At 35.2% G+C, this 72,089-nt stretch overlaps 5 protein-coding genes and 1 long non-coding RNA gene across 9 annotated transcripts; 2 read left to right on the forward strand and 4 right to left on the reverse strand.

Moving 5' to 3' along the window:
- Window positions 1-831: 831 nt before the first annotated feature.
- On the forward strand, window positions 832-2,397 carry LOC144557394 (uncharacterized). 3 transcript variants are annotated; one of them, XR_013512650.1, is made up of 4 exons: window positions 832-1,292; window positions 1,392-1,517; window positions 1,596-1,660; window positions 1,888-2,397. It is a non-coding gene; the product is annotated as an uncharacterized LOC144557394 (long non-coding RNA). The 3 variants fall into 3 exon arrangements; XR_013512649.1 differs by having other exon boundaries at window positions 832-1,010; window positions 1,201-1,292; window positions 1,392-1,660; XR_013512648.1 differs by having other exon boundaries at window positions 1,392-1,660.
- Window positions 2,398-24,847: 22,450 nt separating this feature from the next.
- Window positions 24,848-30,409, reverse strand: LOC144557376 (glutathione gamma-glutamylcysteinyltransferase 1-like). 2 transcript variants are annotated; one of them, XM_078305940.1, is made up of 8 exons: window positions 30,192-30,409; window positions 29,684-29,840; window positions 29,213-29,451; window positions 28,517-28,680; window positions 27,843-27,894; window positions 27,008-27,235; window positions 25,458-25,964; window positions 24,848-25,142 (listed from the first exon to the last, which is right to left on the reverse strand). In XM_078305940.1, the coding sequence occupies exons 1-8, from the start codon at window positions 30,375-30,377 to the stop codon at window positions 25,104-25,106; spliced, it is 1,572 nt and encodes a 523-aa protein (XP_078162066.1). In that variant the 5' UTR covers window positions 30,378-30,409; the 3' UTR covers window positions 24,848-25,103. The 2 variants fall into 2 exon arrangements, with proteins under 2 accessions (XP_078162066.1, XP_078162067.1); XM_078305941.1 differs by having other exon boundaries at window positions 29,684-29,827; window positions 30,192-30,323.
- Window positions 30,410-36,188: 5,779 nt separating this feature from the next.
- Window positions 36,189-37,569, forward strand: LOC144557637 (rRNA-processing protein). Its single transcript, XM_078306237.1, has 3 exons — window positions 36,189-36,521; window positions 36,814-36,920; window positions 37,052-37,569. Exons 1-3 carry the CDS (start codon window positions 36,356-36,358, stop codon window positions 37,331-37,333), a joined length of 555 nt encoding a protein of 184 aa, XP_078162363.1. The 5' UTR covers window positions 36,189-36,355; the 3' UTR covers window positions 37,334-37,569.
- An 879-nt stretch (window positions 37,570-38,448) lies between these two features.
- LOC144557197 (uncharacterized) lies at window positions 38,449-40,991 on the reverse strand. The gene is made up of 5 exons (XM_078305727.1): window positions 40,701-40,991; window positions 39,943-40,067; window positions 39,708-39,811; window positions 39,362-39,428; window positions 38,449-38,888 (listed from the first exon to the last, which is right to left on the reverse strand). The coding sequence occupies exons 2-5, from the start codon at window positions 39,998-40,000 to the stop codon at window positions 38,449-38,451; spliced, it is 669 nt and encodes a 222-aa protein (XP_078161853.1). The 5' UTR covers window positions 40,001-40,067; window positions 40,701-40,991.
- A 3,560-nt stretch (window positions 40,992-44,551) lies between these two features.
- LOC144557257 (rab GTPase-activating protein 22-like) lies at window positions 44,552-50,493 on the reverse strand. The gene is made up of 11 exons (XM_078305804.1): window positions 50,281-50,493; window positions 49,836-49,931; window positions 49,499-49,602; window positions 48,900-49,198; window positions 48,212-48,334; window positions 47,477-47,565; window positions 46,978-47,083; window positions 46,528-46,625; window positions 45,938-46,207; window positions 45,089-45,172; window positions 44,552-44,794 (listed from the first exon to the last, which is right to left on the reverse strand). Exons 1-11 carry the CDS (start codon window positions 50,386-50,388, stop codon window positions 44,780-44,782), a joined length of 1,392 nt encoding a protein of 463 aa, XP_078161930.1. The 5' UTR covers window positions 50,389-50,493; the 3' UTR covers window positions 44,552-44,779.
- Window positions 50,494-52,019: 1,526 nt separating this feature from the next.
- On the reverse strand, window positions 52,020-54,253 carry LOC144557377 (large ribosomal subunit protein eL14z-like). Its single transcript, XM_078305942.1, has 5 exons — window positions 54,126-54,253; window positions 53,915-54,016; window positions 53,171-53,300; window positions 52,587-52,699; window positions 52,020-52,245 (listed from the first exon to the last, which is right to left on the reverse strand). The coding sequence occupies exons 1-5, from the start codon at window positions 54,126-54,128 to the stop codon at window positions 52,192-52,194; spliced, it is 402 nt and encodes a 133-aa protein (XP_078162068.1). The 5' UTR covers window positions 54,129-54,253; the 3' UTR covers window positions 52,020-52,191.
- Window positions 54,254-72,089: the final 17,836 nt, after the last annotated feature.

The raw sequence follows: 72,089 nt of genomic DNA on the forward strand, positions 1-72,089 counted from the left end.
AAAAATGCCAAGCATGCATGCTCAATATGACCAAATTGCCCTTTTCCATATACTAAATCAATGAAATGAATTAAAAATAAAGTAGATAAGATGATGAAATTGTATGCTCAAGCCCTCATATGCACATCATACATGTTGATAACTTTTTTTATACATACATTTTGTTGCAATTAGTTATTAATTAAACCCTATTTGGAACAGTGAAACACGCAACTTTGATGAGACGAGCCCATCTGGAAAGCATTACTTGGCGGAGGTAATGATCTCATTTCTGGCTATCGTTTTATCGAGTCAACTGTAGATTTAAGATTTGAAGTTATGGCTATCATTTTAAGTGGTGAAGTCATAATTTTTCAGGTTTGTAGCGGGTGGGAATAGTGATAATAGATTGGTTTTACCCATATCTTCCTACTGTGCTTGAGGAACCGAGCCCTTCCTTTTCTTCATTTTATTATTGTTTGCTTTCGTGCTATCTGTTTTAGGGTCATGTACTATACCAAGAACTGCTCTCATGCTGTTTGTTACTCTTTTTTATTTTTTTCTTTTGTGTTCTTTCTGGATTTTGATCTATGATCTATTATTGTTCTTTCTTGGATTTTGTAAATATACCCTTAACTTAAACCCTGTAAATATGAATTTGTGTGTAAATAAGCCAAAGACATTATATACAACCCATGTACCAACCTTCCAATACTGTACCAGTCACATTCCCTGTAAATATGAAGTTGTGATGGTTGTCACGATTCTCAACTTCATTAGTAGTCAATGCATTGAACCCTAAGCTAAAGCCAAATACATAACTATCATCTTTTCTTTTTTTATCATTTTCAGTTGATTTTCCTTTGAGGAGAAGAGATAGAAGGGCATACGTGTCAAAGAAAATTGTGTGTTCGGTTCAGGCCCCACCACTAGCCTGGCCAGGTCAGGCCGTACCAGAGCCGAGTCGCAGCTCATGGGATGGTCCCAAATCCATTTCAATTGTGGGGTCCACTGGCTCAATCGGCACTCAGGTACTCCTACCATTACAATTTAATTTAACTCAAAACTTTTTGTATACTAATATTATATAAAGGACCCCTTGCCCTTTTGAGAAATTCTACTTGCAAAAATCGAGATACTATATTCATTTAAAAAATTGATTTTTTTAGACTGAAAGCCTTGATTGTAAATTTTTTTCAATCCCAAATTTCAAAATTTCAGACACTTGACATAGTAGCTGAAAATCCAGATAAATTCATAGTTGCACACTTGCACTTGCAGCTGGATCAAATGTCACACTTCTAGCTGATCAGGTTCATTTTTTTTTGGTCAAAATTTATAACAGTAGAGTTGTTCCTATGAAAATATTTTGAAAAAACAGGTTTGATTTATTCCTTTTTTTGTGTGATCAGGTGAAAAGGTTAAAGCCTAAATTAGTAGCTGTGAGAAATGAGTTGTTAGTAAATGAATTGAAAGAAGCCATAGCTGATTGTGAAGAGAAACCTGAGATTATACCTGGTGAGCAAGATGTCTTGGAGGTTAGTTTTCTTTCTAAAATTTAATATTTATTTTTCTATTGTTTTTACTTTAATCTATTATAGTTGTATTTTTTTTAGGTTGCCAGACATCCAGATGTTGTGACAGTTGTCACAGGGAACATATTGTAAATGCTGGATTGAAGGTATATGATTCTATATTTCCTTTTATGTGTACATTATCTTTTAGTTACTTTTTATATGAACATAGCTCTGGAAAACGAACAGCATCTCATAAAGTTGCTACTTTATGAGATTGTCAGCTATGAAACAAACTGATCAGATTGTCATGTCTTCACAAATATTGGCACATGCATATTTTTCCATAAATAAATCAGCCATCAACGTTCTGTTTGTTTGCTAATTCATTCAGGTCTGCATCAGATGCATATTTCGTCTCTTTGGGATTCACGACCTTGTTTGCTACATTTCACCACGATCGCTTACTCTGTTTGGGTGTGTTGTGCTATGTCTGCTGCTTACAAGAAAAACTGGAGCAGCTTCCAAGGAGATAAGTTCTGTTAATGATTTTTTTTTGTTCATATCTGACATGATAAAGAGGGAGGAGTACCAAATTGATGGATTCTCTTTAGAAGTCTCAGTAACCCCTGTTATTACTGCCAACAAACGTGCTAAGGTTTTCAAATTTGTATTTTTATTTTCTTTTATCAAAGTTTTCAGCACAAGTATGTAACTTCTATAAAATGGATCCTTCATTATTCTTTTTTTTTTAAAGTAGGATCCTTCATTATTCTTAGTTCTGGTTATTTTCACATTACATTGTACTTAGTGTCTTTAGTAAAAAAAAAATGGCCTAACAGTGTTAGAAAGGGTTTGTAATGTGATACTTCATGCCTCATGGATTTTCAATTGTATCTCTCAGTTTTGCAACGAGTACCTTGTGCTAAAAAAAATTTCAAGGATATCACTCCACATGACATTGTTTGCTCGGGATCACTTAAAAAAGAAAGTGGGAAGTGCAATGCATACACCAGCTTAGATTATTTCTCATTGTCTACTTCAGCTTGGATTAGCATATTTAATTAAATGAGTTGAATAATTTATTAAATAAACTTTCTTTTTTGTGAAAAGAATGGTAGTTTTTTATTTGTAATATTTTTTATGTATGTTTGTTAATACATTGAACAGAGGTGCAACTATTCTTTTCTGTTAATTTTACAATGCAGTATTCATGTTTTATTAGTTGTTTTTTTATTTATTATACTTTCAAATAATTCAATGTTTAGGGTTTAGGGTTTAGGATTTATGAAAAAAAAAAACTTATATAAATTAGGTTTTCTACTACATAATTTGCTCCCGTTGCTGTGCAAGGGCACGATTACTAGTATGATTATATATAATTTACATGACAAAAGCTTATCCTTTGTAGATACTTAATTTTAGTTTTATCTCAAACGCATGCATGCATGATGCATGCATGTTTATTGTTTAATATTCTAACTGCATATGTGTACGTATCATCATCATTGAAGATTTTTTATTTTTTTTGCAAATTAAATTGATATGAACCCCAGCCGCAAGACAAGCTAAAGCTAGGTTATGGATAAATTTGACCGTTTAATTACCGTTGCCTTTGTCAAAAACTGGATAATGTTAAACTGATAATTAATTATAAATGATTTAAAAAATGTAATGCAACTTATGATGCATATGCCTATGATCTATCATGCTAATTAAGTACATGACAAAAAGTGCACTATTTGTGATTTGATTAGTCTTAGATTTTTAATTTTTTAATAATTAATTGTCAACTTGACACGGGCAAATGATAGGATATATATATATATATATATATATATATAGGACTTGGCTACGGTGCTATGGGTAGCTAAGAGACCTCCCGTGCTACGGCTCAATATTCGACTTTTCAAAATCCTAACGGTCGATCCGAACCGTTCATCTTGTTCTCCATATTAATATGTGCTTGGAGACCAAATTTTACATTTTTTGGAAATTTTTTACTATTTTTTTAGATTTATTAAAAATCGCTGTTTTTCAGACAAATCTGGACCATAAAAAACAGCGATATTCAATAAATCTAAAAAAATAGTAAAAAATTTCCAAAAAATGTAAAATTTGGTCTCCAAACACATACTAATATGGAGAACAAGATGAACGGTTCGGATCGACCGTTAGGATTTTGAAAAGTCGAATATTGAGCCGTAGCATGGGAGGCCTCTTAGCTACCCATAGCATATTAGCCAAATCCTATATATATATATATATATATATATATAGAGAGATGGGCTATGGTGCATTGCAATGCATAGGCCATGGTGTGCATTGGACCATAAATCACCGATTCAAAGTCCAAATGACCGATCCAAACCGTTCATCTTGTTCTCCATATTAATATGTGCTTGGAGACCAAATTTTACATTTTTCGGAATTTTTTTACTATTTATTAAGCCACTTTGAAAATCGCTGATCCAACGGTGGCTTCTGATTTTACTGTTCCAAACAGTCACCGTTGGATCAGCGATTTGCAAAGTGGCTTAATAAATAGTAAAAAAATTCCAAAAAATGTAAAATTTTGTCTCCAAGCACATATTAATATGGAGAACAAGATGAACGGTTTGGATCGGTCATTTGGACTTTGAATCGGTGATTTATGGTCCAATGCACACCATGGCCTATGCATTGCAATGCACCATAGCCCATCTCTATATATATATATATTATTAATAATTAGGACATGCATGATTCTGACCTCAAGTTCTTGTTTTGGAAGCTTAACTCTAATTTAATATTAATTATAATTGTGGTACTTACGTGGCCAAGTCACGGATACGCATCGTACGTATAAAAATAATTAAGGTGTCTTATCATGATTATGTACATGACGAAGCATTCACTGTATGTACATTAACATTACTTAATTCTTCTCTCTTCTTGAAAATAATTAAACCACTTAATTAAGTTACAAAGTCATTATGCTCCTAATTAAATTAATTCACCATTTTGGTTTCATATTTCCAAAAAAGAAAAAGAAAAAAAGTTATATATAAATATTAATTGGTGTTGTCTATCAGTAAATACATATTTATATATTTTTTTTCTTTTGCTGTGCCATGCATATATATAATATGCAAATGAGTGTACTATTTGAGGGCATTAATTCAGCTCAAAATTATATACCTATTTAATTAATTAGTTCTACAGGCCTAGGAAAAGATGTTTCTCAATTCCTCCTTCCCCAAAACAATGTGCGGTAACTATGTATGTATAATTGTATATGCAAAATAGAGGAAAAAACAAAGGTTAGCTATCCCAAAATATATCTGATTGCATGGTTATTTTTGGACTGTAGTTCCAATTTTGTTTTTATCTCAATCACAATCTAAGCCCAAGATTTGCAAATGTAGGACACAGTTACAACTTGCAACTATATATATATATTAATTGATTGTTAAATTAAGCAAAGCAGGGAATAAAGCACTTCCAAATTGCACAAAACATTGCAAATTTAACAAATTAATAACTGAATACCATAAATTAATTTGCAAAATATATTTTATGCATGTAAAGTGCACAAGCCAATGTCAAATTTTTATATCATAATAACAATATATAAAATGGGAACAATGTGTTATAAGTTATTATAACTACCAAATGACACAACACCAATGTTCTAAATAGCTAGCTATAGCTTTTCCAGACCATTAACGCTAAGATATGAGATAAAAGTGCACTAACTCAACTACGACCGCTATAACTGTAATAGCTTACCGCTTTTACCGCTATGCGCGGCGCGCTATTGCTACCGCTATGCTACATGAGCTTTTTTTTTGCAATTTATATGAGCTTCTATGCTTTTATTTCTATTTCTAATGCTACATGGTCTTCTACGATAAGTATGCTAAACCAAACTATGTGTTTTTGTTTTTATTTGTGATTTATTCTCACATTCTACACTACAGCAGATCATACTTTCTGCGACAGGTTTTCCGGTTGCAGAAAGTATTGTCGCCGGTCGCAGAAAGTTCATCCGGTCACAGAAAGTGAAAAATGGTTGTTGATACTCCGGTCGCTGAAGGCATTGTTGCAGATACTCTCCCGATGACGTCACCGGTCGCTGAATGACATCCTCCGGTCGCTGATACCTTTATCTGCAACCAAATTTTTTTGTTGACGTCGTGAAAAGGTATCAGTGACCATGAAACCAGTCGCTGTTGGATTTTTTTTTTTGAAAAATGTAGGTATTAACTATTAATACATTGCAGAGTACATCACTAATTCAAATATCACATTTAGGTAATAGAAATTTTACATATTAATTCCACATTAATTTATATCACATTTACATAATTCAAATTTTACTAAATAACACAATAATAATACCACATTATCTAAATATCACATTTTCACAATACTAATTATATAAGCTAATTCCAGACATGTATAAACATGATACAACCAGTATGTACATCAAGTAATATTTGAAAATTAAAGCTATATTTACACAGTAAGCATGCAATTATCTCCCAACAAAACATCAAAAATTCAAAAGAACAAAAACTATACAGAAGTATCTGTCTTGTCAGTTTAGTGCCAAAACCAGCAACAAAAATCAGAAAAAAAAAAAAACAGTAACTGCAAAAAGCAATAGAAACAATCCCATTGACCCAAGGCTAACAAGGAAGCTTTCTAGCTCGATGCAAATCCTTGAAATCTTTCTTATGCTTAACAAGGAAGCTTTCTAGCTCTTTGATACTTTCAAGATGAAATAAATGGGCAGACTCAAACTTATAGCATTGGGACAGGTTTCAAAGTAGTAATATTTATTCTTGAAAGATGTTCAATCTCAATAGACTAGAAAGATCTAAAAAAAATGTGATAAAATGATCTCTATAAGACTTACAACATGTGTACCAGTCAATGTCAGGTGTTGTACCAATCAAAACAAATGAACCAAGTGAGGCACTCAACTGGTAGAAGAGATGCACAAAATGACCAGCATCAGAAAACTGAATAGAACAATCAGCTACATTGACCAAATGACAAAACCAAGGATACAGTCAAATAAAGGACTTCAAAACACACAATTAGACCAAAAAATTTATATTTTTAGTATGTTTCATAAAAGGCAACAGGCCTTCTTATATCCTCTGTTGTGTGTACACAAAAATACAAAATGATATTATTCTATATTAAAAATTTATGCCTCATAAGAAATGTAAAAGAAAGGATGAGCAAATGAAAAGGCTATAAATTGAAGGGGTTGCTTATAGTGCATCAGCAACTTCTGTTACTGCTCTGGTACCAATGTTGATAGCTGACGACCCCGTTCTCTCCCCTTGAGCTTATCAAATTAAGCAAATTATTATCAATTTATCATATATCTAGTTTATAAATATGGACAATTTCTATCAGTGTCTTTTTATTACCTACACAAGATTAGAAAAGGTCAATTGGCTTAAAATCATTTTGAAAGGGCTTTATCAGAAAAGTTCCACGGAGAAAGCTCGTATGCAATGTGACTTAGTGCCCTGCAGATTATAACTAATAATTCGATTATAACTAATGTTCCAACACATGCTTACCATGTAGGTCCTTATTGCAAAAAAAAAATTCACAATGCCTGACAAGATTAAATTAAATTTTCATATTCTAAAATTTACAAAGACTAGTACCAGAGCCAAAGCTAGTACAGAACTGTTCATCACTAAACTGAAATCCTGAAATAACTAGAAGCTTTAAAAAAATTCTGAAATTCATTGAGCTTGAAGTTTACAATTGTTGGGTTTCGTGGTAACCAAAACCCGTTTAGCCTTAAGCTGCGGAAAGAACGTAAAACAAAAATTTTACTTCTAACTTAAGCCAAGGATTAAACGGGGTATGTCAGGAAACTTTTCAAGGCGGTCCACCTTCAGTATTCCTTTGGCATCAAAACCCAATTTAATCCTTTTACAGATCTACTCCATGATTGATTTCTAAAACTTTAATCTACTTACCAATTAAATAGATTAATATAACATATTTATACCTTGTTTTCAAATCACAGTTGGAATGCAGACCGAGCGAGTAGAGTTACATCACGGGAATGATTCTCCTCGGAGCACCAAACGTATGGTGCCTCTATAGGTTATCCACCAGGACTAACCAGAGAGCGGTTTATTTCTTTTGCCAGAAATACTATAAACCGCGGAATTTTGCAAAAACACTATTCACAGGGAAAAGACGAAAACCCGTAAACACGAATTTTCAGCTACTCAGTTTCACAAATAAGCAAAACTGACATACCGCGAAATTCGGGAAAACACTATTCACTGATCCCGTAAATATACTTCACAACAACCCGCAAGATTATACGTCAACTACGTATAACTTTCTTTTCTCAACCGAAACACTATTTGGGAGAGAAACCGAGAAAGAGAGAAAATACCGATTCGATTCTGCACGAAACGATACGTGTGAATTAGTGGTTTTTCTCTCTACCCCTCCACCCCTATTTATAGGGTTTAGGGTCAGTTGCCAAAAGACCAAAATGCCCTCCAAGTTCGGCCTATCTACAAGATATGCCATTGAATGGATAAGGATGATGACATGTCATGTGGATAAGATCGATGACGTGTCATCTGGATAGGATCAATGACATGTCATGCGGATAAGGACGAATCTGAAAAGACCCGAATGCCCTCGGCCCGAATACAAATAATATTCGTATAATTATTCTGAATAATTATATATATATATATATATATTTTTTTTTTTTTTGCGGTTGTTGTTTCGGTAATTTATACAACGTGTCCTGCACATTTATAAATTAACCGGTTAACTTTTATACAACGTGTCACACACGTTTATAAATTAACCAATGTTTTTGCTTGTTATTTTTACATAACATTTATAATTTAATTATAACACGTATAATTAATTATAATCATCTTACTATTGATCATAACCAATTTATAATCAATCACAATAAGATTCTCCGATTAACTCCTATATGGTGTGACCCGATAGGATCTGTGTTATGTTGGTAAATAGAATTAAAACTGTTTTAACTTCTATAATCATGAGAGGCATCTGGCAAAACGCATCATGACCATCCAATTACACAGATGATGCTGTACAGTACAATATCACGATCCAGTAAACAATTTACTTGTGTCAGTTATTTTGTCACATAACTATCAGATTAGTTTCAAGGTAGGTGTGTGTCATCCTTGTAAACTTAATATTTTCTTAATCTTGAGCAGATTATCAAATATGATTACTCTTGTAATCATACCGCGCGCTGATAATCTTACTCTATCAAGGGGCCCAGTGATGCTATAGCTCGTATAGAGATACGAGGGACAATAGTACTTTTGGTAAACCATCACTACCTCAGCTAAGCCATGTATACCGAAGAGCTACCGTTATAACTGCATTTTACCGACAGCGTTTGATAACAATCACACATATACATTTCTTAGTAGGAAAGATGAATACCTCATACTTTAGAACTTAACACTGAATGAAAGCATTAATGACACGAAAAAAATTCCGTATAATGTTTCATTCGGGGTCTGTCAGATATCATGTTCCTAGAACATATATCTATGTGATTAAAATGACAACTCCTTGTCTATGGTCTGTAAAACTTGACCATCATTTAATCCACATACTAACCTTACAGCGGTAATTAGTGTTCCTGCTAATTACCTTGGTCAGTGACCTTTTAAGGGTATATATCATCTATATTATGGAGTTTCACAATTTCAGTCATGAACTCGAAATGATCCATAAATGCAATAATACTCAAAGCAACAAAATGATATTAATCATCCAATTCATGAACAAAGCTTTATATAATCAAAATTATCGTATTATTGACTTCTAGATTATTACAAGCTAACAACAATCTCCTGAAAGTTTATATACCAAGAATACCAAATCTGATCATGTCAGCTGTCCTATACAATTTTTACAAAAGATTGTTCAATAAACCCCCAATTCCAGCATGTATGTAGAATAGTGAAATTAATTAGTAAATAGGTTATAAAATTTACAGAAGCGTACCATTTAGCAGTATAAGGCCCGAGATGCGAGGCCGGTAGAGTCGAGTACGAGGTGGAGAAAGAGCGGCTGCGAGTCTGAGGTGTACAGAGAGGAGGTGCGAAGGAGGAGATGGATGGGCTTGGGTGGAGAGCGAGGATGGAGGTGTCTGAGAAATCGCTGGTGCTGGTCACGAGAGAAGAGGTGCGGAGGAGAGATAGTTCGAAGCTTAGGGTTAGGGTTTAGACGACACAGACAGAGCGGGACAAGAACAGCACGTGCAAGGGAGAAGAAACGCAGGGCTGGGCTAGGGTTCTGCCGCATTTTTTCATTTTTTTACCGAGACTTTCAGCGACCGACGATGACGCCAGTCGTAGAACATTCTAGTCGCATCTGATTTTTGTTACATGTTTTTTTGGATAAAATAGACTTTCTGCGACCGACGTCAGCACCGGTCGCTGATACTGGTCGCAGAAAATCAGTTCTGCTATAGTGCTATATCGAGAAATATTCAAATATTAATTCTTCGTTTTGATTGCTCTTCATATAGTATTCATTTGTAAAATTATTATCGTTTGTTTCAGTTGAAAACTAATTTTGATTATTATTATAAGAGTAGAACTAGGGTGCTCTTAAGCTCACCAAAGTTTTGGTAAGCTTAACTCTAAAACTTATCAAATCGATTTCAAATGACGAATCCGAACCGTTGAAACCCGCCTACCTTACGTGTGATGCATCTACATGTGAAATTTTTAAACATTCGAATTAATTTAGTATTAAGTCAAGCGGTCAAAATTAGAAGATTAATAAATTAATTTTAGTGCATTCATTTTTGAACGTTTTTTGACCGCTTGACTTTATACTAAATTAATTCGAATGTTTAAAAATTTCACATGTAGATGCATCACACGTAAGGTAGGCGGGTTTCGACGGTTCGGATTCGTCATTTGAAATCGATTTAATTAGTTTTAGAGTTAAGCTCACCAAAACTTTGGTGAGCTTAAGAGCACCCTAGTTCTACTCTTATTATAATATATACAATATTTAAATATGTATACTGACTTCATTTACCTTATAAAATTAATTGCTCTTCGTCTATTATAATATGTAATACTATGAACTATTAAATAATGTTACTTTTTAGATCTTTTTTTTCTTCTTATTTTCGTAATTGAAAAGTATAGATTTAGATTAGTTGTCATTTAGTTGTTACCTCAATTTTTCAATATTAATTATGTTGATAATTAGTAGAAATATAGAATATAAAATTTGAAAAGAAAAAACGCTATGTATGATAGCTTCCGTTATAGCTATGCTATTCACAATAGCTTCTTTTTTTTTATATATCCCCACTATGTCGCTATAATCGCTATTTAGAACCTTGCACAACTAGACGTTTGCTAACCCCTAACGGGTTCAGCCCGTTTTGCCCGGTCCGTACCCGTTACCCGAGCTACCCGTACCCGTTGCCCGGGTACAAACGGGTAGACGGGTACGGGTAATAAACGGACCGGACAACCTAATTTGAAAAAAAACCCGTTATACCCGTACCCGTCTACCCGCCTACCCGTACCCGCCTACCCGTACCCATCTACCCGCATACCCGTACCCGCCTACCCGTACCCATCTACCCGCATACCCGTACCCGCATACCCGTACCCGACCCGTTTCACTTCAAAAAAATTTGAATTTTTTGAAAAAAAAAGAAAAAAAAAAAAGGGAAAAAACAGAAAAAAAAAAAAAAAACCGGGCGGACCGGACCCGTACCCGGATACCCGGATCTGTACCCGCGGTACCCGTACCCGTCAACCCGCAACGGGTACGGGTAATAAACGGACCGGATAGAGGTTTTCGAAAAATTACCCGTCTACCCGTTACGGGTTTTACCCGTACCCGACCTACTCCTTTACCCGTCCTACCCGTTACCCCTAACGGGTAACCCGGAACGGGTCACGGGTAACCCGTTAGCAAATGTCTATGCACAACACAAAAGGGATCAAGATGTAAAGAGCCACAAAAGGCAATGATGTCTGAAACAAAAAGCCCAGCAAGGAGGAAGCAGAAACTTTTTATTTATTAGAAATTCTGCAAGGGGCTATGTATTCATTTTCTATATTATTTGTAATGAATTTCTAAAAGAAGTAGGATTTAAACTTTTATGTTCTTTCACATCAGTTCTTGGATCTTTGCTACCAACAAATCCAGGATAATGATATGATGCTCCAAAATCTCATAAAAAAGAAAAGAAAAAGATATGATGCTCCAAAAGCAGCATCATGGTCGTGGCCTAAGTCGTCGTCATCGTATCTTTTGTTGTACCAATCTAGATTTGAATTTTTGTTGCCTATCATTGCATGAATATTTATTTCTGATTCCTAATTTCTGAAAGAGTAGCAAGTAACAATAGCATGGCTAATTTGCTGCCGGCAGCACTTCAACTGAAGTGCTTACGGGACCATAAATTAGTATTTGATATGCAAACAACAAATTCAAACCGTTAGATGTTCAATCTATATTAAAATCTTAGTAAAAAAAATTCCAAAAAATATAAAATTTGATCTCCAAGCAGATTTTAATATAGATTGAAAATCTAACGTTTGGATTTGTCGTTTGAACATCAAATACTAAGATATGGCCCCGTAAGCACTTCGTCGAAGTGCTGCCGGCAGCAAATTAGATAGATAGATAGATAGAGAGAGAGAGAGAGAGAGAGAGAGAAGCTACCATACATTGCAATGCATGGATGGCTCTATGCATTGCATTGTGAGCGGTTGGATCTTTTTTTAAATTCGTGCAGATCTAATAGATGAGATTGAAAAAATGTCACTGGATTTCAAAATTTTTGGAAATGGACCCTCCATTTCCAACCAAATCACTCCCACCCCGTCCCCTTCTTTCTCTCTTATGCTGAGAGAAGCCAGCCCTAGGCGATCTCTCTTGCTCCTCTTCTCTCCTTTCCTGTCTGCACCACCTCCAGCGAACCGTTCATCTTGTTATCCATATTAATGTGTTTGGAGACCAAATTTTATATTTTTTTGGAAATTTTTTACTATTTTTTCATATTTATTGAAAATCGTTGTTTTTCAAACAAATCTGGACCATAAAAAACAGCGATTTTCAATAAATATGAAAAAATAGTAAAAAAAATTTCAAAAAATGTAAAATTTGGTCTCCAAACACATATTAATATGGAGAACAAGATGAACGATTTGGATTGGTTATTTGGACTTTGAATTCGGTGATTTATAGTCCAATGTACAAAAATGCCTATGTATTGCAATGTATAGTAGTCTTACTCATATATATAGAGTACGGCTAACGCGCTTCCTCTAGCATATGGGCCGAAATACTTCCGGTGGAAATTTGAAATTTCAAAATCTAAAAAGTCGACCTGAACCGTTCATCTCCTTCTCCATATTAATATCTGCTTGGAGACCAAATTTTACATTTTTCTGAATTTTTTACTATTTATTAAGCCACTTTGAAAATCGCTGATCCAACGGTGGCTTAACAAAACAGTAAAACCATTGGATCAGCGATTTTCAAAGTGGCTTAATAAATAGTAAAAAATTTCAGAAAAATGTAAAATTTGGTCTCCAAGCAGATATTAATATGGAGAAGAAGATGAACGGTTCAGATCGACTTTTTGGATTTTGAAATTTCAAATTTCTACCGGAAGCATTTCGGCCCATATGCTAGAGGAAGCGCGTTAGCCGTACTCCATATATATATTCATATATATATATTCATATATATATATATATATATATAGAGAGAGAGAGAGATAGGCTAATATGCTTTCGGTAGCACTTCGGCCGAAGTGCTACCGGTCCAATTTTTGATTTTTAAAATTCAAACGGTCGATCCAAACCGTTCATCTTATTCTCCATATTAATATCTGCTTGGAGACCAAATTTTACATTTTTATGAATTTTTTTACTATTTATTAAGTATTTTACAAAATTGTTGATCCAACGGTGGCTGCACAAGACAGTAAAACCGTTGGATTAGCGATTTTCAAAGTGGCTTAATAAATAGTAAAAAAAATCAGAAAAATGTAAAATTTGGTCTCCAAACAGATATTAATATGGAGAATAAGATGAACGGTTTGGATCGACCGTTTGAATTTTAAAAATCGAAAATTGGACCGGTAGCACTTCGGCCGAAGTGCTACCGAAAGCATATTAGCCTATCTCTCTCTCTATATATATATATATATATATATATATATATAGAGAGAGAGAGAGAGAGAGAGAGAGAGAGAGAGAGATGGACTACGGTGAGTTGCGAAGTAAAACACGTTTATAATCACGCAATATCTTCATTTTCAAAGTTCAAATAGCCGATTCGAATCTTCCAACATGTTCTTCATAATAAAATATGCTTGGAAACTAAATTTTACATTTATTAGAATTTTTTTACTATTTATTAAGCCACTTTGAAAATCTGAAAATCCGGATGAACAGTAAAACAGTAAAAATTTCTGGACCACCGGATCAGCGATTTCAAAGTGGCTTAATAAGTAGTAAAAAAATTCCAAAACATGTAAAATTTGGTCCCCAAGCACATTTCAGTATGGAGATTATGTTGAGCGGTTCGGATCGACATTTTGAACTTTAAAATCGCAAAATATGAGTGTGAAGTAAAATAGTCGCTTTACTTTGCAACTCACCATAGCCTATCTCTCTCTCTCTCTTTATATATATATATAGAGAGAGAGAGAGAGGTTGGCTACTCTACTTCCATAAACATATGAGGGCATATGCTTATAAGTCATTTTTACGTTTTTAATGTCCAAATGGTCAATCTGAAGCACTCAACATGTTCTCCATACTATAATGTGCTTGGAGACCGAATTTTATATTTTTTGAAATTTTTTTACTATTTTTTCAAAAAATTTCAAAACAGTCATAAAAAATATTAAAAATAATAATAATAAAATATGAAAACTCCTGTTTTGAAAAATTCTGAAAAAATAGTAAAAAAAATTCCAAAAAATGTAAAATTCGGTCTTCAAGCACATTATAGTATGGATAACATATTGAGCATTTCAGATCGACTATTTAGACATTGAAAATGCAAAATTGACTTATAAGCATATGCCCTCATATGCTTATGGAAGTAGAGTGGCTAACCTCTATATATATATACTAGTATCATACCCGTGCGTTGCAACGGGGACATATTATAAGAAACAAATATATCAATGAAAATAATAATTATTTAAAAATTAAAACACGTGTTAATAGAAAATTTATATGATTATATATTTTTAATTAACTTTAATCGTGATCTCTGATAACAATTTGATGATGTGATGATTTTTTATTTTTAAGTACCAATGATATCAAATAATAGCTCGATTCGAATCTAATATCAAATATCATACAACAATTCAATATCAACATATAATATGATATCAAAAAACATAAATAAAAAGTGTTATCGTGTGTATGTACATGATACACACACACACACACATATTATAAGAAAAATATATATTTACCAAGGTTCTAAATAGCGATTATAGCAGCATAGCGGGGAGACCAAAAAAAAAAGCTATTGCGAATAGCGTAGCTATAGCGGAAGCTATCACACATAGCGATTTTTCCTTTTCAAACTTTATATTCTATATTTCTACTCATTATCAACATAATCAATATTAGAGAATTGATGTAACAACTAAATGACAACTAATCTAAGTCTATACTTTTTATCAATTACGCAAATAAGAATGAAAAAAATCTAAAAAATAACATTATTTAATAGTTTATACTTCATAGTATTGCATATTATAATAGACAAAGAGCAATTAATTTTATAAGGTAAATGAAGTCAATATACATATTTAAACATTTTATAATTATAATAATAATCAAAATCAGCTTTCAATTGAAACGAACGATAATAATTTTACAAATGAATACTATAAAAAGAGTAATCAAAATGAATAATTAGTATTTGAATATTTCTCGATATAGAATGATAGAATAAATCACAAATAAAAATAGAAGCATATAGTTTGGTTTAGTATACTTATCGTAGAAGACCATGTAGCATTAGAAATAAGAATAGAAGTACAGAAGTCCATATAAATTGCAAAAAAAAAATCATGTAGCATAGCGGTAGCTATAGCGGGTCTCATATAGCGGTAATAGCGGTCAGCTATTATAGCTATAGCGGTCGTAGCTGAGTTAGCGCAATTTTATCTCATAGCTTAGCGTTTATGGTCCAGAAAAGCTATAGCGCCGCTATAGCTAGCTATTTAGAAGCCTGATATTTACACACACGTTCCAATTTATATTCTTCTTTGTTTTCAATTTAGAACACACACACACACACATTGATATATTATATATCGGAAATATATTCTAAATTGTCCACACCAATATGTATAGAAACAAAGAAAGAGAAATAAGGAAATAAAAAAAATGATTTTCATTGTGATCCGTATAAAAACGAACAAGGAAACAATAAATTAGAAAATGGAAGGTGGAGTCTTCTCAATTGAAGAGGAGAAATATGGAAACAAAAAAAATAAGGAAACGGATAAATATATCGCTAAATTTCAGAATTTATTCAATTTTAATTGTAATATATCGTGTGGCAGCATATGTGATGGGTATGTTTTTAACTAAATTTAGACTTCTATATATAAAACAGATGCATTTAATCAAAAGAAGACAAAATATGTAATTGGAGAGCTAAGATCAAATCCGAAGTTTCATCTCTCAATCGTAGCCGTTGACAGATCGGACACCCAACGTGCTTAATAATATAATAGAGATATAGAGAGAGAGAGAGAGAGATGGGCTATGGTGCATTGCAATGCATGGAGGGATTTGTGCATTGGACCATAAATCTAAAATTCAAAATCCAAATGACCGATCCAAACCGTTCATCTTGTTCTCCATATTAATATGTGCTTGGAGACCAAATTTTACATTTTTCTGAATTTTTTTACTATTTATTAAGTATTTTACAAAATTGTTGATCCAACGGTGGCTTAACAAAACAGTTAAATCAGCAACCACCGTTGGATCAACAATTTTGTAAAATACATAATAAATAGTAAAAAAATTCAGAAAAATGTAAAATTTGGTCTCCAAGCACATATTAATATGGAGAACAAGATGAACGGTTTGGATCGGTCATTTGGATTTTGAATTTTAGATTTATGGTCCAATGCACAAACCCCTCCATGCATTGCAATGCACCATAGCCCATCTCTCTCTCTCTCTCTCTCTATATATATATATAGAGAGAGAGAGAGAGAGAGACTAATGTGCATTCGAATGTATATGGGCCGAAATATATACGGTCCAAATTTGACTTTTTAAAATCCAAATGGTCGATCCGAACCGTTCATCTCGTTCTCCATGTTAATATTTGCTTGGAGACCAAATTTTATATTTTTTCTGAATTTTTTTACTATTTATTAAGTATTTTACAAAATTGTTGATCCAACAGTGGCTTAACAAAACAGTAAAATCATCAGCCACTGTTGGATCAACAATTTTGTAAAATACTTAATAAATAGTAAAAAAATTCAGAAAAATGTAAAATTTGGTCTCCAAGCACATATTAATATGGAGAACAAGATGAACAGTTCAGATCGACCATTTAGATTTTGACTTTATACTAAACTAATTCGAATGTTTAGAAATTTCACATGTAGATGCATCACACGTAAGATAGGCGAGTTCCAACGGTTCAGATTCATCATTTGAAATCGATTTGATGGATTTTGGAGTTAAACTCACTAAACACTTTGGTGAGCTTAAGAACACCCTAGTTCTACTCTATATATATATATAAGACTTGGCTACGGTGCTATGGGTAACTAAGAGGCCTCCCGTGCTACGGCTCAATATTCGACTTTTCAAAATCCTAACGGTCGATCCGAACCGTTCATCTTGTTCTCCATATTAATATGTGCTTGGAGACCAAATTTTACATTTTTTGGAAATTTTTTACTCTTTTTTAGATTTATTGAAAATCGTTGTTTTTCAGACAAATCTGGACCATAAAAAACAGCGATATTCAATAAATCTAAAAAAATAGTAAAAAAATTCCAAAAAATGTAAAATTTGGTCTCCAAACACATATTAATATGGAGAACAAGATGAACGGTTCGGATCGACCATTAGGATTTTGAAAAGTCGAATATTGAGTCGTAGCACGGGAGGCCTCTTAGCTACCCATAGCATATTAGCCAAATCCTATATATATATATATATATATATATATATATATATATATATATATATATATATATATATATATATATATATATATATATATATATATAATTTAGTTATACCAGTCTGATTGCTATTTTTTTCATCAAAAAAAAAAAAAGTTTCGATCAGACATGATACCTTTAGAAATTAAACTGATCCAAAAAGATCCAACCTGGATCTCATCTCCAATGCATCATGCATGCCCTTCTCTCTCTCTTGTTCGGCTCTACTTCTTTAAATGGATAGGAGAATAAGAGAGAGAGGAGGGAACCGAGCAGAGTTGATCGAAGTCGAGAGTGCGGTATCGTCGGAGCTCGAAGTGTAGACGGGGGCAGATCGAGCCTAGTCCAGAGAAGGTTAACTGCCCCTTCCTGGATTTTGAATTTTATACAAATTTATAGGTTCAGTTCGACTTTGCTCCCCTCTAGAATTTTATTTGCCCCCTCTAGACTTTTAGTTTGTAATTAATATTAAATTTAGGGTTAAAATTATAACAATTTTTTTAAATTCTAATTGGTAATTAGAATTAGAAGTCAGAGTATTAAAAATTAGAAGTCCAAGCATTGGAAATTAAAAATTAGAGGATTGTTTTTTTATCTAATATCTGATTAACTATTAAAATCCAATTAGTTATTTTCTTGTCCATCTCTAATAAAAATCATGGATTCACCCCTGCATAGAGTTCTCATCTCGATCGGAGTGCAACGATGAATAGATCTGGTCGTGGAGTGAAATGAGAATTAAAGTATTATGGTGATTATGAGTGTATATAAGTAGAATTAGATGAGTAAATCTAGTTTAAAAGTAAATCTAAAAATTTAGAGAGTGATTAAAGATGATTAGAGTAATTTTGAGTAATTTAAAGGATTTTGTGAGAATAAAGAAGTAAATTTAGGAATTAGAGTCGATTGACTCGTTGTAAATATGTTTTTTATCAATTAAATTGTTAGCCGACATTAAAGCCACTAACTTTAAAAAGAACAAAAAGATCCAACTTGACTCGATATGAACCGAATTCATGACGATTCAATACTAGCAAATCTCGATCCGAATTCGACTATAATCTGAAGGCTAATAAGTGATCCGAACTGATTCATTATGACCCATATGACCCAAATTTTATGATCTGTATAATAATCACATAAATGAACTCCCCTTAAAATTAAGATGGTTATATGAAAGAGAATAAGAAATCCAGAGATAAAACTTGGGAGCCGTTGTTAAAGTTTTAAAAAAAAAAAAAAAAAAACAGAGATAGAATTAGCAGCATCAATCAATTATCAGAAGCCAGTACTAGATGTCAACTTTGGCGGATCTAAAGTTAGTTGGAGGTATTCAGCTATCTTATGAATTCAAATTGTAGTTCGGTGGTTAGGGTTTTATTTTGTTAGTGTAAAGATTTGAGTTCAAATCTCATCTAATATATATGAGGAGGAATTCACTTGTACTTTTGGTGACACCGAATTAAATTCTACATTTTTATACTTTTTAAAGTTCAAACAGTCGATAAAAACCGTTCAACATGATGGATATATTAAAATGTGCTTGCAGATCAAATTTTACAATTGTTTTTAATTTTTTTTTACTAATTATTAAGTATTTTACAAAATCGTTGTTTTCATACCATTGAATTTTTGTACCCATCTTAATTAATAGTATAAAAATTCAAAAAAATTGTAAAATTTGATCTGCAGGCACATTTTAATATATCAATGAATGGTTTAGATTGAATGTTTGGACTTTGAAAATATAAAGTGTAATTTAGTGTCACAAAAAAAGAATGTAAGTGGATCCCTCATCATCATATATTATATATTTGAGCTCTATATATTTTAAATTTCAACTCCCACTATCAAATTTTTCTAATTTTGTCTCTCGGTTTCAACTAATGAGCGATGTTTTTTGACAAAAAAAATGATTATCATTTTATTTAGAAAAATGTTCTGGTACCCCAAGCCATCAAACTCGAGCTTGTCCCCGAACTGGTTTAACTGGATTTAACCGTCCGCTAATAATGGAAATTTGTTAATTTACCATTAATTAACGAATTGCTGTTTTAACGCATCGCTGTTTTAACGCATCGCTGTTTTACGTTGATTGTTTTAAATGTTAGCTTTGCACGGTTTTGTCCTACGTTTTAATTTTGTGGACAGTCTGTTAGGAGGAGTTGTAATCACTAATCCCCGAGCTAGTCCCCCAGCTTGTTAACAGTCATGTAATCATTAATTAACTAATTAAGTACTTTAACTAGTTAAACTAGTTATAAGTACTTGAACGTACTTTAAAGTATAATTTAAACCCAGTTAGCTCGGGAATGCGGCGGGGGATTTGTTCTAATTTTAATTATGCAAATTAACAACTTTTGATATTTAATAACTAAAAAAATAGTCTTCATTTTGAACAATTAATCTATTAAATGAAGATTTTTCAATATTTGTAAACACAGGTTTATATGCTTTAAAATGTGTTTGAAGAATAAGCTTTAAAATGTGTTTGTAAACACAGGTTTATATGCTTTAAAATGTGTTTGTAAACACAGGTTTATATATTTATAAACACAGGTTTATATATTTATAAACACAGATTTTTCAATGTTTGTAAACACATGTTTATATGCACAAATTTTCAATGCTTTGTTTATGTTGTTTGCTTGCCAGTACATATTGGTTTACATGCTTTACTTGTTCACAGATATTGTTCCTGACACATTCACTACCAGACAATAGCCTTCCTACCTTTGTTACTGAGTGCAAATGTTACCGTTGCGATCCTGGATTTATAAAGCTGCTGTTTGAAGGGCACATGAAAGCTTGTCATCATGTCCGTTCTTCACAATAGCTTCATGAATGTATAAAGCTGGTACATATTTAAACTCTATTTATGTTCTTTTGCAGTGTCCAGATTCAAATTTCATGTGTTTGTTCGACTTATATCCTCTTTGCTTAGTATAATTCTTAAAATTTTAATGCTCTTAAAATCAGAAATATATTTGTTGATCGATAATAACTTATGATGATGAAGCTGCAGGAGCCTGATGTCTTGTTCAATTAAATTGTAGGAAGCGCACAGGGATATACAAGTCTGCATTTCTTTTTGGCTTACAGAACTGACTCCATTCTCTTCGTGCCTTCGACATTTCTTATATTGAATCCATTATTTGGAGGTACATTATTTCATTTTTCCTTTGTATTCCAATTTTCTTTCTTTTTTGTTCATATTTCCATAAATATATATATATATATAGAGTTAGGCTGGGGTGCTATGGATAGCATAGTGGCCTCTATGCTACGGCTCAATATTCGAGTTTTCAAAATCCAAACGGTCGATCCGAACCGTTCATCTTATTCTCCATATTAATATCTGCTTGGAGACCAAATTTTACATTTTTCTGAATTTTTTTACTATTTATTAAGTATTTTACAAAATTGTTGATCCAATGGTGGCTGCACAAAACAGTAAAACCGTTGGATTAGCGATTTTCAAAGTGGCTTAATAAATAGTAAAAAAATTCAGAAAATTATAAAATTTGGTCTCCAAGCAGATATTAATATGGAGAATAAGATGAACGGTTAGGATCGACAGTTTGGATTTTGAAAACTCGAATATTGAGCCGTAGCATAGAGGCCACTATGCTATCCATAGCACCCCAGCCTAACTCTATATATATATATAGAGAGAGAGAGAGAGAGAGAGAGAGAGTAAGGCTTGGGTGCTATGGATAGCATAGAGGGCTACGGTGCTACGGCTCAATATTCGAGTTTTCAAAATCTTAACGGTCGATCTGAACTGTTCATCTTGTTCTCCGTATTAATATGTGTTTGGAGACCAAATTTTACATTTTTTGGAAATTTTTTACTATTTTTTTAGCTAAGTAGAAAATCACTTGATCTAAAAAATTCTGCACCATTCAAATCTTTGATTTTCTGCCTATCTAAAAAAATTAGTAAAAAATTTCCAAAAAATGTAAAATTTGGTCTCCAAACATATATTAATATGGAGAACAAGATGAACGGTTCGGATTTTGAAAACTCGAATATTGAGCCGTAGCACCGTAGCCCTCTATGCTATCCATAGCACCCAAGCCTTACTCTCTCTCTCTCTATATATATATATATATATATAGGAGATGGAATTGTCAAAACCTGATAACATTCTTCTTGATGCAAACTTCTGTACAAAATTGCAAACTTCTTATTGATACTTGTTCACAAGTATTGGTCTTGGTGTTAGGCATGTCTTAGAACCTGAAACAATTCACAGGTATTGATATTAATCAGAGAATTTTTAATGCTTTGTTTATGTTGTTTGCTTGCCGGTATATATTGGTTTACATGCTTTACTTGTTCACATGTACTGTTCCTGGCACATTCTACACAAATGAAAAAAAAATGTGCTGGGGGCGCCCTTAGGGATTAGTACAAATTTAGAGTTGTAAATTTCGTGTTCGGGGACGCGCTTGGGGATTGGTTCAAATTTAGAGCTGTAAATTTTTGCTCGGGGACGAATTCGGGGATTCGTTTTTGTTCTAAAAAATGAAAATTTAACTCATTTACAATGAAAGTTAAACACTTGAATGCAGTTGATTAAACGCTTTCTTTTATATGTTTAAATTATACGATTGTTTCGCTGCATTTGGTTGTGCTTTTGTTAAATTTTTTTAACAGAGCGTTTTTCTCTTCATGCAGCGAAATTCTATACAATAAAGAAAGATTGGTATTGTTATTGCGTTGTATGAAGTAAAACCTGATCTTTTTTTCGCCGACATTCTAAAAGGTTGGGGGACGCGGGCAGGTACTTTGTTTGAGGTACAATTATCAGCTTCCTTTTATTTAAGCTAACTAATTCATTATATTCGTTTCTATTGGTCATTAGAAATTTGCCCATCCCTAAACATTTAAATAAATAAATAAATAAAGAATTAGAAAAGAAATAATAACTAATAAAGGTCACAATTAAGAAGTCACTTTCTTTTTCATAGTCCAATTAATTATGTGTTAGTCTCGGGAGATTTTCATCAATACCAAAATAATGGTGTTTATCCATAAATAATAATACATGAACTCTTTCGAACAAAAGTTTTGCAATGTGTACAGAGTAAGGTCAATTATGAATCCAACGTTTAGGGAGAAAAAAAAACACCATCTTTAAAGGCTCATTTTGTGAATCAAGAAATAATATCAGATGTTAGTAGAAAATATTATTTGATAAGATGTTAGTAAAAAATGGTGGAGTACAGCGGTAACAACAATAATAATTATAAAAATGATAATGATGATTATAATTAGGATAGATATTGATTATTATAAACAATAATAATAATAACTATGGAGTATATTGTAATAAAATAATATATGATACTAATAATTATAAATAAATAACATATATAAAATAATGACAATCGCTATTTCGTATACTAGTACTGGTAATTCGTTATTCAACTTATAGAATAACATATTAGTCTATTTTAGCACTCTTTCAAACCCTCTAATTTGTGTTTGAACCTTTAGCCTTAAAATTAATGCTATATATAAATACTGTAAAAATGAACTCTTATAAACATTTGGTCCTGTTACTTGAAAAGCTAGCTACGCATGCACCTGATTATACTATTTCACTATTTCAACGATTGCCAAATGTGTCATATATAGTTTGTAAGGAGAAAATGAAGCCTAGCTAGTTTGGTTTATAATTATAGCTCAGTTAGTGTAGTCATGCATGTCTGTAGCGAAATAGTCTACAATTAGGTGACATAATTAATTAAGATCGATGAATATTTCTAAAAACAGAAGAGAGTACAAGCTGAGATCTTGTTCTTGTTCTTGTTCTTGTCCCTGTATCCGATTGATCCGTGTCCCTTTTTCATCTCAAGACAGGACAGCATTATTTATTACAAACTAATCAATTATAAGGACAGCAAACTATTGCAATTTAATTTATGTATCAAATCAAGACTAAAGAAAGTTGAAGGGCAATGTGTTGTTAGTTGTTAATTAAATGCATTATTTAGTTTGGCTTATGTCGTGAGATAAGCTAATTAAGCACACCTTTAATTAATAGATGTGGGGTATTAATATTATATATGATATGAAACACACAAACAAAGGCAATATCTGATGCAACGACAAACCATATCTCAAATTTTGTGCAGAATAGACTCACGGGGAGACACAGAGAGAATCATGTCACATGACAGTTGGAAGTTTAATGTCATGTTCTGGCAGCAAAAATTCCTCGCCAGACTCATTCCACTATTCTGTTTTTGTTTTCACTCAGAATAATATCTAATCTACTAAATTTATTATTTGATGCAATTTCTATTTTCTAGTCAGCACTCTGAATCACTGATAGTATGGTACCAGTCTTGTTTGAATAAGTGTAGAGCATTAGGTATTAATGTTATTATTGGTGTAGACCTATGAAGTCAGGACCTTACTGTCATTTCAGATTTCATAAAGAATTAATATAAGAGCGAACAGCTTTCATAAAGAAAGGCAGGGTATGAGTTGTACCAATGATAGATAGCATGGATCAATTCATGATAAAAAAAAAAAATGTGAATATTAATAAAAAGAAATTTCAAGATGAATGAGGCTAAGCATGAATTGGTCCTTACTATCAATCAATATCTCCGCTTTCCCAATAGTCGATCTACACCGTTCAACATAATCTCCATATGAAAATGTACCTAAAGACTAAATTTTACATTTTTTTTTAGAATTCTTTTTACTGTTTTTTTAGATAGGTAGAAAAATCACTACTTTTGAATGGTCTAAAATCTTTAGATCAAGTGATTTTCAACCTATCTAAAAAATTAGTAAAAAACATTGTAAAAAATGTAGAATTTGATCTACAACTACATTTCCATATGGAGATGATGTTGAACCGATTATATGGACTTTGAAACCAGAGATATTGATCCATAGTACGGACCAATCCACGCTATGCATAATACAGCCTCACTCTTTCAACATTATCATATATTCCGGAGCAGCAACTGAATTTTCTAATGAGATAAGGTCAGGCTGCAATTAAGAGAAGTTCCTAATTTCCCCAAAACAATTAAGTCAGATCAGGCAATCAACTAAATTTTGCAAGCTGAAACAAAGGATTGTATTAAATTACTGTTATAAATGAACATGACAATTCACACAAGCTTCTATAGTATATAGCTTTAAATAGAGCATGAACAGGCACATCATGCAAGTCATGATTCATACACTCTTTATTGGTAGAAAATTAGAACAAGAAATTTGAGTCATTACCAAATAATTAGGAAAGGCAAAATTAGCGAAGCTAAGGCAACAAAGAATCATTATCGACTTTTTTTCTCTTGAATCTCTTCTCAACCAAGGTACAGCATTTGGTTCCTTAAATGTTGTATCTGCCATGATCATTGATCAAATATGAATTACTTTCAGCAGCAAAAAATATTTTTCAGTAAATTGCTATCTTACTGTTGGATGGCATGTAACTTTTGTTTGTATCAGTTTCCCAATGCCATATTTGGTACCAAAGAAACATACTGGTCAGTATTGGCTACAATGGAATAAATAGCGGAAAAAACACTCCAGGAGAAATTGCAACAAAAAAAGAATGGGACACTTATTCACACATGATTCCAAATAATCATAACATGGTACAGTAACTACTGGTCTAATTTGAGTTTCTAACCTAAAGCGAAGAGGAAGAAACAAACCTCCAATTGAAGCAGCTCAGGCAGAGATTCTGTGGAGACGAGATCTAGCAATTCGTCGATCACCTTCTGGTCCCTAACACTTGACCAGGTACTGGGTGGTAGAGCTAATAGCAAAACAGTTAATATATCACAACTTGTAGGGTATTTCACAATACAGTTATCCGGTTCAGATGTGCACCAACCAGGTTTACCAGAAACAGGTATAAGAGCATCCACTCCTTGTTTGTTCCCACCCGAATCCATTACTGTACCAGAAACAATGGTCACGTCTGTATTACTCTGATCACACTTGACACATGTCTCTTTGCAACATGACATTTTTTTATCCATGACACAAGAGTTTCCAGTTAAGAGAGCAGCGCCTTGACAGCATGCAGTGGAAATAATCTCTCGCAAGGTGGAGTCTTTAGGAGATGTGGACTCAGTGTAACTGCAGCATGGGTCTGACAAGACATCCCTCACCAGTTTGAATAATCTGGTCCCACGGACTTGACAAAGCACCTCTTCCTGCATGTTGTTCCATGCTTAATCCATTGGTGCAGTTTTGTGTGTGTGTGTGTGTGTTTGCAGGTTTTATACAATATGTACTACAACACCTTTGAAATTGTAAGGGTGGTTCTTTGTTTCTTTTAATTATATAAATATATATATATATATATATATAGAGTTAGGCTGGGGTGTTATGGATAGCATAGTGGCCTCTATGCTATGGCTCAATATTCGAGTTTTCAAAATCCAAACGGTCGATCCGAACCGTTCATCTTATTCTCCATATTAATATCTGCTTGGAGACCAAATTTTACATTTTTCTGAATTTTTTTACTATTTATTAAGTATTTTACAAAATTGTTGATCCAACGGTGGCTGCACAAAACAGTAAAACCGTTGGATTAGCGATTTTCAAAGTGACTTAATAAATAGTAAAAAAATTCAGAAAATTATAAAATTTGGTCTCCAAGCAGATATTAATATGGAGAATAAGATGAACGGTTCGGATCGACCGTTTGGATTTTGAAAACTCGAATATTAAGCCGTAGCATAGAGGCCACTATGCTATCCATAGCACCCCAGCCTAACTCTATATATATATATATATATATTTCTTTTAAATAGTTTTTTAGCAAAATCTTAACAACTGGGCCTCAGAGCTCGTTAAGTCTTAATTTCATCTTAACTGAGCAATTAAATCAGACAAAACAAACAACCAAGGAGCAAGGAAGGGCAAAATAACACTGGGAACCACAAGTGCCTTTGCATTGACACTGCCTTCTTCCTCAAGGGATGAGAAAATTCCCAATAATTTGCATTCAATCTTTTTCCTTTTCAATCATATTTCTTAAAATTGGACTATGGAACACATTAGAACATCCTTTTATAAGCTTTTTGCTTCACCATATTTCTCCACAAACTCTAGATTTAATATGGTACTGGCCATATTTGGTACCAGTTCACTCCTAATCTTAAGACACTCAAATTACTCAAATATTACAACCATTGGTGTCTTTTCTTTTTTGAAATACCAAGAAAGAAAGGAAGAGAGAGAGAGAGACCTTCATAGTAAGACGCTCTTTCTCTTCTGGGGTCAGGCTTGACCCACCTTCCTCTTGCCTCCGCACTTCCACTACCCATTTTATAAAATCACCTGCACTTGCTGGAAGTGCTCTAAACAATATAGAAAGAAGGCCCTGTACGCTGTTTACCATGTCAGACCTTACTAGAGAAGGTACATCTTCCCTCAAAAAATTTGCAATTTTGATCCAGTTCTCATCCCTGCAACTCTGGTTTATCATGTAAAATAACATGAGGAAGAAAAAAAAGAATGGCTTTTGACAAAAACAGCATAGGCATCCACATTTTGATACAACCAGAGAACGTATACTGGTTTGAATCAATGTTCCTCAATTGTTATTTACATATTTGTTTTGTTTTGCTTCTCTATTTATATATTTTTCCTTCTTTCATTTGCTTTCTGTTTCAGGTTTTGATACCTGAGCATATGACAGTTTGAGATTTCTACATCTAAATCTGGTCTAAGAAACACAAATACAGATACAATGTTGTCAGTAAACGAGCTTCTTACTATACTGAAGTAATCAGCAATACATACTGGAAATAACATAACAGTAGTAAGCACACAGGTAGTTAACCTAATTCTTTATAAAACTTTGCTTCTCACTGTTGTGTAAAAGATTAAACTTGTACCAGACAAGATGACATAACAGTACTAAGCACACAGGTATTTAACTTGTACCAAACAAGATGACAGTAATTGCATCTAATTTCATGTAAAATATAAGACTGAAAACCATAATCCAGGAACAAATAAAGTTTGATAGAGAGAACAATTCACGCATAGACAAATTAAAATCATGATTATAAATTTACCAGAGTATAAAGTAAAGATGGAGCTGTAGGAAGCCTTGAGATAAGCATAAACCTGTGTAGTAATAACATGACAAGTCAGAAGATCTAAACTCTGTAGACTTTAAGACGGCTATTTGTGTAACTCTTTAGTGCATTTTTGTAACTAGACTTAGGGCAACAACATGACCAGAACCAAGTAGGTAAACCCAGATGTGATCCGAGTTTTAGGTTAGCCTGGTACAGCAATTATCTTTATGTAATTAATAAGAACAAAGCCTTTAATAGCCCAATACATTAGTTCTATGAAAAGAACAAAACTCAAAATGTGTGTAAAATTCAAATTTTAAAATAATATTGGAAAGTCCGGTATGACAAAACTTAAGGTGAACCCACCTGCTTTTAACCTTTCTGCATCTTTATTGGAACAAAAATTTACCATCTGATTGAATTCACAACTTTAGATAGCTTAAGTATTTTGTGCAGCACTTTCATGTAGGAAATGGGACCACACATTCCACTTAACTCCACAATTATAAATTATCACTTACACTTAGATTCTGATTTCTTGTTGGCTATGGTGTCTAATAACATTTGAAGGAATAAAAGTATAAATGTTAAAAGAAGGCACTGTTTTATATATAAGAAAAATTCATGGCAGAGAAAAGGATATAGTGGCATAAGGCGAAAAAACATACCCTCTGGGGAGACCAGTTGCATCATCTACAGTATTAATGGCTTCCCAGAGCAAGGAAAGTGGTACCCAATGGGGAGGGTACTTAAAACGAGCTACATCCAATATAAGTGCCATATCATTCGCCGCATGGTAACCTCCTATTGGTGAAAAATGACCGGTGCCTGTCTGCATCAGTATATTTTTACGTCATATTTGCATTGTGAAGATATGAAAAAGGTAGATAGAAAGGGAGGTGAAAAAGACAACAGATTTAAGTTCTAGCCATTAGGAACGAAAGCAATATAACCATAAGTAACTTTTTAATGGTTTTAATGCAAAACCGGTGATACTAGAATATCACCAACTCTTCAGTCAGACATATATCCACATTTGAGGCTTCCTTGCATAGTTTAGAAAAGATAACATAGTTGTATAAAAAAGCATTACAATGCAGTACAATCCTAGTGAACTTGCAATCATAATGGTTCTTAAAAACATTTAAATATACAGTTTCCAATCCGAATAACAGTTCCCTTTTCTACCCATCTTTGACCTTACTTCCAGTGAACAATGATGCACCAATAGCGAATTACCTTTTCATAGATCTTAACTAAAAAATGATAGTAAGATGAACATAATGATGCAACAAGGAGCATTGCATTGCAAACAAAAAAGAACAATAACTATGAATAATGACAACTCTAAATCAAACTCTAACCTGTTTGAAAGGCCCTCTGTGATAGGATGCGATCACATGGTAGTCTTCCGATTTGGTGCATCTGATGACGTGCTTTCTGAAGTCATCAAGATCGCTTTGATTGGCACGATACGCTTCCACTTTCGCACCGGCACAATGCGCCAAGCATGCAACTTTGCCAAAAGTAATCCCTTCAGCTTTGACTTTCTCCAAAGGCTCACAACAATCCAACATTGACTCGTCAAACCATCTCCATGGACCTAACAATAGAAGAACAAAAATTAGTATAGAAGTACCCAAGTAGGGGTGTTCATTGGATCCGGTTTATTTGGTTTTCAACTGAACCAAAAAAAAAAAAAAAAAAATTGGGTTACTTTAATTTTTTTTATATTTGGTTTGGTTTAATCTGTCATATTTTAGTTTAACCATAGAAAGTGAAATTTAGTTGATATTTAGTTATAAAGAAGAAAGGTAGAAGAAAAAAAGGTATACCTTTCCACTTTCTTCCGGGATCAATGGATAGAGCATTGAGGACAACACACAAACTGGCAAGGCCGCAATATGCAGGCTCTGATTGGGTTTGGAAGTATGATATTAGTCTGAAAAACCCTGCCATGGTCCCATTTTGAAGGGCCTCTGTGAAAAGACGCTGCATGAAATCAATCAATTTATAAAATGTACAGTACAGTACAGTACAGTACACTTGGAGTTAATTGATGTAGATTTGTAAATCTATCTTATTCTTAATTGATGCTGTTTGAAAACAATATCCAGTAGTCCAGACAGTCTTGGGCACTAACAGAAACTAGTCAGTCCCCCATTAATCTTTTGCCATTTTGTTAGAAAAGTACAATGCTACAAATCTAATCTAATAGAATATAATATAAGCTAAAAATTCAAATTCAAATTCAAATTCAAATTAAATATCGATCTCAAGGAAATTAAGAGGAAATTAAGAGAATAGAATTGGATTAAGAAAAGAGGTGAGAGAGGAGTAGACCTTGCCATCGTCAGAGGCGAACTCGATCGCTGGAGGAGAAGGTAGGATCCTTCTGTACAGACCCGCTACGGCCATTTCTGATTTCTTATTCTTTTCAATTTCTCTTTCTCTTCCGTTCCCGTTCCCGTTCCCGTTCCCGTTCGATAGGATTAGGTGATGTGCCTTTTCACATTCAACACTGTTCATCTCGCTGCCAAAACGTAGAAATTAAACGGGGCTTTATTGACTATAGTATAGTATAGGGTTTAATTAGTGGCGCCTTTTTATAGCTAGAGCCTACAGTGGGACTGCGACTAGTTTTTTTGACTTTTTTTAAAAAAAATAATAACTATTATTATTATTATATTTTATACGATATTAAATTTTACAATTTTTCAAATGTTTTCACTATTTTTTTTTTTTTAAAATAAACAAAAAGTAACAAGTAAAAAATATTTGCATATTAAAAAGAATTATTTTCCAAAATCCGAAAAATAAAGATATTTGTAAAAAATAATAAATTTTGCCAATTTGGTACAATTTTAAAACTTGATTAGCCATCCATGAAATTAAATATTATTACAACTTATGTGTTAAAAATTTTAAATGTCTAAATGTCTTTTAGTTGGCTAAATTTCAATAACATATCCAATCTAAATATTGAAGAAGTTATTGACAATTTAATTATTTTATTTTAGATAATATAATAAAATAGAATAGAATTTTTCATATATTAAATAAATTTGGTGAAATTGAGTTGATATATATATGTTGATAAACACGTAACGTCATGCTTCTTCTTATTGTTAGCCTGTCTTAATTTGAATATATTCTAGGCAAGTGGGCCCTGCCTTGCCTGCCCATTAGGATTCTTATTCTACAAGGAAAAGGAAAAGGAAAAAGGATGATGTGGAGTGGAGTGGAGTGGAGTGGAGTGGAGGTGAGACACGACACCACACCACACCACACGACACCACACCACACCACACCACACCACACCCGGATGAATGGAGGGAAGTGGAGTGGAAAAGGGCAAAAGGATTCTGGTCAAGTGTCATGTCTCCATTATTTGTTTGAAAGAAAACATATGGAAGGGAAAGACAACGGATATGAACTGGTTCTATAAATTATATAGTTTTTTTCTCACCTTCAAATCCTCTGTGTTATAGAATACAGCACGGCCTTACTCGGTCGGTCTAGTGACCTTTTTCTTCACCACAATGAAGTTATTCGAGTCTAGTAAAAAAAAATTAGTCATGTCGTTACCAATCACGTCATATATGTCGATTACATGACGTAACTCGTGTGTCGCATGACATGATATGATATGATTTCTCTTTCTATTCTATTCCTGTTTGATAGGTGGTATGCCTTTTTCACATTCAACACTGTTCATCTCGCTGCCTGACATACAACTTAAACAGGGTTTTATTCACTATATTATTATTATTAGTGGCCCCTTTTTTATGGAGTGGAGTCTGGGACGAATTCGTATCATCCTAGGTATTGCAGACAATTATCTTCACTTTACGGTTTGAGATTAAATTTCAGCCAGTTTGGAATTCGGACTAGCCTAAGAGGCAATGTGCTAAATGTATTTTGGCTAAATTTCGATAACATCCAATCTAAATATTGAAGAAATTATTGAAAATTTAATTATTTTAATTTATTTTAGATAATATAATATAATTTTCTAGATATTAAATAAACTTTGTGAAATTGAGTTAATAAATGATGATGAACACGTCATGCATCTTGTTATTGTGAGCTTGTTTTAATTTGAATATATTCTGGGCAAGTGGGCCATGCCTTGTCATTAGGATTCTGCAAGGAAAAAGGATGATGTGGAGTGGAGTGGAGTGGAAAAAGGATTCTGGGCAAGTGTCGTGTCTTCATTATTTGTTCGAAAGAAAACATACGGAAGGGAAAGAGAACGGATATGGATATGAACTAGTTAATTCTATAAATTATGTGATTTTTTCAAAAAAAATGGGTCATCTTAATTATATATCATGTATGATGGATGCATGGATGCATGGATGCCCTTAATTAATTAAGATCGAATAAGGTTCCACTGCTTAATTAATTCAACTTGCTGTCGGAATCTCAAATCCAACAAATGCATGGATGCCCTTTATGTTCCTCGCTTTCTTTGCGGCCATTTTTATTAATATCCTTTAAAAAAACTTAATTTTAAAAATACCCTTACATTGAATTTTTTTTTTTAAATGCCCCAATCGCCATGTTCACGGACGGCCCAAAACACAAGCGGACCGCCCGTCCCACAAGCGGACCGCCCGTCCCACGGGCGGGTCACAGCACTATTTTATTTTTATTTTTTTAGAGATCTTAGTATTTTGATTTGAATAATTTTGTGAAAAAAAAGTTTTCTTATTTAGAGTGTATGCCAAAAAATAAAATATTTGGTATATTTACGAAGTGATGTCGTAAATCTTTATAACTTTGATTTTTTTTTTTTGTGAACTTTGATTTTATTTGCCAGTTGGATATCACAAGTCTAAATATAACACTAATGAAGGACTTGGCCTTTATTCTGGTTTTTATAATATATGTATAATATATACATATGTACATATGTACATATATACATATACATATATACATATATACATATAGAGTACGGCTAACGCGCTTCCTCTAGCATATGGACCGAAATGCTTCCGGTGGAAAGTTGAAATTTCAAAATCCAAAAAGTCGATCTGAACCGTTCATCTTCTTCTCCATATTAATATCTGCTTGGAGACCAAATTTTACATTTTTCTAAAATTTTTTACTATTTATTAAGACACTTTGAAAATCGCTGATCCAATGGTTTTACTGTTTTGTTAAGCCACCGTTGGATCAGCGATTTTCAAAGTGTCTTAATAAATAGTAAAAAAATTTATAAAAATGTAAAATTTGGTCTCCAAGCAGATATTAATATGGAGAAGGAGATGAACGGTTCAGATCGACTTTTTGGATTTTGAAATTTCAACTTTCCACCGGAAGCATTTCGGTCCATATGCTAGAGGAAGCGTGTTAGCCGTACTCTATACATATATACATATATACATATATACATATATACATATATACATATATACATATATACATATATACATATATACATATATACATATACATATACATCTATACATATACATATACATATACATATACATACACATATACACATATACACATATACACATATACACATATAAACATATACACATATACACATATACACAGATACACAGATACACATATACATATATTATATATATAATATACATATATATACATGTAGAGTAAGGCTACGCTACTTCGTGAATTAAACGGGGCGTTTTAATTCGCGATCATATCTCTAGTTTTGAAGTCCAAATAGCCGATCCAAACCGTTAGATATTTAATCTATATTAAAATGTGCTTGGAAACCAAATTTTACATTTTTTTTGAATTTTTTTACTATTTATTAAGATGGTTTGAAAATCACTGTTTTTTAATGCCTACCGTCGAACGAAAACTTAAACTGAATTTTTGAGGCCACGACATTTTTTTTGAAATTCTGATGCTTCTGATACGGCGATCGACATTTTTTTTTGAAATTCTGATGTTTCCGATACGACGATGCCCGGTGTACCACCGAGCAAAACGAATCTGTCTCATTCTCCCATTTTCGAAAAGTGCTCATACACGTAAATCTAAGTTTTCTAGCCAAAGTTATGACTGTTTAAAGTTTTTTTAAAAATTAAACTTTGAAAATTCATAACTAACTGTAGAAAAATCCAAATAAGTTGAAATTTATATCAATTATGTGTATTTTTGAATGCTCTACATGCTGGTGCAATCACTTTTGCAGTTTGGTCCCTGTATCAGTCCAGACTTGCTGATTTTTTTTGTGTATATGTAATTATGTATATGTGTATATGTGTATATGTGTATATGTGTATATGTGTATATGTGTATATGTATATGTATATGTATATGTGTGTATGTGTGTATGTGTGTATGTGTGTATGTGTGTATGTGTGTATGTGTGTATGTGTGTATGTGTGTATGTATATGTGTATGTGTATGTGTATGTGTATGTGTATGTGTATGTATATGTGTATGTGTATGTATATGTATATATGTATATATGTATATATGTATATATGTATATATGTATATATGTATATGTATATGTATAAGTATATATGTATATATGTATATATGTATATATGTATATATGTATATGTACATGTACATGTACATGTACATGTATATGTACATATGTACATATGTATATATGGGATTTGGCTAATATGCTATGGGTAGCTAAGAGGCCTCCCGTGCTACGGCTCAATATTCGACTTTTCAAAATCCTAACGGTCGATCCGAACCGTTCATCTTGTTCTCCATATTAATATGTGTTTGGAGACCAAATTTTACATTTTTTGGAAATTTGTTACTATTTTTTTAGATTTATTGAATATCGCTGTTTTTTATGGTCCAGATTTGTCTGAAAAACAGCGATGTTCAATAAATCTAAAAAAATAGTAAAAAATTTCCAAAAAATGTAAAATTTGGTCTCCAAGTACATATTAATATGGAGAACAAGATGAACGGTTCGGATCGACCGTTAGGATTTTGAAAAGTCGAATATTGAGCCGTAGCACGGGAGGCCTCTTAGCTACCCATAGCATATTAGCCAAATCCTGTATATATGTACATATGTATATATTATACATATATTATAAAAACCATAATAAAGGCCAAGTCCTTAATTAGTGTTATATTTAGACTTGTGATATTCAGCTGACAAATAAAATCAAAGTTCATCAAAAAAATAAAAATAAAAAAAATCAAAGTTATAAAGATTTACGACATCACTTCGTAAATATATCAAATATTTTATTTTTTGGCATACACTCTAAATAAGAAAACTTTTTTTTCACAAAATTATTCAAATCAAAATACTAAGATCTCTAAAAAAAAATAGTGAACAGTGAACTGATCGTGGGACGGGCGGTCCGCTTGTGTTTTGGGCCGCCTGTGGGCCTGGCGGTTAGGACATTTAAAAAAAAAATTCAATGTAAGGGTATTTTTAAAATTAAGTTTTTTTTAAGGATATTAATAAAAATGGCCGCTTTCTTTGCATACGTTTGGATGATACTGTAAATGTCATCCATTGAAAAAAATTGAAAGAATTCCAGAATTAAATGGCTCTCAAGTTATAAAATGCCAATAAAACCTTGTAAAATAAATCAGTGATATATGAGTGTGCAAAATTGAAAGAATTCCAGAATTAGCCTTCTGATCTCATTATGAGTGTGCAAAATATTAGGCATGAATGAGAATTTAACAATATAGTGAGGAAATTTACTTTGATTACTTGTAATTAATGAACCTTTTATTTATCCTCAGGAATAGATTTATTAAGATATTACTAAAAATTTAGACATGCTATTACAAGAAAGAAGTATGAATACAAAATAAATAAAAAAAAAAAAGGGGCAACAACATAACAGTAAAGGAGTTGATAGGAGAAAACTTTAGAATGAGATTGCTGGGAGAATTCAAACATAAATGAAAGAAAAATCTGTGTGTTCTTGTATGTAGCAGGTTGGTTTATAATTAATTTTGAACTTGTAGATAAATGGATACATAAATATTATGCATAATATCTCATATATTCAATACAATACAATACAATACAATGGTTTAGAATGGTTGGATCTGCTAGATAGAAGGCTGAGATGGTCGGACGGTCCGGAATAAACTCAAATGGTGCATCACCTCATCTAGAGGATCCGGATTCCTGGACTATTATCTTCTTCGCTTCTCTTCTCTTCTCTTCTCTTCTCCTCTTTGTTGGACTCGGACTCGGACTCGGACTCGGACTCGACAAAAGCACTAACCTAACCTAACCTAACCTAACCTAACCCTAGACGGCTAGACGTAGTTGCCGCCCGCACCTCATCTCACCTATCTTATTCTTATCTACCTCTCAGAGTCAGTCAGAGGAGATCTCCTCTCCTCCTCCTCTCCTCGTCTCGTCTTCTCAAACAAAGAAACCCTAAACCCCAATTCCGCAGTAAAGTGATTGCAGCTCTAATAAAATAACCTCAGCGCCACAATCCACCTCGACCTCGAGGCTTCTTTTCTTTTCTTACAAAGAAAAGAAAAGAAAAGAGAAGTAAATGAAAATGAAGTCGGGGGAAAGGGACAAGAAAGGTGATGGGAAGAAGAAGTGGAATTATAAGACGAAGAGGCAACAGAGGCTGGGAGGGAACACGGGAGGTCTTTCTCTCGAGGCTTTTTCCAAATTAAAATCCATGCCTTCCGGCTTCAATCCATCACTAATCAGTAAGGATTCCATACTCTTTTTCCTTTTCCTTTTCCTTTTCCTTTTCCTTTGGATTTCGTTACATGTTTATCAGGCTCAGGCAACACTAGTAACTTTACTTCACTTGTGCCAGTGCCAGTGCCAGTGCCTCCAATTTAATTGATGTCAATGTCATGCTAACCTAATTCATAATTTTCCATGCTGTTCAAAATATGGTCAAGGAAAACAAGAATAAAGTTTTACAGTCCTCAAGCAACAACAAAACAAACAAGCAATGGCTAATTATGATTTATTTTGTTTTCTGAATGGTAGAGAAGCAGAGAGAGTTCTATAAAAATGCAAAGCTTGTCAAAAAATATAAGACGTCAGTCAAACCACAAGACAATCACAACTACCAGCTGAAGCCTCAAGCTTACCAGGTAAGTTTTTCTTCTAATCTACTCTACTCTACTTATTAAACTTTCATAATAGTTATATGGTATTACAATGCTTTTATGTGAAACTTAAATTGGGTAGTTAGTTTCATTGAAATATTCCCGTTACATGTCAGGATGGAGAAGGTTCAGAAAGTGTACCAAAGCATAGGAAAAAGAAAAGGCAAACATTAGAAAGCTTGAAGGAGGAGAGTGAGAGGAAAAGACAAGACAAGGAGAGAGAGAGGTCAAAGAGAGAAGCAATGATCAAGGCTAAGAAGGAAGCTATAGAAAAAGCTGAATCGAAGAGGAAGGTCTTGAAAGATAATATGTTCAAGAAAACCAGGTCAGGGCAGCCTGTCATGAAATATAGAATTCAGCATATATTGGATGGTTTGTTAGATACTGAAAAGAAGTGAGTTCTAATACAATACGCTTGAGATTTTGTTTTTGGTTGTTTCGAGTTATATGTAGTGATGATTTCAATTTTCTTGTTAAATTGATATGTTTCCTGCCTTAAAGACTTAAGAGTGAGTGATGCACCTTGTCCTCTGGTTGGTACATTTTTCTTATTAATTTTTAACCAAAACTGGAAAGATAGGATACTTGGTTGATTTTGGCTTGAATAGAATAAATTGACTATTACATTCTGTGATCTGCTGGCTGTTTTGCACTTATGTATTCGCAATACATGATGTTCAAATAAATGTGCAACACATTTACATATTCTTTATATATCTTCATTCTATTTTTATTTGTGCTTAGAAATAATAATATTATTTTATATGACATGTTGGGTTAATTATTGTTCATTTTCAAATTGTATTCTGTCCAGATCATGAGAAACAACAATTATTTTCAGCAATTTTAAAAATTGGTACACATTCTATATAATTTAGATGGAGCATATTTGTAATATATATATATTTTTTATATTTTTTAAATTCTGACAATCATTTGGTGAATTTCCGTATTTGTCAAATAAGTTTGTCCCAAGTGTAACAAATGAAATGAAATTATCGTCACTTCACCTATGCAAAGTCCTGTAGCTCAACACCACTTGCCAATTAATAACCATTAAATGTTCATTAAATTGACTTTTAGTGCTATGTAGGCAGGCAAACCAGGCAACTTTTAATGGTGTTATATTATATTATGTCACATTCCTTTCCTAGTTTAAACAAATTTAACCAGTGAGTGGGTTTTATTTATTTTATGATGAAAATTTGAACCAGAGTGCAATTGTTTAATAATTTCCCCTGTTGCTCTGACATTAGCCAAGACAAAATACATAAACAGAAGAGAGGAAAAAAGAAATGTTCCACAGAATCACTGGGAACCAATAAACCTACACCAAAAAGAAAAAGAAAAAGAAAAAGAAAAAGAAAAAGAAAAAGAAAAAGAGGAAAAACAAAATAAAACCCTTTCTTTTTACAAATTTTAAATTAAAACAAGACCCCCACCCCATCCCCCCCCACACACATGAAACACCTATCATTGTAATATATATATATCATCCACTGAATAAAATCAATTAGAAGCTGCCTTCTCCTGTACCTGTTATCATTTGTGGCCGTACCGCACCAATTCCCGTCATAACTGGTTCATGTTCATCATCCGCCTCCAACTCTTGTGCTGGTATCGTACTTTTTGACTTTGACTTGCCAGACCCACCACCAGAAGACACCTTGGTTTTCCGCCGCCTATTTTGCTTTGGAACAGCCGGCGCATCTTGATGTGGCGGATCGCCAAATGTGGCGGTAATACTGCGGTTCTTCCTATTTCGGCCAGACCCATCATTGGGTTCTTGAGAGGATGAGTCGTTATAATAACCTCCAGCACTAGAGGAGGCTGAGTGGCGACGATGTGTCTGACGGCTTGATGGTGACATGTCATGCTTTGGTGATGCAGTGTCACCAGAGGAGGTGCGGCGTGGAGGCCTTGTTGGCTGTTTGTCTTGTGTTAATTCCCTGCCTTGATAATCATTGGAAAAATGATGTCAGAAAATCAAAATTAATCCAGTGTGGAATCACTTTTTTCCTTTAATCTTAGAAGAAATCTAAATTATTTCAATTTGTGTGTATGGATTTGTTGTCATTAAAAAAAACCTACATGGCCTCCAACAAAAAGATTATAAGCTCAAAATTATTCTAAATTAAATAAAGGATAGCCTTTTGGAGTAACTAATATATGTCTTTGATGTTAAGTACCTCAATTAAAATTGGTTAATTTGGGATGAGAAGTCATCTAAACAAAAAATATTAATGGAACAATTCGTTTCACCAAAACATTTCAAAAGCCTTTTAGTATGTATACCATTTGCATTAACAGACGTGCTTGCAGATTGACCAAAATACATTATAAATATTTCCTGAATATTCCATTAAATATGTATATTAAAAGCCATTTAATTAAAAGTAGAGAGAAATTAGATATCAAATGAATACCAGAAGACGACCAGCTTGCAGAGCCAGTACCACGTGGACTCGGTTCACCTGCCTTTAAGTCGTTCATCTATCAAAAAGAAAAATGTTAAATCATTAGTACTTTACTTTTATTGGAAATTTTACTTAGTTGCCCCAAAAAAAGAAAAACCACCATATAAATTGTTTATCAAGGCATTTAAAAGAATAGTTATGGTGGGCTTGACAGCATGTTGAAAGAGCATGCATGACAAAAGAAATGGTACAACTATATATATATTTCAAAGATAATAATTTTCAGATCTTTCAACAAATGATAACTCTTTTTTTCTTTTCTTTTTTTTTCATTATATATAATAAAGGTAATTACCCAGCTGGGGTTATTATTGGTGGCCTGGCTGTCCCAACCGATGTGTGCCACGTGTTTTACATCGGTAGGATATCCAATCTGCATCTCTGGTTCTTTTGTTGAATCTGCCAAAATTAATTTCAGGGCAAGTATTGTGTATCAGTTTATCAATCAGTAACTACAAAGCTCTTTTGATTCTAAACAAGAAAAAAAATTAAGATCTATGTGATGAAGAGATTTAAAAACAAATACATACCGAAAATTTGCGATATGTAGCGGAGGCCTTTGAGGAGGCCCTTCATTTTTGTCTCCATTTCTTCTATTTTTTTTTTTTCCTTATAAGCTAACTAATGCTGCTGACTCTTAAATTCTAAATACAATCTGCATTGAGAAAAACAAGGAAAAAAAGAAAGAAAGAAAGAAAGAAAGAAGATCAGTTTATCAATGCTTGAAACAAGATATGAATACAGATCCTGTGTTTTGAATGATCATATTAAATTTTTGACTCTATAATCAGTACAATATATTTCCAGAAGCAAAGAACAAATCTAGCTTGGGACCCTTGGTTAAATTAATCTTTACAATTGTTCAGTCCAACTATCCATGTAAACAATTTTTATTTTTAAATTAAAAAAAAAAAAAGGTTAAGCATTTGAGGGATGTGATATGTTCCATTTCTCTTCTACTTTCATTCACAAGCAATTGAAGACCAATGCAAGGAGATTTGACTTAAAAAACTAATAAAAACTTCCTACAAGCAATCCAAACAGAAATTCAATTTGTAGAACATATTGAGCAATGCCAATACACATGATTGATTTAATCAAGTCAAAATGATTTTAGAAAGCAATATCAAATGCCGACAAGTCATGGCAAAAATTCAAGAATTGTAACAAAAAAAAAAAAAAACTCATATTGAATCCAACCAATCAAAGCAATTCAACCTATATAATTATGAATGAAAATATAGCAATACAATTTGAAAGGAAGTATTGGCATAGGGAATTCACTTACCTTCAAAACCAAAATTGTATGAATATTTCCAGCATCATAGCATTATCTTTTTCTTGATTCTACCTCATCATCTTCTGACTAGAACAGAATAACCGTTGGAAGAACAACCCAATCCTTCAATAAGTCTAATTCTGGTTTTCCCTTGAAAAAATCCCTAACAGATTCAGTGAGAATGTTTATCCAATCATGCAATCAGAGATGAAAGGTCGCTGGATATTTTTTTTTTTTTTTTCTCTTTTTAGGCTTAGAAATGGGAGGGTCAGATGGAGGGGAGATTTCTTGAGAGAAAATTTTGCTGGATTGGAGCAGAGAAAATTGGTAATTAGACAGAAATATAAGGGTCTTATTAACAATTTGCCGCGGATTTCGTTAATGGGTGGTTCCCCTTCTTCTTTTATTTTTTATCTGTTTATTATTTTTTTTAACGGGTCATGGGCGTAAGTGGCGGGAACAAGCACTTATATACCGTTATTGATTTCTTTATTCAAACAAGGAGAAAAATAATGCTACCAAAGGACAAATGAGTAAATGCAAATTGGTTCAAAGAAAAAAAAAAAAACAGAAAAAGAAAAGAGAAATGTTTCATATCTCCAATATAGGACATTTAGGACCCCTAAATAAGCTTAGTGTAGGTTGAAATTTTAACGTTATTCATTGACTAGTTATTAATAGGTAATTATGTTATTTGTTGGGTCAAATTTAGCCAACTAAGTGTTTTTAGTTTGCAAAATTTCAAGTTAAAGTGAACTGAATTAATCTGTAAACTGAACTAAGTAACTAATTACAAAATTTGTACATTTAAACCAATATAAACTCAACTTATATAATTAAATGTACGTAATTTCTACGAAGCCGCTCAATCATGTTTTGTTTTCTATAATATTAGGCAAAACAAAATTACATGTACTAATATTTTGATTTATTTGACTTTCACTTATTCTAATTGAACTAAATAGTGAAATCATAACAAACATCATATCTCACTTAAGCAAACTAAAAAAAAATGGTTGAGCACTTGAAACATCTTAACCAAAATATTACTTAATTCATTTAACGATAAAAAGTTAACTAAATTAACAATTTTGGAAGTTGCCACCATACACAACTTTTTTTACAAATTGTAACTTAGATTCAGATTACTACATTTATGTGTGTCGATTATCATTTAATAACATGAACATAGATAATAGGTTCCACAAGTTATATTTCTCCATAACTTGTAAACATCCTCTACTACTAATATCATGCATAACTTTTTAGGCTCCAAACACCTATCTATCTAGACAAAATCTCAGTCATTCATTAAATAAATCTCAACAACTCATCAAAAGCATATTTTATCTTCTTTAAGTTATATTTTATTTTCTTTTAGTTGTCTTTAATATTATACTAGTTGTTTTATATCTTATTTTAGTTGTATTTCATCTTATACTGATTATTTTTCATCTTCTTCTTATTGTGTTTTCCATTCTACTAATTGTATTTCATCTACTATTAGTTTTTTTATTATCTTCTTCTAATTGTCTTTCATATTTCATTGGTTGTCTTTCACATTTTACTAATTGTCTTTCATTTACATAATTGTATTGGGCTTCTTCGTTGCAAGCATCTGAAATTTGTTTAGTATTAATTGTTGCATTGGGAAATACTTGGCTCTGTTTTAAATAAGAAAAAAAATATATAATATCTTGCTTGGTTATTTGTTAGCAGTGCTTGGTAATTCATCTTTCCTATTTTCTGTGTACTTAGTTATTGTCAACCTTCTTTATTTTTATTTTTAGTGAATGGGTCACAGATTATTATTTTTAAAATGTGTAATTATCTTAGAATATTTTTTGGGTCAAACAATATGGTTATTGTTTGCTTTCATTATTGACTAATACATAATTACATAACTAATTCTTAAATTAACCACATTTAAAGAAAGTGAGTAAAATAGACTTTCAATTTCCACGGTAACACGTGGGCACTTGACTAGTTTTTTCAAATGCACAAAAATAATCTATTAATTTGTTTTGTGACGTGGGCACTTGACTAGTTTCTTCAAATGCACAAAAATAATCTATTAATTTGTTTTGTGACCTTTAAGCTACTTACTGCTTCATAATTAATGGCCAACAAATAATGACATTTTCTTATATCTAACAAACACAAAAAGATATATTATGTTAAAAATGATTGTATTGGTATAATACACTGAAGAAATGCGATATAGAAAAAGAAAAGAATATATATCATACCAAAAAAGAATGGAGGAACATTTTTTTCATCGGAGTGTCTTGTTCTTAACATGTCACTTGTCAACAATGCATGTTAAGCACAAATTTGAATATAAATTTGTGCAAGATAAATAATTTTATAGTAAAATATAGGGCCACATAAATCATTCTAATTAGTGAGAAACCGGGTGAAAATACTCTTAACCGACTGATAATGTTCTAAAAGGAAAAATCTGCAACAGCTTGGGGATATATTTTTTCTGTTATTCTTTGCGCTGGGAAACATTTCCAATTATCCCAATAGACCTCTCTGAAAAATCCATGCCACTTGATTCGGACCGGACTAGATCAAAGGTTGTGATTGGTGACACCAACAACAAATTAAATTGTGAAATACCCATATTGCCTTTTTTTTTTTTTTTTTTCTTTTTCTGAACGAGCACTTTGTTAGTTTGTTTATGAACGTGAAATTTTGACCAAATTAAATGCAAGATCTATCTATGCAATCATATATATATGTTTGTTTATTAACAAATGTTGGAGCCAGATATATATTAACAAATTTGCAATATACAATGAACTTGTAACATAAATTCCTTTTTTTAGGGCGGTTGCTTCAGAGAGCTTCTTCAGGTTTGTTTTTGTTGTGAGAAGGTGTTTCCAGCTGCCAATTTTCTTTTCTTTTCTTTTTTAATTTATAGTCCAGATAATTTAAACCATGTATTCCTTAGTTTAAGGTTGTTAAAGTTCATAACTTTATGTACATTAATTATCTAATTTATAATTAAACAATGTTGAACTGGCATATACTAATCATATATATATAATATTAAATTGCAACAATGAAAATGAAACAACTATCGAATATAATTGAAAACGACTGAGAGCAATCCTTAGATTGCCACTAGATGTTGAGAATTCAAAATTTATTTAAGAATTTTTTTACTTTCATAGACATCGCATAGGCCCTCATATGATACTTTTTTTTCTCAAGTTTTGAATCACTACAAGACAAGCTACTTATGAAAAAACTAACTTCTAACTTGTGTTCATAAATCATAAGCATTTGACAAATAGATACGAATTCAGAAATCAATAGACATAAAATTGTTAAATATTCAAAGACGAAAAATATTTATGTCGAACCGGAATATATATAGAGAGACCAAGAAAAATACATATGTCGACGATAATATTGAAACTTGTAGCTTGTTTTGGCTTTGACTTGAGCGCATTCCATAGAACAGATTTGATGTCTATTTCTCGCATGTTAGGCCGTAATGAAGCATTTCTCGGAATTTCTGGGGCTAACAAAACAAAAGGTTTGAGCGGTGGTTTTTAATTTTGTGCCAACAAAATTGGAAAGAGTTATGGGATGGCTTCTTATGCCACTGCAGATCAATATCTAATCTTAATCTCAACAAATAATTCACGCCTCTGAAAATACAATAAATGACAGATCAGATCGGCACCTATAAGCTAGCTTCACCAGTACAACATTCAAGTTACAAAATTCATCCAAGTCCGAAGAACAAACAAAACAAAACAAAACCATAGCATGCATGACATTGACATGTCATGCAACACAGAGATGCCCGGTTTTATTACACCATAAAACACACTGGAAAATCATTGTAAAGAAAGCAACACGTACATTGTACATATAAGATCACCTCCATTCTGATATATTTGAAGTATCTTCATGTAAATACAACAAATTATATGCAAGAAGAATGAAAGAATTGAACTTACACAGCCAAATATATCAGAAAAAAAAAATATATATATATATATGTAACTCCACTCCCCCTATGCTCTTCATTTATGCCCTCCTTGTCAAGTTTAGACTTATGCATGTTATTATGATACTTTGACCTGCACCAGAGTTCAAGTTACATCAAAACATGGGATAATCTACAAACTCGTGTCTGTGCACTAGAAGAAAAATTTATGTCGGTACAGAAACTTTATGTTGATTGACACACGTATGTGCTTTTGTACGAAAGAATTGCCATTTGACGGAGTCGATAACTATAATGGCAAACAAATTACAAGACAGCATTTGCCCCACAGATCATGCAAAGCAGCTGACAATTTAGACATTTCATCAAAGAGAAAAATATTTCACTTTAAAAGTAAGACCCACAAAATAGGAAGAGTAAAACATACTTTGTTGAGATATTTCTTATGTATTTTCAATGCCTCCTTACAAGCCTGCTTTGCATCCAAATTTCCTGTGATGTCATTCAAAATCTGCCAAAAGAAGAGTTAAGAGTGCTTTAGACAAATTCTGTTAATAATTAAAAGGTGCAACATCCAAGGAGTCAATCATTAAACGAGCTAGGTTTGTATTAAGGTGTTGTAACTTGTAAGTAAATACACAGTTGAGCAACAGAAACGAGTAGAACTAGGGTGTTCTTAAGTACACCAAGTTCTCTTGTGAACTCAACTCTAAAGTCTATCGGGTTGGCTTTAAAAGATGAATCCGAACCGTTGAAACTCCTCTATTTTACAAGTGATGTGTCTATATGCAGAAAAATTTAACTTTCGAATTAATTTTGTATAGAATCAATTGGTCAAAAAAACGTTCAATAAATGAATACATTAAAATTAATTTATAAACCTTCTAGACTTTATACTAAATTAATTCGAAATTTTAAAATTTTCACATGTAGACACATCACTCGTAAGTTATATGAATTTCAACAGTTTGGATTCGTCGTTTGAAACCAATTCGATAGGTTTTAGAGTTGAGTTCACAAAGGAACTCGGAGAACTAAAGAACACCCTAGTTCTACTCCAACAGAAACATCATTTTCAGAATTTGTACAACCAAAATAAGAGTTGGGTCGGTTGATATGTTAGGCATATGTTGTGTAGTTTGTTGATGCATTTGATGTGGATGATGTTGTAGATGTGCAATAATGGATGCAATTTTATGTTTATTTAAATGAAATTATACTTGGCGGCCACTGTCATAATTAAAAAAAAAAAAAATAGAGAGAGAGAGAGAGAGACCCTGACAACATCATCGAGGCCCTTGGCGTCCTTCATGAGGTATCTGTTCCTGGATTCTAGAACACTGGCAACCAGAAAGATGGAGAGAGGGGGGTGGTTGACCCTGCCACCCTGGCCCGCTTGCAGGTACCTCTTCTCAAACCTCCCATATTTCTTCAACGTGTTTCCATCAGTCTGCCCTGCATCCATGCCATCGATGTTACCTGAAGACCCATTTGATGCCTCATAAATTGCAAACAGGTTCGGGTTGTACTCCATGCTCCACATCAGCTGAACACAAGGAAATGTATTATAAGTAATAGAATGCCAAGGAGAAGTGATTTCAATACAAAAGTGGCAATACCCAATAAGTGCCCAAACTAAAACTCTGTGTGTGTGTGTGTGTGTGTGTGTGTGTGTGTGTGTGTGTGCGTGTGTGTGGAGATGGGGCGGTAGCACAGTTGGCTAGGAGAATAAGTCTTAGAACTGTGGTTACTCAAAGGTCAAGAGTTCGAGCCCCACTCATGACTTCTCAGCTTCTACGAAGCTTTTCAAAAAAAAAAAAAAACTGTGTGTGTGTGTGTGTGTGTGTGTGAGAGAGAGAGAGAGACCTCCCAGAGGTAGAGAGTGTCAACAAAGGAGAATTCTCTACGAAAAAGAACCATCAGCATGCGAAAGGCAAACAGATACTCTCCACCATCTAGATTTTCTGCATTTAATAATAATAATATATCAGACATTCATTTCCTGAGCATATTTAGAGGTTTCCCTTCCCAAAAAATATGAATTAAATGACAGGTCAATTTAGTAAGGTCTTTAACTAATAAAAAAAATGCCTCTGAAATTTTGAAAAATAAAACATATATGCACCGATATATATTTTGCAAGCATCACCGGTACCGCATTTTGAAGTGTATCAAATTAGTAATTTCACTAGTTTCTAGTAAAGCAACCTAATTACTAATTAAGGGATTAAAAAGTGTTAAAGCAACAAGTATCTGGGGTGGGACTTAAAAGATTTTAAATAAGTTTAGGATAAAATAAAAAAGAAAAAGTGGTACCAATGTGTTCATGAAGCTTGGGATCAACTTCTTTAATTATATTGGAGAGGATCATCAGTTCAGACCGGACACCTATTGATGTTGCTGTTGTTTTAAAATTTCCTCGCTTCAATTTTGTGAGAGAAGACAAATAAAATATTGTAAGTTCAAACAAATTAACAAGAAGAAAAGAAAGTTATTTAGACTGTATGGACAAAAGTTAATGGCTATTAAGTAAAAATACTCTTGATATAAGATAATATACCCAAGCACGCCCACCCACCCACACATAATGCTGTTCTTGGAGTGACAATAACAGGACTCTAATTACACTTACCATAAATCCAAGTCGAATGTCGAAAAGCATAAAAAATTACAAAAAAAAGATGGAACTAACAATTTTGAAGTTTTTATTTAGTTAGTTCTTAGCACCTTCAAAGAAGTAAGGAATAGGAGAATACATATTGCTTTAGTTAAAACAAAATTGAGACTTCAAAGCATAAATAGGGGGGGAATGTACCAGTCTACGCATAAGTCGTTCAAAACACCAGAAAGCATCAGCTTCATTCTCAAGGAGAATTGATATTGGGGAACAAAGATCACTCATTCCTACCTCACACAACAGGAAAGAAATAAAATTCACTAGAACATTTAGTCAGAGAAAGCAAAAATGATTCCATAGCAAAAAAAAAAAAAGAGCACCACTTTATAACAATGTTAGAAAGAGAATATCAAAAATTAAGTACCACTGGAATTCTGACACTAAATGATACTGCAAATTATTTTAGGCAAACAATAATACTAGAATTAATTTCCTGCATTCTAGTTAATTAGCAAAAGCAGCAGGAACAATGGGGACATTACTTCAATAGTTGCTGTCAGCCTCAGTGATTCCTGGTCAGAAAATCTGACATGGAGACAACAAGGGCTATATATGGTGAAAAAAAAAATTGGAGGAGGGCTATGTGGATTCAAATTTGATTAGAAGACCACTATTTTTGCAGAGTTCCATCTTATATTAAATTTATCAATAAAGTAGGACCTTGTTTTAATAAAAGAAAACGGAGACTACAAGTTCTGTATAGGGCTTTTTCTGTATTGTTTCCTTTTTTGAGTTTTCAATAATAACCTGAGCGTTGAAAAAATAAATAAATGAAGAAAACTAAATTTTAACAGAAAATATGGTCATTATCAACAAATTTAACAGTCTTTCTTTGCATTTCTCAAAGAATAGAAATATGAACAGAATTGGCACCTTGACAGTAGCCAATATCTCTGTCGATCCAGGAATAAATGGCTAGTAAATCCCACAGTCTAGATCGATTCAATGGTTCCTCATAATAAACAAGCGATCGATCTGTACGGACCACATCAAGGCCTAGCAGTAACAAAATCAGAGAAAATGCATTCCACTACTCATCAGTAAACAAACTATTTCCTCTTTTTGTAGGAGAAAAAGATAAATGGTTATACATCCATTAAGACATGGCTATGAATATAAGGCTTATTTGGTAAAATCTTCAAGAGAAAGTTGTATTAAGGCTAATATTGGGCTCTAGGCCTAGTTGTCACCATTTACACACCCAAAAAAGAATCCAGAAGAATTTTATAGCTAGATTTAGTACATTGGTAGAATAGTTCAAGCGCCTAGTTGGCATTATGTTTCTCTGAACACAAACTATACTAAAGAACATAAAATCAATTTTTATTCAAATATCACATATTATACCACAATATGGTTATCCACTCATGGAGTAGACCCGCTCAAAACAGCTTGGACAGATAGATAGGTTAGGCCATTTCTGTGCAAGTGTTTATGGAAGATGAGGGGTTTTTTGTGTCAGGTCTGCCCTGATTTGTTCTTTAACAAGGAGCTCCCAACCCGGTAAAATTTCAACCTGACCCAGCAAATAGCAACCCCTATTTTAACTCAACATACCTACCAATTTGATGAAGGGAAAGTTTCCACTGAACAACCACCTCATTGACCGGTTCACTCTTTATAAGTGGCTCCTCTTTTTCTGTTTGTGTGGGGCCCTTAGCATCAGATACAGAGACCTCGGCATTACCATTTACGTCTTCAGGCTGCTCTGTCTCAGGCGCTTTTTCAGGACTGTTGTTAGATCTGAAAGTTTCTACAGGCCGACCATCTTCTTGGATCAGAGGCATTGTTATCACAACTCCACTGCCAACTGATGGTTCCATCTCCTTGCATTTTGACTTTAGCCTCTCATATTCTAATCTGCAAATGTCCATAAAATTCTACGAATTTAGATTTTATGTGTCAGGTCCCATTTCTTCCAACAATATCATAGACCTTGTAAAAACTTCCTAGCCAAAAGTAGGCTAATGCATGCTTCTACTGGTCATGAGGGACATAATACCAATTTCAAACTTTTCCAGATCTATTTAACAATACCTGATGTAAAACTATTTTGGGCGTCTGCCTATCTAAATTAAACAATTAACAATAGGGAAGAAAGATAATTGCTACTTGGTAGACATCAAACTTGAAAGCACAATGTAATGAGAGATAACTTACCTTCTGGATTGCCTGAGTTCATCTCTTTGGTCAAAGGTGGTATTGGGGTCATAGCAGCTGAGCAAGAATTCCCATACTGCTCCTTTAATTGTCGGGTGTACACCCTATCATTATCATTGTTCGGAGAAAAAAAATCAGTACCAAATGAATGGCAATCTCAGTAGATAAGCATAAACTGGTGCATCTTTACCAGAACAGTTCAGTAAGGGTATCCTCCAAATGCTTCTTTTAGTGTGTTTAGCTCACTTGGTGCATATAACTTTTCAATAAATTACATAAATATCCTCATTTCTATATTAAACTAAAATCTTTCAAAAAAGTATAACACGAGATATACCCCACGCTGTATCCGTTGAAGCACAGCGGCTATATCTAAGTGACCATCCGGTGAGAATGAAGCATGCCATCTTCTCGCACTTAGTGTTTTCCCAGGCTTCAACATAAAAAAAAAAATTGTAACATTGATTAAGCAGTGCACAATAATTGCTCTAAATCCAATCACACTAATATAATCCAGAAACATTGTAAGTAGGATCAATTCATAATGAACTGTTGATTGTTATGATAGTAGATAAATTGGTTTGCCTATTTGAACTAGTGCACATTCGTTGTATATATTTAGGTTGAGGTCAGCGTTAGTACTGATATATACATAAACTCAAAAGTTGAGATCTTTGAACTGAAACATAGATGACAGAGGTGTCAGAATTTAGTTACAGTTCCGTCTGAAAAGTGGGAAATAAAAAAGGCCGTGAGAAATAAAGAGAAATTAGGAAAGAGACCATGGGCTTGAATCGGGTGGGTGGAGCATCCTCCTTGCATTCAGGCCTGATTGGATAGACGGAATCGGGATCTACCAATGCCTCAGGATCGGCGTAGCAGCAATACATCTTTGATTGATTGGTCAAATCAACTCAACAGACGAAATTCAATGAACGACGAGCACGAGCTCCATCCCTTCTCCTTCTCCCAAACGAAATTGATGAATAAGTAGCCAAAATCTAGAAGAATATTTTCAAGTAGGAGACTGGGTATTTTATTTGGTCAACCAACAGTGATTGATTGTGACCTAGTTAGGACAAGCAAGCAAATTTTAATTCAATGCTTGCTGCATTGATTGATATCTCTCCTTCTCCGATGAGGAAAAATTGAATCAAGGAATACAATTACAAATTACAATAGAATCAGAGGAGAAACGACAGGACAGACGGAGGAGAAATAACGGCTACTTTCGCCCGCGACTGGTGGGGGTGGGGGAGGTGGGACCCACCAAACCAATCGAGCGAAGAAGAAGATAGGAAGGAAGAGAGAAAAACAATGGATCAGTGCGAGACAGAGATATAGCAACGTAAAAGTCCTGTCTATCATAACATATTGTATTTCGTGAAGCGGGTCATTTTAACTTATATTATCTATCCGCTGCTCGGATGGATATACGAAAGCGGGGGTCCGAATCAAGTGAGACGCTGAGAAGAGAATCTCATTCCAAAATCCAAATTAAGAGCGTTGCGTTGAAATAACAAAACAAATCTTGGTTGTAGGAGCTTAACCTTAATTAATTAATTACTAGTTATTATTAGTATTACAACAGAACAGAGTCAGAACATACCAACCAATGTATCAAATATCAAATATATTAGTTATATCAAATATATTACTTCTAATGTTGTAACTTATTGGATGAATTAGAATTAGAATTAGGGTTTTCTCTGGAGAGTTGCAACAGACGAAATTCTACTGGAATTTGACAATCTAGAGCGTTAGAGAATTCATGCTAATTAAATTAGCTATCCGCCAGCTCATTGTGGCACCTAGCGATGCGATGTAACAGTACGAATATCCTCCCTCTATATATATATTCCTTGAACCATTTCCTTTCCAAGCTTAGAAATATCTCTTTAAAATCAGCTTGAAGAGTCAGCTATATGGAAAGAAAGAACACTGTGATTCCTTGCAAAAGCCTCTGCTTGAATCCCTCTCATACTGGTACTGCCACTAGGAGCTCATCATTCTTCATCTGAGTGAAACCTATGCCACCTTGCCATGCCAAGCGATACTCTTCAATTCTTCACACAACCAAACCAAACTCACATATTCAACAATGCCTCCATCAGTCCATCATCCACCAAGTCAGCTTCACGCATGTAAACCACTCACCACACAATAATTTTTTTTATTCACATGCGAAAGCCTTTTCATTTATAATCAACTAGTAATCCCCAACCAACCTTAATAAACAACTAAAGTGTTTTCATATTCACCTCACAAATAGATATAGGAAATCAACTACACTATTATCTTTCAGGGAGAAAATAATATAGTTCAAAAGAAACTAAGAAAATATATTCTAATTTTAGAGTCTCTTTTTCTCTTTTACTCGGACGCCACTAAAAGATTAAAGGCCCACAATTTAGAAAAGTCTCCTTTTCTCTCTCAGTATAGCAAAAAAAAAATCTCAATAAAATAGCTTAGAACTATTGAGGAGAAAAATAACCACATTTGCTGATATTGTACTCTGAAATGTCATCAAGTGATATTTCACTTGATAAACAACCCATCAAAATCTCAACAAGATTAATACATTAACAAAATGTAATTAGGTCTTCATGAACTCCGGAAAAAAAACAAAACTATTACCAAAAACCTAACAACATGCAACTCATAACATAACCTAAAAGAACCTTTCAAGCCCCTTAAGCAGCTTGCTTCTTCAATTTAGCCAGCTCCTGCTTAACAACACCGCCTCTCTAAAAAATATAACAAAGTAAAAAATTTAAGCTTCTTGATATACAGTAAAAAAAGGATTATTTCAATCCAAAGCATTCTAAATATATCTAGACTGTAGATACTGCTAATAAGCATAAAAAATAATTTAAGGTCAAAGAATATTAGTATCTTGAGCCACTTTTGGAAAATAAAGGGGTTAGAAAGCATGTTATATGTCATTTGGCTCCATATTTCCCATTTTGCAATAAAATTTGGGGGTGTCTCCAACACCCCTCAGAACCCTCACAAACAACACAAGTAAAATAAAAGAACCAACAAAGAATAAACAGAAAAATAATAGTGACACAGAAATGGTTAGTACCTTGATTTTAGCAAGCATGACCTTAAAGCGATCAAAGTCATTCAAGGAAGCCCTCTTCTTTTGAACAATCAACTTCCTGCCCCACGAGCTCTTCTCCCACCTGTTCTTCACATCTGCATCAAAAGAAAAGTAAAAAAATGATCATTTTATAAACATTAACAGGACAATTTTTTGTTTTGAATAAAGAAAATCTCAAACAACCAAATGAAAAGTAAGAATGTTCATTTTACAGACATTAACAGAACAAATTTTTATTTAGAACAATGAAAAATCTCAAAAAACCCGAATGATAAGTAAGAATGTCCATTTTATAGACATTAACAGAACAATTTTTTATTTAGAATAAAAAAAATTCTCAAAAAAACAATAAAAAAAATAGAAAATACCATTTAATTTTAACAGGAAAGCCCAACAGTTCCAACTCTTTCATGTCAAAACACTGGGAAAGCAAAACCTGACCACTCACAGAGTACTTGTATGGGGTGTACAAAAAATTCTTTAATCACCATTTCCAAATTCAAGGTATTTAATGTGACATAACATATGAAATAGAAGGTTGACTGAAAGGGGAAAAGGTATATTACCAGCAGCTTCCATAGCAGCAATCAAGGTCTTCTTTTTGGGACTCTTAGGGATGTCAATCTTGATATCAGTGAGAGCCAACCTCTTGAAGTTTATTTGGCACCTCACCATGTCTGGTGCATCAACAAGGGCCTGAAATGATTAAAATCTCAAAGTTAGAAAATTTACACTATATAAAGTTTCAAAATGAAAAGGCCAAAGAATGTGAACTAGTTAATCAGTCGATTATTGCAAGAGTTACAGTTACAATTTGAGGTTATACATATGACTTTCTTTCTCCTTTACCATTATTTTTTTTTTCTAAATTGGGCATAATCATTAATGGGAATTGAGCATGACATTATACACAAAAAAACCACAAATTGTGGTAATGTGTCTGTTCAATACAAGGCTGGTAATATGCCTAGTGCAATCTTAGTACCTTATGAGCAGTACACTACTGTTGCCAATTAGAGGAATAGTGATTTATCATCCTCATCCCATCTAACAGTCAAGTCAAAAAGGTGATAAACCTAGAGTTCCTTGTACCTTTTTTTTTTTTACAAACACTGAGCTATATCACTGCACAAACTTTGGGGCCAAGTATAACTTAAAAATTCAATTGAATTACTGAGAATTCTTCTCATTGTCAGTGAGACACAATAATCTATCTTTGCATAAAAGTTGACAACCAGGAAGTTTAAAAATAATGTTATAACCAAATTGAGAGAGCAATCAACTAAAATGAGTGGAAATGAAGAACAAACCCGATTCTGATCGATGATATCGACGATGACGACGAGGCGGCCGTACTCCTTTCCATAGTTGATGAGCGCAACCCTTCCAATCTCGACAAACCTCTTGAAAGTCTAAAAAGAGATTTCGAGAAACAAAAAGAAAGAAAAAGATGGTGAGATGGTGGAGATAAGAAGAAGAAAGAGAGATGTTCAAGTTGAGAAAGAGAGAAATGGAACGAACCATGGTTCCGGATCGGCGGCGGCGGCGACGAGCAGAGTGAAGAGGGGTTAGGGAAGGAGAGATACGAAGCTTGGATTAATCAATTTAAGGGAGAGGGTTCACGCGCCGTCTGATCTAGGGTTTCTACTCTTCTACTTGATCATTTATGGGCTCTCCCCATATTATTATCATTTATGGGCTCTCCCCGTATTATTATCATTTATGGGCTCTCCCCATATTATTATCATTATGATTGGACCGACCCGTGGTGATGGTATGAAGAAAATCTCGCTGGTTGGCTTTTCAATCCTCAATCCTGGATGTTAACAAGCAATGCAAGATGATCTATCTTTTCCATGAGCTGAAAGGGTTCTTTATTATTCTTTCTTTGAATTAATTTACTACTTCTTAATGTTCTAAGAAGTTGTAAACTCACTCAACATGTATTTCTTTATCAAGCTTAATGTCATTTTTTTAGTGCTTTTTTTTTTTTGTTCATCTTTCTTAAACTTCTTAATTCTTCTTTCGTTACTTTCTAAATCAATGGAAAAAAAATGGAATAATTAATATAGTAACACACGTATGAGAATTAAGAGATTTTAAAATGTAGCATATATGTTGATATAAATTGAGTAATATATATAAAGCACATTACTTTTAGATTTCAACATGCAGCTAGAGGGAGGATGAGGGAGGCAAGCAAATATTACAGTTAACAAGAGAATTTTGTAAATAATTTTAGAAAGAATAATATATATATATATATATATATATATATATATATATAGAGAGAGAGAGAGAGAGAGATAGGCTACGGTGAGTTGCGAAGTAAAACGCGTTTGTACTTCACGCCGTATTTTTATTTTGAAAGTTCAAACGACCGATCCGAACCGTTAGATGTTTAATCCATATTGAAATGTGCTTGGAGACCAAATTTCATATTTTTTGGAATTTGTTTACTATTTATTAAGCATTTTTGAAAATTGCTGTTTTGCTGTGAACAGTGAAAAACAGTAAAATTTTCTGGACCATCAGATCAGCGACTTTCAAAATTGCTTAATAAATAGTAAAAAAATTTCAAAAAATGTAAAATTTGGTCTCCAAGCACATTTCAATATGGAGAACAAGATGAACGGTTCGGATCGACGTTTTGAACTTTAAAATCGCAAATATGAGCGTGAAGTAAAATAGTCGCTTTACTTCGCAACTCACCGTAGCCCAGCTATATATATATATATATTTTATTTCTGAAAGGATTTTTTTATAAAATTAATCGTCCTTTGAATATAATTAATATCTTTTGAAGAATTGCGCAAGATCGATATATATATATGATATGATAATTTTACAAAAAGATCGATATGCTTAATTAATTAATTATATCATTGATGAATGAATCTTGCCTGAACAGTGTCATATATATCGATCGTCCCGGTGCTAGTCGCCACAAATTAAGCTAGCTAGCGAGACAAGATAAAAATTATCATAATTCTTAAAAGTTAAAACACCAATTAATTAGTTTATTATTTATTTAAATTAATTATATATCATAAAAAAAGAGGTGTTTTCAATGTTACTCGTAAAATTAAGAGGCATAAAAGAATAATTAAGTTTTGAAGTACAATACATCAAATTACAATATTATCTGCAAACCTAGCTTGACGCGCGTACTATGTTATCAATTACAAGAAGTTAATTACTCTGTACATACGTATATATACTATAAAATAGAAGCATAATATAAAATATCAAGCATCAGTCACATATAAATAAATAAGAGTAAAGCTAGCGTGTGACATGCTCACCGAGAAAGTTTGGTGAGCATAACTCCAAAAGTATATCGGATCGACGTCAAATGTCAAATCCAAACCGTTGAAATCCATGTACTTCATGAGTGATGCATATACATGCAAAATTTTGAAAGTTTCGAGTTTATTTGCTACACGGTCAAGTGGTCAAAGAAATAATAAAAATTGAATATATAAAATAACTTATAATAAAATGTTCATTTCTTTGACCACTTGACCGTGTAGCAAATAAACTCGAAACTTTCAAAATTTTGCATATATATGCATCACTCATGAAGTACATGGATTTCAACGGTTTGGATTTGGCATTTGACGTCGATCCGATATACTTTTGGAGTTATGCTCACCAAACTTTCTTGGTGAGCATGTCACACGCTAGCTTTACTCAATAAATAAACATAAGCATACACATCGTACAAAATGTAATCCATGTCACCTTAAAATAAACATCATCTAAAGAAGGGGAATACATGATCCAATGAGTTCCGTATATAATACAAGATTACAGATGTTCGCACAGAATATATGCTACAAAGTTTCAGTATAGCAAGCTATACCTTTTAAACCTTTGTTATACTCTGTCAAATCAGATAGCAAGTGCACTATCCTATCGATGAGTATGCTCAGGTATCGATCCACAGGGACGGAAGAAAATGACCGGACTCGTCTTAAAATTACTTGAGATTCTAGAAGTGAGAAAAATTGGTTTGATTTAATCCTAACAATTCTACTGATTTATGACAAGTTTAAAAGACAATAAAAAGAATTAAAGTTGTTTTCAAATGATAAAAAGGCGTTTCCAGGGTTCAGATTTCATTTCTGTTCAGCCCCGAGGCATACGGCCCGTATGGGAATCCATACGGCCCGTAGGGGACCCCGAGTTAATGCTGCAGCTACTGTTTTCTGTGTTGATACTAATGTTTAGGGTTTCTATCGACCAGATCTAGATACCTAACCTCAACTTTCGCATTTTGGCCTAGTACCCGATTACCGGACTCAAATACTTCCCTCTTAGATGCGTTAAACCTCAACTTTCGCATTTTGGCCTAATTTATCTAAGTTACTTGTTGGTTTACTAAAAGTATCCAAGGACTTTCGCCTCAAGGAAAGTTTCACCTTTCGGGTACTCCTTGGTTTCACCCTACTTCATATACTTTATTCGGTTGGATTAAATGTCATAGACTTGGCTCCTAACACTTAGATGTGCGCATTCATCTAACGGGATGACTAATCAATTCAAGCAAGCACAAATAAAGCAATCAAAATACTACTCAACAAAGTAAAAACAAAGCATTCAACACAAAATCCAAGTAGCATGCAAACAAAACCAAACTAGAAACTACATCTTAACCCTAGAAACAAAGTAAATTAGCTACTCATGTTCATAAGATAACACAAATAACAGAAAGTAAAAGAGTTCATGACAAAACAGTGGAAAATCTGAAGATCCGTTGCAAACTCCCGTTTTTTCACTTCTCTTCCTCTTCTCCTCTCTTGTCTTTTGCTCCAAGAAAGGTTGTCCCAGTTCCAGTGGTGAATCTCCCCTTTTTTTTGGTGAGGAAATATCTCATTTAATGCCCTGGATCGCGTGTGCAGAGGCTTCCTTTTCGGCCTCCTTGATTTCAGCTGATTTCAGATCCTGCTGGATTTTTCCGATTTAGCACCCTACGGCCCGTAGGGGACCCCATACGGCCCGTAGGGCTGTGTTTTGTCTTGGAGACTATGTGCCTCTGTTGTGGAATCTTCTGTGTGGTTGGGCAGATCCCGTACGGCCCGTAGGGTATGTCATACAGGCCGTATGAAAAATTGTCAGATCCAGTTTTTCGCCCTTTTTCCTGCAAAATACCAAACAAAACATAGCAGTACCACATTTCTTCGAAATATAAGTAAAAAGTCCACATTTATAGGCTTTAAAACACAGGTTTAAGTATAAATTAGGGCTATAAATTAGACATAATATGGAGATATCAAATTCCCCCAAGCTTGAACTTTGCTTGTCCTCAAGCAAAAATTCTAACTTAGGTGTGATTCTGGTTGTTGGACTTACCTAAATGCAAGTTAATCCACTAAGAGGAAAATTTGCATGGTCTTGCGTTCGTTAGAAACCCATTAGAGTCATTTTGGATAGTGATTTGGTTTCCTTTGGTCCATTTTGATTCACCCCACAATTCAATCAATCAAAACCCCATATTCAAGAATGTATTGCTATTTGTAAGCACCAAGTAATCAAACGCATCAATAGTTCATTTTCTACCAAGTTTATGCCCTCATTTGTAGTGATTTGTTTTTCTTTGATACCCCCCCCCAAGCTTGAAACAAGCTTAGGTCAGAAAGTCGCGGACTACATGTGTTGACATGTGCAAAGATTTTTTTTTATTTTTTGGGAGACGAGCTCAAAGGCGCCCTTAATGGACTTATTGCCAGTACTCTTATTTTCTCCATCTTTTTCTCTTTTTTTTTATATATATATTTTAATTTGTTTGCACATATCATGAATACACATATCCAATGGTATTCTCTCATACCAATGGATATCCCAACCTTTCTATTGTTTTCAAATCTCATTTCTCTATTTTTACAAGGCACAGTTCGGTTTTAAATGCTTTCTTGGTACAATTCAATTCTCAGCTCTACAAAGTCCCAAAACAAACTATCATATACAGTTCTTTCAACCAAATGTGTGGTTACTTCCAATTTCACAAATTCAACCATCTCTCAATCAAAATTTCTCAATTTGGTCCCTAATTCACGCAATTCACACAAATTAATCCTCGAAACATGCAAACACAAAAACAAAAAAGAACAAAACTACATGCAACTAAACAAATCAACTAATCACCCCCCCAAGCTTAGTCTGAGCATTGTCCTCAATGCTTCAAGACATGCAAGCAAGTAAACTAAGATAAAAAGATAAAAGCTGGGGTAGTGAAAACAAACCTGATCAGTAGTCATAGGAGGGGTCGAAGCGCCAGTCACGAAACTGGTCCTCAATGTCACCAAGGCGCTGAGCATAATCAAACATGTGGCCACTGATCTCATCCAAGCGCTCGCCGTGAATGTCCGTCTGCTGCTGGATAGCTGTGATGTGACGGCCCTGCTCCAGCTGAGTATCCCTGATGTCCCTCATGATGGAGTAGATATCCCTAAGAGTAGGGTCAGCCAGGTGTGGGGGTGCAGACTGTGATGGTGGTGGCTGGGTAGAAGAGCTGGGTGCATCAGAGGTCGGTGGTGGAGGAGCTGTGATCAACCAGGTGGATGGGTCATGTGGTGAGATTGAGGGGCCAAATGGTAACCTGCGTGAGGCACCATTCTCAAAGCGCCAATCATAGAGGTCCTGGTGACCCGCTGGGCCACGGGAGATAGAGATGAATAGGCCCTGGCGGTAGCTGTCAGCATCCATAATGGTGGGACCGGTGCATGGCTCTCTACCCGGTATTGCTCCTAATCCAAGCTTTCGCTTAATAAGCTCAACATAGGCCCCTATTTTGATCTTGCCACCACTCTTCTTGTTTTCGCGCTGCTGGATCCAGTGCTGGACCATGAGAAGGGCTAGGTCCGGAGACTCGGTGTCTGGACGGAGCATAGTGTCCATAAGCATGAGATCACAAGTGTTGGCGCGGTTCAGAGTCTCTCCTCGCGCAAAGATGGTAGAAGCGAGGGCGCGCTGGATGATACGGAGAACGGGGTGAGGGATGAAGCGGGCTCGGTATTCTGAACTGGCCGATCTAGGGCAGCCAGTGATCATGCCCCAGAAGGTATCCCTATCCCATCCCTCACGGAAACTGAGGGTGTCAGAAGTGGGCTCTCGTCGGAAACTGAACCACTCTCGAAGAGTAGGAAAATAGACTCGGTGAGTGCTATTGCACAGCCGGAATTTGATGAAGGGGACATCTTGATTGTCCCTCTTAAGCTCGAGAGAAGAGAGAAATTCCTTGGTGTCCATTGCGTAGGCTGGGAGGCGAAGGTTCCAAAAATCCATGCCAAATCCAACTCCAGCAGTTAGGAGGACGAAATCATCCTCCACTCCAAAACTGTGGAGTGTGCCTAGGTCGACCATTGCTGTGTTCTCAAACTTCTTCTTTTGGAGATTGATGAAGTTTTCGTACATCCGACGAGTGGGCATCTCAAAATACTGTTCCGCAAAGCGGTTGGATCGGTCGGTGTATTCACCAGAGTGGGTTTGTTCAGAGCCAGAGTCATATGGCTCAGGGACTGGATGGGGTGGTGGTTGTGGTGTGCGGTCTTGGCGGCTCTTTCTGCGGTGTTCACTAGACATGGCTGTCAGGTACCTCTGGTACGGCCTGTAAGGTTGTGGGTACGGCCTGTAAGGTTATGGTAGAGTTGGTTGTGGTTCTCGCAGGGATTGTCTACGGGCTGTAAGGGTTGGTGTACAGGCCGTAGGGTCTTGGTGGTTTTTGTTGGGGTTTGGGTTTGGACTGGTGGATTGACAGTGGTGGCCGAGAGATCGGAGGAGAAGGTGGAAAAACAAAGAAAAATGGTAGAAAATGAGTAAAAATAGAAAAGGAGAAAGGTAAGGGTGCTTACCTTGGAGAAGAAGGAGGGGAGGCGGCCGGCGGGTGAGTGTGGTGGAAAAAAAAATGGCGAGAGAGAGACGGCGGCGGTCGGGTCAGCGTGGAGAACGGCGCGGGTCCTTTCTGCAGTGGCGATATCGGGCGGCTAGTGGCGGAGGCGAGCGGAGGAGAAGGTGGCGGCGGCTAGGGTTTAGGGGTACGGCTTCTCGTGCGGCCCGTAGGAGGAAGACGACAAGGTGGGGTTTGGTGGGTCAGGGTTTGTCGGGTACTGTCAGGAGGGGGGGTATAAAAAGGTAGACGGGTGAGTTGAAGGGGCGCGAAGAGAGAGAGTCGCGACTCTTGGGTGTCCGCGCCGAATGGATACCCTACGACCTGTAAGGAAACTGGTACGGGCCGTATGAACGCCCAGAATTGTATTTTTCTCCTATCTGATCTGGTTTGAAAGATAACTAAAAATCGAAGAATCAGAATTAAACTAATACGAAATTAAACATGCAAAAACTGAAACTAAAATAAAAGAAATGACTAAACCAAATAAAAATAAATTAAAAAGTGCTTGGGTTGCCTCCCAAGAAGCGCTTGTTTTAGGTCCTTAGCTAGACCACCTTGCAAATTAAGTTTCAATCGGAGCGGGGTCAGAAAGAAACTGAACGCTCCGCTCATTCATCAGGTGGTCAGCAACGTAATGCTTGAGGCGCTGACCATTCACCTTGAAGGTACCACTTTCCGTGCTCCAGATATCGACTGCTCCAAAAGGATACACTTTCTTCACTTGAAATGGGCCGGACCACCTTGACTTGAGTTTACCTGGAAAAATTCTCAATCTAGAATTAAACAAAAGTACAAGATCTCCCTCTTTGAATTGGCGAGGCGAAATGCGTTGGTCATGCAATCGCTTCATCTTTTCCTTGTAAAACCTAGCATTCTCATACGCATGCAGCCTCATTTCCTCCAACTCATGTAAGTCGAGGACACGTTTTTCTCCAGCTGCAAGTAGGTCCATGTTGATTGCTCTTGTGGCCCAGAATGCCTTGTGCTCAATTTCAACAGGGAGGTGGCACGACTTTCCATACACCAGCTTGTAAGGACTCATGCCAATTGGTGTCTTGAATGCAGTGCGGTAGGCCCAAAGTGCATCATGCAGCTTGAAAGCCCAATCCTTCCTTGTCCTTGCCACCGTTTTCTCTAAAATCGACTTGATTTCCCTGTTAGAAATCTCGGCTTGGCCATTAGTTTGAGGATGGTAAGAAGTGGATACCTTATGAGTCACCCCATGTCGGCTCAAGAGACTGTTGAATTGTCGATTGACGAAGTGCTTGCCTCCGTCACTGATAACAGCTCGAGGTACCCCGAAACGAGGGAAAATGATCTCATTGAAAAGCCTTTTCACAGAATTCGAGTCAGCCTTGCGGCATGCCATTGCCTCTACCCACTTCGACACATAGTCTACTGCCACCAAAATATACTCATTCCCTCGAGAGGAAGGGAATGGACCCATGAAATCAATGCCCCAAACATCAAAAATCTCTACCTCTAGGATAAAGTTGAGAGGCATTTCACTTCGTCTTGTCATGTTTCCGGTTCTTTGGCACCTGTCACAAGCTAGAACAAAAGATCTTGCATCTTTGAAAAGAGAGGGCCAAAAGAAACCAGATTGTAATACCTTGGCAGTAGTCTTGGAGTATGAAGAGTGTCCTCCATAAGCGGATGAGTGGCAATGTGCAAGAATAGAACTTGTTTCCTCGTGTGGAACACAGCGTCGGTATATGCCATCAATTCCAATCTTGAAGAGGTAGGGCTCATCCCAAAAGTAGTACTTGGCATCAGACTTGAGTTTCTTCTTCTGCTGGTGGGACATTGTGCCAGGCAAATCTCCAGAGACCAGGTAATTCGCGATGTCGGCATACCAGGGAGCTTGCTGTTTGCTCTGGTTGGTCTGCGTACGGCCTGTATGGAAGTGCGTACGGGCCGTATGCTGAATCATACAGACCGTATGAACTTCTGTACGGCCTGTATGGATGTCCTCCAGGTCAGAACTGAATGCGAGGAGCTGTTCATCGGGGAATGAGTCATTGATCGGGAGTTCGATTGTGGTGTCCTCTTCCCAACGAAGCCGGGACAGATGATCCGCTACAGAGTTCTCGACTCCTTTCTTATCTCTTACCTCAAGATCAAACTCCTGCAAAAGAAGAATCCATCTTATTAGCCTTGGTTTTGCATCTTTTTTAGTCAAAAGGTACCTTAGTGCAGCATGATCGGTGTAGACCACTATCTTCGAGCCCACCAAATATGATCTGGATTTGTCAAGGGCGAAAACAATGGCAAGAAGCTCCTTCTCGGTTGTGGTGTAGTTCATTTGGGCCGGATCTAAAACCTTGCTAGCATAATAGATAGCACATGGCTTCTTGTCCTTCCGCTGCCCCAGAACTGCCCCAACTGCATAGTCACTTGCATCGCACATCAACTCAAACGGTAGTGACCAATCGGGTGGCTGTAAGATAGGTGCAGAGATAAGGGCTTCCTTTAAACTGCAAAAAGACTTGACACAATCATCATTAAAAACAAAATCAGAATCTTTAATAAGTAGATTGGTTAATGGTTTCGCAATTTTCGAGAAATCCTTTATGAAACGGCGATAAAAACCTGCATGTCCGAGAAAACTTCGAACCCCCTTGACATTTGTTGGGATTTCGAGTTTCTCAATTACCTCAATTTTTGCTTTGTCAACCTCAATCCCCCTTGAGGTGACAACATGTCCCAAGACTATTCCTTCTTGAACCATGAAATGACATTTTTCCCAATTGAGGATTAAATTCACTTCTTCACATCTCTGCAAAATCTTACACAAATTAGCCAAACAAGAATCAAAACAAGTACCATATACAGAAAAATCATCCATAAAAATTTCAACTTCCTTCTCAATAAAATTAGAAAAAATAGCCATCATGGCTCTCTGAAAAGTCGCAGGTGCATTGCAAAGACCAAAGGGCATTCTACGGTATGCATAGGTACCGTATGGGCATGTGAATGTGGTCTTCTCTTGGTCCTGCGGATGAATGGGAATCTGAAAGAAACCTGAATAACCATCAAGATAACAAAAATATGAGTGATTAGCAAGCCTTTCAAGGAGTTGATCAACAAATGGCAAGGGAAAGTGATCTTTGCGTGTAGCCGCGTTGAGCTTCCGGTAGTCAATGCACATCCTCCAACCGGTTGCAACACGTGTTTGGATCATCTCATCTTTTTCATTCTTCACCACTGTTGCTCCTCCTTTCTTGGGAACCACATGGACGGGGCTCACCCATTTGCTGTCAGAAATCGGGTAGATAATACCTGCTTCATAAAGTTTTAAAATTTCTTTCTTTACTACCTCTTTCAGATTTGGGTTGAGCCGTCTTTGGTGTTCAACTGAAGGCTTGTGGTCATCCTCTAGCAAGATCCTGTGTGTGCAAATGGTTGGATCGATCCCCTTCAAGTCCTTGATAGAATATCCAATCGCGCCTTTGTGGGTTCTCAACTTCTCCATGAGCTTGGCGGTTTGGTCAGGGGTCAATCCTGCATTTACAATAACAGGACATTTATTTTCTGAATCAAGGAATTCATACCTGAGAGAGGCTGGGAGAGGTTTTAATTCGGGAGTGATCTGCTCTGTCTGGCTGGTCGTACGGTCCGTATGATCTGGGTACGGGCCGTATGCTTCAGCTTCAGGTTGAGCCTTCGTTTCCTTCTCAATCTCTAGCTTCTCTGTTTGAAATTCCTCTGGTCTACGGCCCGTATGATCTGGGTACGGCCCGTATGGATATCCTTCCAGACAGACAGGTGCTGCGTCTGCCGTGTAAATCGTCTCAAGCTCGCTTGTTTTATCCTGCAAATCAGATAAAAAATCGAAATGATACCTTAGCAAGTTGTCGACTTGCTCCAGAAAATTCTCTTCAACCAATTCATCAACCACATCGATCATATAACACGATTCGGGTTGAGCGGGGTACTTCATTGCTCGGTCTATTTGAAAGTGAACTTTCTCATCTCCGATGTTCAAGGTTAAAGTCCCATTTTTCACATCAATCAGCGCCCCAGCGGTCCTCAAAAATGGTCGTCCCAAAATGATAGGGACCTCCTTGTCTTCCTCCATTTCCATCACAACAAAATCACCGGGCACATAGAACTTACCGACTTGCACCGGTACGTCTTCCACTATGCCAAGTGGTAGTCTCACCGAAGAATCCGCAAGTTGTAAGGTCATTCGTGTGGGTCTAAGCTCGCCCATACCCAGTCGTTCGAAGATAGTTCGCGGCATGAGACTCACACTAGCCCCCAAATCACACAAAGCTCGTCGGATGGTGGCCTTTCCAATCGTGCATGGAATAGAGAACTTACCCGGATCTTCCAATTTCGGTGGAAGTTCACTCCTCAGTATAGCACTGCACTGTTCAGTCAATTTCACCGTCTCACGCCCCCCCAAGCTTCGTTTATTGGATAGGATGTCCTTGAGAAACTTAGCGTAGGTGGGCATTTGGGTCAATGCCTCGGTGAATGGAATTGTAATGTGCAATTGCTTCATAACTTCAATAAACTTGAAGAACTGTTCATTGAGTCGGGTTTCTGCTAATCTCTGTGGGAATGGAACTGGTGGCCGGTAGGGCGGTGGCTTCTCGGTCACCTTCTTTTTCTGCTTGTCAGCTTCAATCTGGTACGGGCCGTACAGGTCTGGTACGGGCCGTATGGTCTGTCTCTTCATTCACAATTTCAATCGGATCAGATGCTGGCTGCTCAGAAATCTCAGTAGTTGTCTCTACGGGCCGTACTGGATTCATACGGGCCGTAGGTTCGGCTTCTGGCTCGACAGGCATGGTTGGTCCTTGGTACTGTGTCCCACTTCGCAATGTCACTGCCTTAGCCTCTTCCCTGGGGTTAATCTCTGGTTGGCCTGGTAGCATTCCAGGTTGTGGTGGTGCGGTTTGGCTCCCATTTTGAGGTTTGTTTTGGGCGGCCAAACTAGCCAACTGAGCGTTGATTGCTTGCATCTGTTCGAAGAGCATTTGATTCATCTTCCCTTGCTCATGCATAAAGTTCTCCACAGCAGGGGTAACATAGGGTTTAGATGGTCCTGAGTATGGTGCACGGTTGTTCGAGTTATTGAATGCAGCATTGTTGTAGAAGTTGCGGTTGTTATTGTTGCTGCCAGAAGGGTTGTTATTGAAGTGTGGGGGGTTGCTTTGCTTCCACCTCCAGTTCTGTTGTTCAATCGGGTCCTTAGAATAGGTTCGGGTGAAAGGAGGTTTTGGGAAGTAAGATGGCTCATTGTTGAGAGAATTCACTTGCTCGGGCTCTTCATCTCTTTGCGCAAGCGGACAATTCTCATACTCGTGTCTATCATCCCCACACATAACACAAGGTTGTGGTTGCTGATTACCAAGCGCTTTGACACTCATCTTGTCAAAAGCCTTCTGCATGGCATCCATCTTGGCGGTGAGAGCGGTGATCTGATCGACCTCAATTCGGCCTCCTCCAGTTCCTCGAGTGCTCCCTCGACCGGACCATTGTTGGTTAGTTGCCATATTGTCAATTAAATTCATTGCCTCGGTAGCCTCTCGATCCATGAGAGCTCCACCTGCAACTGCATCAACAGAAGTACGAGTGGTATCAGTTAAACCAGAATAAAAAGACTGAACAAGTAACCATTCGGGAATACCGTGATGTGGACAAGAGTATTGTAATTCCCTAAACCTTTCCCAGGCCTCATTCAGTGGTTCATCAAACCTTTGTCTGAAACTGGTCAGTTGGGTCCTAATCTCGGCAGTTCTTTTATGGGGGAAAAATCTGGTCAAAAACAGTTTGGACAGTTCCCTCCAAGTTGTAATTGAATCCCTTGGTAGTGACCCTAACCATTTCTTGGCTTTATCCCTAAGAGTGAAAGGAAATAAAGCAAGCCTAATGTAATCAGCTGTTGCGCCATTAATTTTAATGGTGGCACAACACTCAAGAAAAGTTTGAACATGGGCATGTGGATCCTCATGATCCATGCCATGGAATGTGTTTTGCTGGACGATGTTGACAACACCCGGATTGAAGTTAGGCTGGTTGCCAGCAATCCTTGGCAATCAGATTGCTCCTCTAACATCTTCAGCTCTCGGGACATTAAACTCTCGCAATGTCCTGGGCGCATAGTCTGCTCCTTCATCATCAGAGAACTGGTCCTGGACGGGAGGGTCCTGGATGGGTGGATCCTGAACAGGTGGATCAGTGATGGGTGGATTAACTCCGCCGTTATTCATTGTGTCCTGTTCTAGGTCTGTCTGGCCTCTGTTGTCGGCTGGTACGGGCCGTATGAATCTCCTACGGGCCGTACGGAGAGGTGACAGATGTGGTGGTGCTGGAACGAATGAGTTGGAAGTCTGCCCTTTGCTTCTGAGTTGATAGTGGTTCTCGGGCAGTGACCCTTCCAGTATGTTCCTGCAAAGATAGAAAAAGAAAAATTAAAATTAAAATCTAGAATCAATCAAAAATAAGAAAAAGTCCAGAATTTTCGTTGCCCTCCCCGGCAACGGCGCCAAAAACTTGTTCGCACAGAATATATGCTACAAAGTTTCAGTATAGCAAGCTATACCTTTTAAACCTTTGTTATACTCTGTCAAATCAGATAGCAAGTGCACTATCCTATCGATGAGTATGCTCAGGTATCGATCCACAGGGACGGAAGAAAATGACCGGACTCGTCTTAAAATTACTTGAGATTCTAGAAGTGAGAAAAATTGGTTTGATTTAATCCTAACAATTCTACTGATTTATGACAAGTTTAAAAGACAATAAAAAGAATTAAAGTTGTTTTCAAATGATAAAAAGGCGTTTCCAGGGTTCAGATTTCATTTCTGTTCAGCCCCGAGGCATACGGCCCGTATGGGAATCCATACGGCCCGTAGGGGACCCCGAGTTAATGCTGCAGCTACTGTTTTCTGTGTTGATACTAATGTTTAGGGTTTCTATCGACCAGATCTAGATACCTAACCTCAACTTTCGCATTTTGGCCTAGTACCCGATTACCGGACTCAAATACTTCCCTCTTAGATGCGTTAAACCTCAACTTTCGCATTTTGGCCTAATTTATCTAAGTTACTTGTTGGTTTACTAAAAGTATCCAAGGACTTTCGCCTCAAGGAAAGTTTCACCTTTCGGGTACTCCTTGGTTTCACCCTACTTCATATACTTTATTCGGTTGGATTAAATGTCATAGACTTGGCTCCTAACACTTAGATGTGCGCATTCATCTAACGGGATGACTAATCAATTCAAGCAAGCACAAATAAAGCAATCAAAATACTACTCAACAAAGTAAAAACAAAGCATTCAACACAAAATCCAAGTAGCATGCAAACAAAACCAAACTAGAAACTACATCTTAACCCTAGAAACAAAGTAAATTAGCTACTCATGTTCATAAGATAACACAAATAACAGAAAGTAAAAGAGTTCATGACAAAACAGTGGAAAATCTGAAGATCCGTTGCAAACTCCCGTTTTTTCACTTCTCTTCCTCTTCTCCTCTCTTGTCTTTTGCTCCAAGAAAGGTTGTCCCAGTTCCAGTGGTGAATCTCCCCTTTTTTTTGGTGAGGAAATATCTCATTTAATGCCCTGGATCGCGTGTGCAGAGGCTTCCTTTTCGGCCTCCTTGATTTCAGCTGATTTCAGATCCTGCTGGATTTTTCCGATTTAGCACCCTACGGCCCGTAGGGGACCCCATACGGCCCGTAGGGCTGTGTTTTGTCTTGGAGACTATGTGCCTCTGTTGTGGAATCTTCTGTGTGGTTGGGCAGATCCCGTACGGCCCGTAGGGTATGTCATACAGGCCGTATGAAAAATTGTCAGATCCAGTTTTTCGCCCTTTTTCCTGCAAAATACCAAACAAAACATAGCAGTACCACATTTCTTCGAAATATAAGTAAAAAGTCCACATTTATAGGCTTTAAAACACAGGTTTAAGTATAAATTAGGGCTATAAATTAGACATAATATGGAGATATCAACAGATACTCATGATCCTACCCAAAACCCTAAATAAAAGTAAATCAAACGGTGTGGCCATCAGGGACAGCTCCTGGCACCTCCTGCTGCGGACCGCCAGACTTTGTACCTAAAATCCGTGAAACAACTTGTGGGTGAGCAACGAATCGCCCAGTATGTGACCCAGAATTATCCCCTCAGGGATCCTCTACGGTCAAAGCACTTATATATATAAATTTTGTACAGTTATGAATACAATTAAATATGCACAAGTGTAAACCTATCTCAATATCTAATAGTCATAAAACATTTTTAATTAATGCCATGATGCGATTATTCTACTATGCTAACATGCAAAATAAACCATAAGTCAAAAACTCAAAATACAATATTGGATAGTAATCAATTCGGAGTCCAGTACCAAAGCACCGTGTGAACAAATATACTAATAATAATATTACGGATTTAAGTAAATCACCCCGTGCCGTGCCAATAGGATAAAAAGAATCTGAATGATATAATCCAAGGACTATGATCAGAGTGCAATGATACTCGTTGCCTAATGACATCCCGCATTGCCCACAAGATTAGCATTACACTAACACACTAGCCGATGGTTATACCTTTGCCAAAAGAATCGAATAATATAATCCAAGGATTGTGATCAGAGAACAATGATACACGTTGCCTAATGACATCGCGCATTGCTCATAAGATTAGCATTACACTAGCACACTAGCAGATGGTTATATCTAAATTCGGTGTGTCATCTTGCCTAAACGATTCATCAATCAAACATTTAAAATAGGAGAAATCATACAATGCAAGTCGTAAAAAAACATGAGACACGCAGCCTTGTATCAAAACATAGAACACGCGGTCCAGCATCACAAACCAGAGACGTGCAACCTCGTATCACACACATGAGACACGCAGCCTCGTACCAAAAACATAGGACACGCATTCCAGTATCATGGACATGAGACACGCAGCCTCGTTTAAAAATCTGTTCTAGGCATGTAGCTCCTAACGTAGGTGGAGAATCATCCTGAATCGTTTCGTGCCTCAGGGCTCGAGTCCGGCCCACACGTAATGGTAAAATGATCGAAAATGATATATAATCAAAGTTTATACATATAATATAAATCATAAAGCCATCCGAGAATCAAGTGATGCCTCAGCTCAGTGGCTGTCGGGCCGTCCCATGCCAAGTGACACAAGACGGAACGAAGTCACTCGACCCTGCTCAGCTCTCACCAATGCATGCGTATGCACGTAAAATAATAATATATTGCCTTCTACGAAAATGAGACAATCAAATAGCCTAATATTCTAATAATACATATATATAATATTATTTTATTACTCTACTCCTAAAATGCAGTAAATTCGGATTTTTCAGGGTTTATGCAATTCTACTTATAGTGCAGAAAAGATAAACATGCTCTACAGTTTTAATGCAACTACTTAAAAAGAAAGTACGGATATCAGGTCAGATGGATCAACTGGTAAGAGTACGCCCACAAAAAGAATAATTCAGATATCCTACACCTGAATGGCTGAAGACGTGACGGCTAACCCTTAGCAAAATCAGCGGGATCCGCGTATGCTCCAAAATGCGTGTCAACCGTGTTAGTTTGTAATAATCTAGAAGTCAATAATACGATAAGTTAATCATAAAGCTTTGTTCATGAATTGAATGTTTATTTATATATCATTTTGTTGCCTTGAGTATTATTGAAATTATGGATCATTTCGAGTTCATGACTGAAATTGTGAAACTCCATAATATAGATAATATATACTCTTAAAAGTCACTGACCAAGGTAATTAGCAGGAACACTAATTACCGCTATAAGGTTAGTATGTGGATTAAAAGATGGTTAAGTTTTACAAACCACCTGACACGAGATGTCATTTTAATCACATAGATACATGTTCTAGGAACATGGTATTTGACAGACCCCGAATGAAACATTAAATAGAATTGTGTTCGTGTCATTAATGTTTTCATTCAGTGTCAAAGTTCTACAGTATGAGGTATTTATCGTTCCCACTAAGAAATATATATGAGTGAGTGTTATCTAACGCTGTCCGTAAAAAGCAGCCATAACGGTAGCATTTCCATATATATAACTTAGCTGAGGAAGTGATAGTCTGCCAAGAATACTATTTGTCCCTCGTATCTCTATACGAGCTATAGCATCACTGGGCCCCTTGATAGAGTTAGATTATCTGCATGCGGTATAATTACAAGAGTAATTATATTTGATAATCTACTCAAGATCAAGAAAAGATACAGTTAACAAGGATGACACATATCTACCTTAAAACTGATCTGATAGCTATGAGACAGAAGAACTGACACAAGTAAATTGTTTACTGGATCGTGATATTGTACAGTACAGCATCATCTGTGTAATTGGATGGTCATGATGTGTTGCCAGATGCCACCCATGACTAACAGAAGTTAAAACAGTTTTAACTCTGTTTACCAACATAACACAGATCCTATTGGGTCACACCATATAGGAGCTACTCGGAGAATCTTACTGATTAATTATAAATTGATTATAATTAATATTAAGATGGTTATAATTAATTATACGTGATATAATTAAATTATAAATGTCATTTAGAATGACAAGCAGAAACAACGGTTAATTTATAAACGTACACGTTACGTTGTATAAAAGTTACCGAACAACAACCGAAAAGAAATATAATTGTATATGACAATTATATATATTTGATTTGGATTTTAATTTGTTAATTATGGATTTGAATTATGGGTTTAAAAGCCCAAAATAATCAAAGCCTTAATTAAAATTAAAGGCCCAAAGTCAAAGCCCAAAATCAAAGCCTTTTACTATTCATGCCTTAATGGGCCAAGGGCAAAATGGTCATTTCACACCTATGCCACCTTGCATGACACCTTAGGGGTGTAGAAACATGGAGAAGAGTGTGGAAGGGTGTGGAAGGGGTATTTTGGTCTTTTCACATATTAAAGGATGAGGTGTCAAGGGCTTTTGGTAAATAGATTTGTTTTGAGGGGTATTTTGGTCTTTTGCGAACCTCCTCAAAACACTATAAATAGAGGGGTGAGGGTAGAGAGAAAATTTGCTAATTCACATGTTAATCTGATTACTTTGTTAATCGGTTTTTCTCTCTTCCCTGATTTCGGTTATTACGAGATTCGGAAAAATATATTTTTGCAAACTCTGCGGTATTTCGTGTTTTGCTTTTTAAGTGAAACTGAATAACTTGGAGTCTTAAATATATTTAATCTGTCCCTATTTCGGTGAATAGTGTTTATGCAGAATTCTGCGGTTTACGGTATTTCTGGCAGAAGAAGTAAATCGCTCTCCGGTTAGTCCTGGTGGATAACCAATAGAGGTATCACACGTGTGATACTGCGAGTCGATTCCATCCCTGGTGAGGCTCTACTCGCTCGGTCTGCATTCCAACTGAGATTTGGAATCAAGGTATAAATTGTTATATTAATCTATTTAATTTGTAAATAGATTTAATGCTTTAGGAAATCAATTATGGAGTAGATCTGTAAATAGGATTAAACGAATCTTCTTGATTCATTTAATCCGTAGCTTAAGTTAGATGTAAAATTTTTTGTTTTACTCTTTCCGCAG

Source organism: Carex rostrata, chromosome 7 (genome assembly GCF_964058835.1).
Source record: "Carex rostrata chromosome 7, lpCarRost1.2, whole genome shotgun sequence".
Classification (NCBI taxonomy): Eukaryota; Viridiplantae; Streptophyta; class Magnoliopsida; order Poales; family Cyperaceae; genus Carex; species Carex rostrata.

Excerpts from the sequence above, each read along its gene's own strand:
- LOC144557257 (XM_078305804.1), bottom strand. The coding sequence starts at position 50,388 with ATGTATTGCTGCTACGCCGATCCTGAGGCATTGGTAGATCCCGATTCC. Across the intron at positions 49,199-49,498 it reads GAACTCAGGCAATCCAGAAG|ATTAGAATATGAGAGGCTAA; the intron begins GTAAGTTATCTC and ends GGACATTTGCAG. Across the intron at positions 47,084-47,476 it reads AACGACTTATGCGTAGACTG|CGAGGAAATTTTAAAACAAC; the intron begins GTACATTCCCCC and ends ACAAAATTGAAG.
- LOC144557376 (XM_078305940.1), bottom strand. The coding sequence starts at position 30,377 with ATGAACAGTGTTGAATGTGAAAAGGCACATCACCTAATCCTATCGAAC. Across the intron at positions 29,452-29,683 it reads TCCCGGAAGAAAGTGGAAAG|GTCCATGGAGATGGTTTGAC; the intron begins GTATACCTTTTT and ends TTCTATTGTTAG. Across the intron at positions 25,965-27,007 it reads AAGAGCGTCTTACTATGAAG|GAAGAGGTGCTTTGTCAAGT; the intron begins GTCTCTCTCTCT and ends AACAACATGCAG.
- LOC144557377 (XM_078305942.1), bottom strand. Across the intron at positions 52,700-53,170 it reads TGCTGCTATGGAAGCTGCTG|ATGTGAAGAACAGGTGGGAG; the intron begins GTAATATACCTT and ends CTTTTGATGCAG. Across the intron at positions 52,246-52,586 it reads TCATGCTTGCTAAAATCAAG|AGAGGCGGTGTTGTTAAGCA; the intron begins GTACTAACCATT and ends TATATTTTTTAG.
- LOC144557197 (XM_078305727.1), bottom strand. The coding sequence starts at position 40,000 with ATGGAGACAAAAATGAAGGGCCTCCTCAAAGGCCTCCGCTACATATCG. Across the intron at positions 39,812-39,942 it reads CTACATATCGCAAATTTTCG|ATTCAACAAAAGAACCAGAG; the intron begins GTATGTATTTGT and ends TAATTTTGGCAG. Across the intron at positions 38,889-39,361 it reads TGCAAGCTGGTCGTCTTCTG|GCAGGGAATTAACACAAGAC; the intron begins GTATTCATTTGA and ends ATGATTATCAAG.
- LOC144557637 (XM_078306237.1), top strand. The coding sequence starts at position 36,356 with ATGAAAATGAAGTCGGGGGAAAGGGACAAGAAAGGTGATGGGAAGAAG. Across the intron at positions 36,522-36,813 it reads CTTCAATCCATCACTAATCA|AGAAGCAGAGAGAGTTCTAT; the intron begins GTAAGGATTCCA and ends TCTGAATGGTAG. Across the intron at positions 36,921-37,051 it reads TGAAGCCTCAAGCTTACCAG|GATGGAGAAGGTTCAGAAAG; the intron begins GTAAGTTTTTCT and ends GTTACATGTCAG.